The 72,089-nt window shown below is 39.3% G+C and overlaps 1 protein-coding gene across 3 annotated transcripts; it reads left to right on the top strand.

Moving 5' to 3' along the window:
- Positions 1–37,432: 37,432 nt before the first annotated feature.
- Positions 37,433–44,391, top strand: LOC140758900 (protein FAR1-RELATED SEQUENCE 6-like). Of its 3 annotated transcripts, none has more exons than XM_073095294.1 (5): positions 37,433–37,652; positions 41,316–43,579; positions 43,678–43,749; positions 43,828–43,952; positions 44,045–44,391. In XM_073095294.1, exons 2-4 carry the CDS (start codon positions 41,339–41,341, stop codon positions 43,927–43,929), a joined length of 2,415 nt encoding a protein of 804 aa, XP_072951395.1. In that variant the 5' UTR covers positions 37,433–37,652; positions 41,316–41,338; the 3' UTR covers positions 43,930–43,952; positions 44,045–44,391. The 3 variants fall into 3 exon arrangements, with proteins under 3 accessions (XP_072951395.1, XP_072951394.1, XP_072951393.1); XM_073095293.1 differs by adding an exon at positions 40,692–40,775 and having other exon boundaries at positions 37,434–37,652; positions 43,828–44,389; XM_073095292.1 differs by adding an exon at positions 40,692–40,787 and having other exon boundaries at positions 37,434–37,652; positions 43,828–44,389.
- The last annotated feature ends 27,698 nt before the right edge of the window (positions 44,392–72,089 follow it).

Raw genomic sequence — 72,089 nt, 5'->3', positions numbered from 1 at the left:
GTGCATGTTGATCACCTTCTCTAAATCCTCGAGCACGTCCATCACCATCTCTATAGGGATCAAGCTCATCCTCATAGTGCCAATCCTCCTCATCGACGAAGTGCACCGGTGCCTCACGCCTCTCGGGTTCTACCACCACCGGTCTTGGGTTTTGTAATGGAGGTGGGGGATGATGTGAAGGCATAGGTAGGAGGGGATCATTTATTTTAGGGCTACAAGAGGAGATACAAGCAGATGTTCGTGCTCTATGTCCTACTACTCTTGAGGAGGCCTTTGAGAAGGCCATGAGGATGGAACAAAAGCATAGGGATTTAAGGATGGCAACGAAAAATAATTAGGACAACCGAGATGGGCGGTTTGTACCTAGAACGCCGGCTAGAAATTCTGCGGTTTCAAAAACAATGCTGCGAGTACTAAACCACAACCACCTTTGAGACCTTCCTACCTTAGAGGCAGAACTAGACCCCCAGTTCAAACTCTCACACCTACTCAGGTAAAGGAGCGAAGAGCGAAGGGTCTTTGCTTTCGATATGATGAGTGTTTCACCCCTGATCATCGGTGTTCTAAACCGATTAGGACTGTGATGCTTATCGATGGTCCTGAGGAGGAGGATGAGGTTGATGATGATGGAGAGTGCCTAGAGGAGACCCATTAGGAGGTCGTTGTGGAGGGCATTGAGGAGGATATCTAAGCTGAAATATCAATGCATGCATATTAGGGTATTTTCGCGCCGAGGATGTTATGGGCAGATAGACTCATTAGAAAGCATTGTGTGTACATCTTCATCAATTCGGGGAGTACACACAACTTTCTAGATGAGAGGCTAGTGAGGAGATTGGGTTTGGATGTCGAACCGACTATGGAGTTTGACGTTGCTATTAGATTGGATGTCGAACCGACTATGAGACCATTGTATAGAGATTATACTCGGGGTTGCATCGGTGAACGTGAGACCATATCGGTATCCACATATGCAAAAAGAAGGTATCTCAAATATGGTAGCCGAGATATTGGAGCAAGGTCTCATACAACCAACTCATAGTTCATACTCATCCCCCGTGCTATTGGTGCGAAAAAAGGACGGAACATGACGTTTTTGTGTTGACTATCGAGCACTAAATGCTATTACCATCAAAGACCGGTATCCCATTCCGGTTATCGAGAAGTTACTGGACGAGCTTGTAGGGGCGACTATATTTAGTAAGCTTGACTTGAGGGCTAGGTATCATCAAATTAGAGTTCACCCGGCGGATGTGCATAAAACTGCATTTTGGACTTTGGATGGGCATTACAAGTTCCGAGTGATGCCTTTTGGTCTCACCAATGCTCCAGCTATCTTTCAAGGCCTCATGAATGATATATTTAGGCCTCTCTTGCGAAGGTATGTCTTGGTATTTTTTGATGATATTTTCGTATATAGCAAAACTGAATTGGAGCATTGCCGGCATTTGGAGGACGTGCTGAATTTATTAGAGCAAAACCAATTGAAGATTAAGAAGTCCAAGTGCCTATGAGGAGTACCAAAGGTAGAGTATTTGGGCCACATCATTTCAACGGATGGTATAGTGGCGGATCCTCAAAAGGTTGCATGTATGACCGCTTGGCCTATTCCTACTATTACCACCGGATTGAGAGGATTTTTGGGGCTGTCCGGATATTATCGACACTTCATCATCGGATATGACAAGATCGCTGCTCCTCTCACTTCTTTGTTGAAGAAGGATTATTTTAGATGGATGGATGAAGCCACTTTAGCCTTCGAAAAACTAAAAACAGCAATGACGACGACACCCGTTCTAGTGCTACCGGACTTCACCAAAGAATTCATTATTGAATGTGATGCATCGGGTGTTGGCATAGGAGCTGTACTAATACAAGAAGGACGTCCCATTACCTATCTCAGCAATTATCGACTTATGAGAGAGAGATGTTGGCAATTCTGCATGCGGTGATAAAGTGAAGGCCTTATTTGATCGGTAGACGATTCATTATCCGAACCAATCAAAGGAGCTTTCCATACTTTATGGGAAAGCGCATACACACTCCGATACAACAACGATGGGTCAGAAAATTATTGGGGTATGATTATGAAATTCAATACAAGAAGGGAACGAAAAATAGAGCGGCAGATGCACTATTGCGCCATCCCGAGGTGCTTAATCGAGGCATTGAGCAGTATTTGAGGTGCTTTGTTGGAGAGATGCCGAGACGATGGTTGGAGTTCTTACCATGGGCGGAGTGGTCTTATAACACCGTCTACCATAGTAGCATTGGCATGACTCCATTTGAGGTGGTGTATGGACGCACGGCTCCGACGTTACGCGCTTATGATCTAGTGGCATTAGCAGATAGGACAGATGTGGACTTAGCATTGATGGATAGAGATGCAATATTGAGGAGGTTGCGTGCTCATCTTAAACTTGCTCAAAACCGCATGAAGCAAGTTTACGATCGTAGCCATAGGGAGTAGGAGTTCGACATCGGCAGTTGGGTGTTTGTGAGGGTGCAATCGTATCGACAGGTGACCTTACGTTCGATGCAAAACTAAAAGTTAGCACATCGCTACTTTTATCCATTTTGGGTGTTGCAGCGTATTGGTCCGGTTGCATATCGTTTGGAGCTGCCGGAGGGGTCGAGAGTGCATCCTATCTTTCATGTTTCATTGTTGAGAGAGCATATCGAAGATCATGAGATTGTTGGATCGGTTTTACTAGAGCCATTGGAGGAGATAGAGATCGTAGAGCTAGTTCGAGTACTTGCTAGATGTCGACAACGACATGGTACCAGATTGGAGATGGAGATTCTAGTGGAGTGGCTTGACAAGCCATTTGATGAGGCGACATGGGAGTTGGAGACTGATATCTTGGAGCGTTTCCCTGACTTTTCACCTTGAGGGTAAGGTGGGGGAAGCGTGGTGGGCTAATACACTTAGGTAGGATCTTTTCTTATTACATTAGGTGTTTATTTTTATTAAAATTAAATTTCTGTTGGTCGCGTTCGAACACAGATGGAGTTACGTTCGAACGCCCTTGTGAATGCCTTGTGAATGCCTACATCAGGTTCGCAAATACAGAGAAAGCATATTGTACGTTCGAACGCAACCAGGCGAGTTCGAACGTCTATGTTCGAATGCCTGTGTTGCGTTTGCAAATCTAGAGAAGGGCTTTTTTGAGGGCGTTCGAATGCGATCGGGCGCGTTCAAACGCGATCGATGGGAATCCTCTAGAATTAGGGTTTCATATTATTTTAGGACTTGTTGGCTAGTCTCTATAAATATGTGGATGGCAGCCAAGTTCATTATGCTATTGGATTCTTGATTTCTTGTCTCTGATCTTCTCTGTAGAGTCCTTCCTCCTCCCTCTTTTCCATCCTTCCACCTCTACCTTTGGCAAGGTTTCTCCTCGCTTCTAATCTCCCTCGTCTGTTGAGTCACCCCTATTCTTTAGGATCTCAACCACTTCGTTCCCCTCGTCTACTTCCCTTAATCACTTCCACAGTCCACCCTCATCTCCATACCCATCCATAACCCTAACATCCACTCCACTCATCACCACCACCATCACCCATGTTATTCCGTATTTTTGTCCCTATTACAGTTTGAATCTGTGAAGGGCATAAATACAAAAGTTATAGATTCGGAAGTTACGGATCCAACCCAATTAGTTTTGTAATTTTCTAACTACCAGAGAATATTTGATGAATATGTTTCCATAATTGCACGGACTATTTCCTACAATAAATTTAGATCTTAAGGAATTGTTCCGTAGCTGATCTTTTGGTTCTAGATCCCATCAAAATTTGAGACACACGGTTTGCCCACGGATACCGTTGTCTTAGTCTAGATCATGTCCAAGACCTTGTCTAACCTGAAGAGGATGCTCCATGAATGGTTGATGATCCCTCCTTCGGTTTATGTTAACTCGACGCGGTTCCGGTTTGTATTGCCCTACCCAAGGGTCTAGATCTCCAAGATGATCTCCATTTATGTTTTCTTGTCGAATAGGCTCACCCGCAACTTGGCCTGGTGGAACCATCCTTGCTGGTCTCTACCCATAGGGTGGTGGTAGTAGAGGTTCTTGCTGGTAAAGGTTCTAAACTAGTGGTGGCGGGTTCATGGTGGTAGACTCGCGTCGAGGGGGTCATTGGTGCATTTCCGATCACCATAGCTTCTCTTGTCGCCTATATTTCCCGTATCATCTCCATCATCATTTGATTATTGATAGTCATTTGTTCGGAAAAAGACCCAATCATAACTTGAATGCTAGTTCCGCAGGTGGACGTTCCCATAGCCATTTCCCCCTCCTCTATTGGGGAAATCCCGTCCTCCTCATTTCACCATGCAGCCATGGCTCTGGTTGTCGTCATGGGAAGTACGTGTCCGAGAAATGGTGGCTCTAATACCACTTCTTGATACGATCTCCCCTTAGGCTAAGGTTTGATCTATTTCGTTTTTAGATCTAGACAAGATCTGGCACAAAACTTTGGAAAAAGATTTTGGAAGTTGAAACTATCATATCAATGTGAAATTTTGATATGTTGTAGCCCTAGAAATGAGCATTCTAACAAATCTAGGTTTAGGAAAATTGGACCGCAGGATCTGAAGATATCGTCAGATGCGTAGACAAACATCAAGGAATTCGTCTATGGATCCATGGATGGAGGCACGAGATCCTAGGTGGGTTATGGTGGTGTAGGACGGTGGTAATGGGGTGGCACCGGTGAGTAAGTAGTGGTGGAAGGATTATGGATGATGGAAGCGTTAGGGCAAGGTTATAGAGATTTGAAGAAGGGGGAGGAGTAGGCCACTCCTAAGGGACTAGGGTGAGTAGCCGATCAAAGGAGGCTAGAAGCAGCGGTGCCGCGGAATGAGGGAACGAGAGAGAAGAAAAAGAAGATTAGGGCAAAACTCAATTCATTCAATAATGGCTCCGTGGTTGCCATCCACACCTTTAGAGGTGATATGATCTGAGTGAGCTGGGTCAGTCTAGAAGATGGGCTTTAGGCCAATTGATCCACTCAAAGGGTATTGGGCTGGGCTCAATACAGTTATCCACTCTATTTGCTTATTTACTTATTGCATTTGCTTTAGTTTAGTCCCATATTAGGTAATGGGCTAAGCCCACTTGTATCTCCCTCTTATAAATAAGAGGGTTAATCTTCACTTGAGAATCATGGATGAATTATTATGTAACTTCTAGCTTGAGCCCAAGTGGGCTTTGATTTGATTTTGTTGGATCTCTGACTTCTAGGGGAACAACCTACCAAAATATTAGATCTTTTGGATGGTTAGATCGATCAGAATTTATCTCAAAATAACCACCTCTAGATCTATTCTGATCCAGTAGAGTATTTTGATTAAACCTTGATATCTAGAAATCCACATATTGCCCTAGATCTCACAACCCCATTCTGGAAAGCTGACTCGGAGATCTATCTTCCATCCAAATTTGATAAGTATCCAACGGTCGAATCATCGATAAATTAGCTTTGAAGATACGGCTATATTTAGATCCAAATTAGACCTCAATCATCATCTATTTCGAATTCTCTCCTATATTTCCTTAAATATCCTTCCATATCTTCCCTATTCCCTTCCATCATATTTCATCTACCATTCATAGACATTCCATCTCCACCATTCATCCTTAATCCTCCATAATCCACCTAGGATCTCATGCCTCCATCCATGGATCCATTGACGGACTCCCCTGACGTTTGTCTACTTATTTGAAGATATCTATAGATCCCACCGTCCGATTGTCCTGAAACTAGATTCGTCAGAAAGCTCTTTTCTAGAGCTATAACTTATCAAAGTTCACATCAATCCAACGGCTAGAATGGCTAGAATGTCTGTCCAGATCTGAAAAACGGGATAGATCTAACCTTAGCCCAAGGGGAGATCGTATCAAGAGGCTAAACAAACAATTTAAAATTAAAAATTATTAACCCTAGAAATAATGGATTTTCTTCGACCGCGTTTGAACGGAGTCGAACGCATTCAAATGCGCGAAAAAATTTCTCTATTGATGCGAACCTGATGTAGGCGTTTGAAAGCGCCTGATTGCATTCGAACGCACATTTCACATTTTCGGTTTTTGCGAACCTGATATAGGCATTCGCAAGCGCGTTGGAATGCACCCACCCACGTTCGGACGCAACCTACAAAAAACTTATTTTTTTCTGAAATAAAATGCTAACACAAGAGTAAAAGACACTCCTAAAATGTTTCCATACTCGAGACGACATCAGTGAAGTCCGAATCGTATCAAACTTATAGAATTTTCAGCCGGCGTTCTCGACGCAAATCACCCATCTCAGTTGCCCCAACTTGCATTCACTGCCATTTTAAGAGCCTTGTATTTTTGCTCCATCCTCACGACCTTCTCAAAAGCCTCCTCAAGAGAGGTAGGACAAAGAGCACGAATATCTGCCTGAATCTCCTCCTACAACCCTAAAATAAATGTGCTCATTAATGTCGGTTCGGGCCAAGGTGGCTTGCAATGACTACTAACTCTTTCAAATTCTGCTTGGTACTCCAACACAGTTGTCCTCTAGACTATCTTACTTAATGTAGCAGCAAAATCTTCATACGTCGTTGTCCTAAATCTACGTGTAATCCTCCTACAAAAGTCTGCCCGATCGGTAAATCCTCCTTCTCGAATGGTCAATCGATACTAATGCAACGCTATTCCTTGGAGGTGAAAGCTTGCTATCGGTACATTTGCATCCTCCGTTGTCCTTTGACAATCAAAGTATTGCTCTACTTGAAACGCCCAATCCTTCAGATCACCGCCTTCGAATTTGGGAAAGTCCAAGTATGCGATTTTCTCCCGAATAACATTGTCGAGCTCGCGAAAGATCCTTGGTTCAAGTCTGAATTGCTGTGCTTGTTGCTCTCCTTCTCTGAATCCTCAAACACGCCCATCACTATCTCCAAAGGGATCAACATCATCATCTAAGTGCCAATCTTCTTCATCAACAAAGCGCACCGGTGCCGCGCGCCTCTCAAGTTCCACCACCACCAGCATCGGGTTGTGTATCGAAGGTGGGGGATGATGTATAGGAATTGGTAAAAGAGGCTCATTGACATTAACACATCGTATCTGAACCTGTGGGGCATCGGTTTGGTGTAGTTCCACCGTTGGCCCTTTTTGATGCACCGATCTTCGTTGAGGAAATAACGAAGCCGATTTGTTCATGGCATATTACTTCAAGGCATTATGATCATTCTACATTACGTCCACCCTATGCAGCAATGTTTGGAACATGCCCCTAAGTTTATCTGCCAAGCCCATGTGACTCGGTCCTATGATACACTTAGTTAGGATTTTTTTTAATTAGCTAAATCTAGCTCTGAGCAGTTTTGGAAAAATATTTGTAGAATATTCTACACTTACCCAAATAATATCAAACTAATTGGATAAGGTCGCTATTCTCAAGATCTACAAAGATAACGAAATAACTATGTACTAGTAGAAGACCCTTTATGAAGTCCACAGAAATGTCTTTCCAAACACGGTCCGGTATAGGTAAAGGTTGTAGTAATCCGGCCGGTTTCAATGTGGTTGCCTTAGCCCTTTGACAGACTTCGCAAGTACGGACAAAACTCTTAACATCCTACCTCAATCCTGGCCACATGCAACTCTGAGATATCGTCCTATAAGTCCTCAAGACACCCTCATGACCAGCTTCTGGAGTTTGGTGGAAGTGTTTCAACAATTTCTACCGCAATCCATCATTTGCAGGCACCCGAATGCATCCACGGTCCAGCAGCAAACCGTCTCAATTCTTTAACTCTGGATGGCGCTCCGGATCATCCATCACCTCCTACAACAATCTCAAAATATCTGGGTCTGATGTACATGCATATCTCAACTCGTCATGGAAGGAAAAGGTAGGAGAAGAATAGGCTGCAAGCTCGGCGGTATCAGGTTGGCACGATATTGCATCCGCCGCTCTATTTTCTATTCCCTTCTTGTATTGGATTTCATAATCATACCCCAGCAATTTTGTGACCCATCTTTGCTATCTTGAAGTGCGTATACGCTATCCCATAAAGTATGGAAGGCTCCTTTGATCGGTTCGGATAATGAATCGTCTACCGATCAAATAAAGCCTCCACTTTGTCACCGCATGCAGAATTGCCAATATCTCTCTCTTGTAAGTCGATAATTGCTAAGATTTTATAATAAAGACTTACTAAGATAGGCAATGGGATGTCTTGATGCATCACATTCTACAAGGAACTCTTTGGTGATGTCCAGTAGCTAAAACGAGTGCTATCGTCATTGCTATTTTCTATTTTCCAAAGGTTGTTGTGGCTTCATCTGTCCATCTAAAAGAGTCCTTCTTCAACAAAGAAGTGAGAGGAGCAACGATCTTGCCATATCCGGTAATGAATCGGTGATAATATCCGGTCAGCCCCAAAAATCCTCTTAATCTAGTGGTAGTAGTTAGAATAGGCCAAGCAGTCATGCATACAACCTTTCGAGGATCAGCCGCTACACCATCCGCTAAATGATGTGACCTAAATACTCCACTTTTGATACTCCCCACAAGCACTTGAATTTCTTGATCTTCAATTGGTTTTGCTTCAACAAATTCAGCACATCCTCCAAACGCCACCAATGCTCCAATTCAGTCCTACTATACACCAAAAATGTCATCAAAAAATATCAAGAAATACCTTCGCAATAGAGGTCAAAATATATCATTCGTGAGGCCTTGAAAGGTAGCTAGAGCATTGGTGAGACCAAAAGGCATCACTCGAAACTTGTAATGCCCATCCGAAGTCCGAAATACAATTTTATGCATATCCGCTAAGTGAACTCTAATTTAATGATACCTGGCTCTCAAGTCAAGCTTACTAAATATAGTCGCCCCTGCAAGCTCGTCCAGTAACTCCTCGATAACTGGAATGGGATACCGGTCCTTGACGGTAATAGCATTTAGTGCTCGATAGTCGACACAAAAATGCCATGTCCCATTCTTTTTTCGCACCAATAGCACGGGGGATGAGTATGAGCTATAACTTGGTTGAATGAGGCCTTGCTCCAACATCTTGGTTACCATCTTTGAGATAACTTCTTTGCATATGTGGATACCGATATGGCCTCGCGTTCACCGATGTAGCCCCGGGTACAATCTCTATGCGATGGTATGCCACTCTCCTCGATGGCAACTCCTGTGGCTCCTCAAACAGTCAAGAAAAGTTATTTAATAAATTAAACAATTCAATGGTAGTACCTGAACTCATTTGAGGCTCATCTCCTGCTAATCCTAACTGAAGAAGATAGGCTAAATCATACGCATAAGACAGCCCCACCATAGGCTGTATTGCAGGAATCGGCAAAGACCGAACACCATCAAGCCGCACATCTTCGTTTCCTTGTTTAAATTTCATCAACATGCTCCAAAAATCAAATGTAACGGGTCCCAAACTCTATAACCACTGAGTACCAAGGACAATGTTTGCTCCTCGCAGTGTCAATGGATATAAGTCCATAATGATGTCGTGTCCTTATACCCATATACTGACCCGGCGACACAAGCTCTCTACCCTAAGCTTTGTGCCGTCTCCAATAGCAACGTCAAATCCCGTAGTCGTTTCAGCATCCGAACCCAATCTCCTCACTAACCTCTCATCTAGAAAGTTGTGTGAACTCCCCGAATCGATGAGAAAGTGCACATAATGCTTTCTAATGAGTCCGTCTACCCGTAACGTCCTCGGTGCGAAAGTACCCGAATATGTATACATCGATATTTCAGCTTGGATATCTTCCTCCATGCCCTCCTCAACGGCCTCCTCATAGACCTCATCTGGATACTCCATCATCAACAACCTCATCATCCACCTCAAGACCGTCGATAAGCATCACGCTCCCGATCGGTTTAGAACATCGATGACCGGGGGTGAAATGCTCATCACATCGAAAGCAAAGGCCCTTCGCTCTTCGCTCCTCCACCTGGGCAAGTGTGAGAGTTCGAACGGGGGGTCTTATGCCTCCTCTAACATTGGAAGAAGGCCTCAAAGGTGGTCATGGTCTAGTACTCGCAGCCATTATTTTTGAACCCGTAGAATTTTCAGCTGGCGTTCTAGGTACAAACTGCCCATCTCGGTTGCTTCAATTGGTTTTCGCTGCCATCTTTAGAGCCTTATTCTTTTGTTCCATCCTCATGGCCTTCTCAAAGGCCTCCTCAAAAGTAGTAGGACAAATAGCACGAACATTCGCTTGTATCTGATCCTGCAGCCCTGAAATAAATGTGTTCATCAATGTCTGTTCGGGCTAAGGTGGCTCATAACGACTACTAACTCTTTCAAACCCAGCTTGATACTCCAATACGGTCGTCCTCTGAACCATCTTGCTTAATGTGGCAGTAAAATCTTCATATGCCGCCATCCCAAATCTGCGTGTAATCCTCCTACAAAAATCGGTCCATCCAGTAAATCCACCACCACGAATAACCTATTTATACCAATGCAATGCCGTTCTTTAGAGGTGAAAGCTTGCCATCTGGACCCTTGCATCTTCCGCTGTACCTTGACAATCGAAATATTGTTCAACTTGAAACACCCAATCCGTTGGATCACCGCTTTAGAATTTTAGAAAGTCCAAGCGTGGAGCGTTGTCGGGTTCACGAAAGATCCTTGGTTCAGGTCTAAACCTTTGTGCATGTTGATCACCTTCTCTAAATCCTAGAGCACGTCCATCACCATCTCCAAATGGATCAACCTCATCCTCAAAGTGTTAATCCTCCTCAATCGATGAAGCACACAATCAAGATTTTCCTTAGTGATCTGAAAGAGCAATTGGAGTTACTATAGACTGGCTTCCTCCCATATACCCCCGCTGATGCTGATTCCGATCCATTGAAGGAAATAGATCAAACTGCTGATCCCACCCACGCCGTAAACGGATGCCATACTTGATCCATTTCAAATTTAACCGCACGCCTCTCAGGTTCCACAACCACCGATCTTGGGTTTTGTAATGGAGGTGGGGGATGATGTGTAGGCATAGGTAAGAAGGGATCATTGACAACCACATAACGCACTTGGACCTGTGGGGTATCGATACGATGAGGTCCCACCGCTGGTCCTTCTTGAAGCTCGGATCGTTATCGAGGAGATGACGAACCCAATCGGTTCATGACATATTTCTTAAAATCATTGTGATCCTTTTGAATTGCGTCAACTCTATGCAGTAATGTTTGGAACATGTCCCTAAGTTCATTCGCCAAGCCCATATTCACTCACACCCATGGACATTGGTTGACTCGGTCCTGCCGTGGTCTCTAGCCAACAAGTCCTAAAACAATAAGTAACCCTAATTCTAGAGGATTCCCGCCGATCACGTTCGAACGTGCCCGATCGCATTCGAATGCACAAAAGACGTTCTCTGTATGTATGAACGCGATGAAGGCATTCGAACGCGAGCTTTCAAACTCGCCCGACTGTGTTCGAACACACAATATACGTTCTCTGTATTTATAAACCTAATGCAGGCGTTCGCAAGGGCGTTCGAATGCAACCTATAGAAATTTTATTTTAATGAAAATAAATAACTAATACAATAAGAAAATATCATAACTAAGTGGATCAGCGCCCGACCTCGTTCGAATATACATTTTGTGTTTTTTGTTTTTGCGAACTAATGCAAGCGTTTGCAAAGGCATTCAAACAAACCCTTCTACATTGAGGATAAGGTAGGGGAAGCATGGTGGGCTAATACACCTTGCTAGAGTCTTTTCTTATTGCATTGGTTGTTTATTTTTAGAAAAATAAACTTTCTATAGGTCGCATTTGAACACCTGCATTAGTTCACAAAAATAGAGAACGCAAAATGTGCGTTTGAACGCGATTGGGCGCGTTCGAACGCCCACGTGCGAATGCCTACATCAGTTCGCATCCATAGAGAATGTCTTTTGTGCGTTCAAACATGGTCGACCCCATTCGAACGCGATCGGTATGAGTCCACTAGTATTAGTATTAATAATTATTATTTTGACTTATTGGCTAGCCTCTATAAAGGTGTGGATGGTAACTAAAATCATTATGATGAATAAATATTGATTTCTATCTTCCTTTATCCTCTCTCTAGTCTCTCTACCCTAATCTCCCTTCACCCTCTTTACCAACTAGCCACCTCTACTATTGGCAATGTCTCATCTATCTTCTAATCTCCCTCGTCTGTTGAGTCCTCCCTCCTCTTTGGGATCTTGGCCACTTCTCCCCCTTCATCCTTATCCCTTAAACTACATCAACCATCTACCCTCATCTCTATTATCATCCATAACCCTACCATCCTCTTCACCCGTCACCATTACCATCACCCCCACTCTAGCATATTTTTGTCCCAATTTCAATCTGAATCTGTGAAGGGAGTAAATACCGAAAATGTAGATCAGAAAGTTATGGATCGATCATCCTTGGTTTCGTAACTTTCTGACTACGAAAGAATATTTTTCCTCGGTTGCGCGGACTGCTTCTTGCAATCAATTCAGATATCGAAGAGAACATTCTGTAACATATCAGAGTCCAAGTGTTTATAGGGCCAGCCGAGAGTGGAGTATCTTGGCCACATCATATCGACGGCGGGAGTAGAAGTCGATCCCTCCAAGGTGTATAACATAAGCAAGTGTATTAATACAATGGCTCATAGTCTTGCTAGCCTTGATATTCAAAATAAAGTCCGTAAAAAATAGACTAATTCACAACTATTTCAAGATTGTAATGTACTTTGTACTATTGGTATTGAATGAATTGTTAGTCTATGAACTTCTATAAAAAAAGAATTATATCCTATTTGAAAGAAGAAATAATTATTGTAACACTCATGTAATAACCCAAGTAGTGTAAAACAAAAATTGCAGGGCACGATGCGACCGGCCACGCTATGACCAGCCTTGTGCCCAACATGCTATGCATGCCATGGCAGTGGTGGAGGTGCCACGCACCTCCACCGAGCCACTTTTCTCCATGCCGTGGTGACCCGTGGCGATGGGACCCAACCCACCAACCACTCCGCCGCCGCGGCACGACCATCTCTCTCTCTAATTTTTTCTCTTTCTCTTCCCGTCACTCTCTCTCTCTCTCCCTCTAGTTTCCCAGCAGTTACTGATCACTGGGAAGAGCCGCCGTCGACCCTTCTATCCACCGATGAGCCTTTTTCTCTCTCTCTCTCTCTCTCAGTTTCCTCTTAAGACCGTCGGAGGTTTGAGCCGCCGGCAAGAGGCTGGCCGCTAAGTGCCCACCAGCGACCGTACCCCTCCCCTACGGCCCAGCCCTCTTCCTCTTTTCTTCTTCTTCTTCTTCTTCTTCTTCTTCCCTTCTTTCCTCCTCTCAAGTAGCACCCTGTGCTGCGCTCGGCCCAAGACTTGCTATGTTAAGGTGCTGGGCTGAGCCCAGCACTGTGTATAGTTTGTTTTTACAAAAATGTAAATATATATATATATATGCATATTATTGATTACTATTTAAATTATATCTAATTATGTTATTAGTTATTTAATTAGTTTAGTTAATCTAATGTATTTAATTTATATGAATTAAATCTAATTATATCATAGTTAGTAAATAAATCTAATTATATCATGTTTAGCAAAATACATGCAATATAAATTACTATATTAATCCTAGCTAGGTATAGTAATTATTAGGGTTATGTACGTATATTCTTGCATAATTATTTGGAGTAACTTAATTTTTATTTCTTAATTATCAAAGAGAATAATAGGCAGATAATTATGTTTTAAATACACTATTAGATAATATAATTATGGTTAATACATAACAAAACAAATATAGGAATGAAGAGTATATGATTACAACGAGAAATTATCTTTTAGCCGAGTTAATTTTAATTAATAAAAAGACTGACATTATATGTTATAAATAATTTCAGATTCCAACCCCCTTGTTCAAGACCCCCGGGGCTTAGCTATTGATACTTGATCATTATCGTAGTAGCATGAATGGGTGGTTGTTTAGTAATTACAGTGGTGGAGAGTAGTCTTATCCCCTAAACGTCTTTATCAAATTAGGATATATTATATATTACGTACATGCATGTTTTGGTCTCCAGCATGATTATATGACTTTATCTAGAAATAATTTTAGTCAAGTATATTTTATCATACATTTGATTCAACTGATCTGAGATATGAGTACTTTGGTGATATACATAAATGATTGGAGATGATTATACTGTTATGATTTTATACCAAGATAAACTCTAGCATGAGTGTGCATATTATAGACTAGCAGAAGTATGCATGTGTTAGATACATGGTTGGAGACTACATTGCATCATTTTCTCTTGATTCTTGTTCCACCTAAATTCTTGTTATGCATTGACTTGTTATCGTACTAGATATATGCAAATGATCTTTCATTTAGAAGGAAAGCATGAAATGTAATTGATATGATAGTTGATAGAAAGCATGAGGATACCCGAGTGGGCGCGAGAGTTAAGGCGTGCTTGGAGATGATTGATCGTTCGACATAGTTGCGATCCTGTTGGCCTTACATCCAAGGTTGTTAGTTTGTGTGCACAGTAAATATTCGGACACATACCGTTCGCCATGGCATATCTAGTGAGTTATCCTCACGAGGTTTCTACTAGCTAGGAGGGTGCCTAGTCTGGATGAATGTTGATATCCTAGCGGGTGGCGGGTATGGTTATATTTGAGATACTCTTTGCGGGGGGCATAGTATACACTGAGCCTTCAAACATGATGTTGAGACTAGGCACCGGGTGTTCACTCTGCACAGTGGTTTAGTATGATGATGTTATACTGAAATATAAGTAATGGTTGTGATATTAAGAATTTTATATGATTATTGAGTAATTATCATAATTTATAAACCATTGCATTTGACATCATGACGTGGTTGGCATGCATCATGTATGTTATATTTGAGAGTGGTACGATGATAGTATGACATAAAGGTTTATTTATACATTGTCAAGAGTTTGTGTTCTTGACAGTTATAATATGATATTTACTATAAACTAGGATTATCAATGACTTGCTTATATGTTCATTCATAGCATGATAATTCTCTCTGATTTATATTATCTAGTACTTGATTTACTCTCTATTTGGCTTCACTGATTCGGGGTAAGATCTATCCACTGAGCCTTTAACTTATGACTCTGTTTATTTTCTCCTTTTCAAAAACCTAAGTGAACGAGTGGAGTAGGATACTCCCTTAGAGGTTTTACTAGTAGGTGAAGAGTAGAGTGTGGTTAGTATTATACGACAGATGAGTTATGTTATCTAATATATCAGTTGACATCCTTCAAAGTGTGTTTTTATCCTTGTCTTATATTCTAGCAGGTGATTTTGTACTTGTATAATTATGTATATACCACCGTTGTGTATATGTAGTTATGGAAAGCTCTTGATGATATGTTGTGGCCAATGTGGGGCCCAAGTAGGGTTATCTGTATGCTGTTGACAATCAGACTTGAGTATTCTTAGTTTAGATATTGTGGATAAAATTATGATATTGATATAGGTTTATTTGATTGTCAGTAACTAACCAAATGGTCAAGTGCCACGCACATGCCGTGTAGGCTCGTGCCATGCACGTGTTTAGAGTTTGGGTGTTACAACTCAAACCCTAAACACGTGCATGGCACGAGCCGACACGGCACATGTAAGGCACCTAGCAATTTGGTTAATTACCGACAATCAAATAAACTTGTATCAATACCATAATTTATCCATAACTTCTAAACTATGAATAACTCATATCTAAATTTCAACACATATTGATAACCCTAATAGGGCCCCACACAAGCCACAACATATCATCAAGAGTAATTTACTATTATATATACACAATAGTTGTATATACATAATACATTAAGTACAAAGTCACATGTTTATAGAAATGATAAGCATGAAGACATTATTCTGAAAGTCAACTAATACATTATATAACATAACTCATCTAGTGTACAACACTAACCACACTCTACTCCTCAATTGTTAGCAAGATCTCTAAGGGAGTATCTTACTTCAGTTGTTCACCTAGCTTTTTGGAAAGGAAAAACAAAGAGAGTCATAAGCTAAAGGCTCAGTAAATAGACCTTATCCGAATTAGTGATGCCAAATAGAGAGTAATTTATATACTGGATAATATGAATAAAAAAGAAGCATCATGCTATGAATGAGCATATAAGCATGTCTTCGATAATATCAGATGTATAATAGATATTCTATCATGACTGATTAAGAATATAATTCTCGATAATATATAAATAAATCTCCATATCATATTACCATTTTAATACTCTCAAATATAACACATATGATGTATGCTGACCATGATCATGCTATGATGTCAAATGCGACCATATCTGAAGCATGATAACTACTCAATAATCATATACATATTAAATGATAATAGAATCATATGCAATTCTTAGTATCACAATCATCACTGTCATCTCGATATATTAGACCACCGTGCCTGATCAACACTTAGTACCTGGTCTTATCATTATGCCTAAAGGCCCAAAGTATACCCTGTCATCCAGAAAGATATCTCAATCATAATCATACCGTGTCATTCGCTAAGTCTATCAACATCCATTCAAATCGAGCACCCTTCTAGCTGATGGAAACTACGTGAGGATAACTCGTTATTTATGGCCTAGCGAACGGCATATGTTAAAATATTTGTTGTGCACATAGACTAACAACCTCATATGTAAGGCCATAGGATCATGAATATATCAAGCAATCAATCATCCATCAAGCGCGTCCTAATCCTCACACTCACTCGGGTATTCTCACACTTCTTATCAACTATTATATTAATCAGATTTTATGCTTTCCTTTTAAATGGCAGATCATATGCATTATATCTAGTACTATAATAAATCATGTATATTAAGAATTTAGTTGGTAAGGAAGTCAAAAGAAATATGATGCGATGTAATCTCCAATCATACATGTATCTATCATATGCATACTCATATTAGTCTATCACATGCATACTCATGTTAGAAATCATCTCGACATAAAGTTATAACAGTATAGTCATCTCCAATGATCTCTATATATCACCAACATATTCATATCCAAGATCAATCTAATCAAATGAATGATAAAATATACTCTCTCTAGATAAGATCATATAATCATGCTAGAGACTAAAACATGCATATACATAATTATATAATATATCCTAATTTGATAAAGGCGTCTGGAGGATAAGACTACACACCGTAACTGGAATTACCAAGCAACGACTCTTTCATATTTGCTACAATAATGATCGAGGTCTTGAATGAGGGGGGGGTCAAAATCTGAAACCTATTGCATCCTAAATGTTTTATTTGGTTTATAATCGAAATTTCATTCTCCTATTACTATTAATCCCTACACTTGTTTTGTGTTTTATTAGCCATAATTATATTATACAATAATATCATTATTTAAGATATAACCATCTACCTATTATTCTCTTTGATAATTAAAAATAAATAAAAATAAATTAATGCAAGTACCTGTATATAAGTATATGTACATAACTCTAATAATTATTATACCCAGCTATGATTAATATAGTAATTATATTGCATGTATTTTGCTAATCATGGTATAATTATATTTATTTACTAATCATGGTATAATTAGATTAATTCATAGAAATTAGTACTTTAGATTAATTACAATAATTAAATTACTAATAACATAATTTAAATAATTTTGATAAAAAAACTATTGTTACACAGTGCTAGGCTCAGCCCAGCACCTTTGTGCTTCAAGGTGCTAGGCCGAGCCTAGCATTACTGCAGCTAAGAGAGGTCAGATCAAGGAGAGAATAAGAAGAAGAAGAAGAAGAAGAAGAAAAAGATGATGATGATGATGATGATGATGATGATGATGATGATAAAGGAGAGAAAGGAAGAAGAAGAAGAAAGGGGGAGGGGGCTGGGCCACATGGGAGGGGAATGGCTGCTGGTGACCACTCAGCAGCCAGCCTCTCACTGGTGGCTTGGTCCTCCGACGGTCCAAAGAGGAAGTAATGAGAGAGAAATAGAGCTAAAGAGAGAAAGAGAGAGATAGAGAGCGAGAGCCAACAGGGTAGGAGGGCCGACAATCGCTCTTCCTAGCAATCAAAGGTCGTTGTGGAACTAAAGAGAGAGAGAGAGAGAGAGAGAGAGAGGGAAAAGGCTGAGAAAATGAGAGAAGGAGAGAAAGAAATTAGAGAGAGAGACCAGGGTGGTCGCATGGTGGCGACGGAGTGTTGTCCAATGGGCTCAGTCTCACCTCCACGGGTCGCTGTGACACCAATCGAGGAGGGCTCGATGGAGGTGCATGGCACCTCCACTACAACCCTTGCATTCAATGCATGCTAGGCACGAGGTCGGCCACAGCGTGGCTAGTTACGTTGTGCCCAACTATAAGTTTTTTTTAAGCTACCTTGAGTTATTACAATTATTGATAACTCAAGTAGCACCTAATTTACATTAAATCATTAAATGATCTATAAAATCAGAGTTTGGTTGCGGGAAAGCAGACTTTCTTACCTACCCAAAATAACTTAATTCCTTTTTTTGACTTCCTTTTTTGGAAAAAGAGTCACTTCATTGAAGTCAATTAATAAATTAAAATTTACTTTTTAGCAACCAAACACACTATTTATGTATATATGCAATGTTCATGATTGATGAGAAGGTGATCATAAACATATTTTTGCTGAGTATTAAATAAATATCTACACACGCATGATATGAATGCCATAAAATTATAAATAAACATATCACTACAATATTATACTACTTTTAAATTGTGAAGGATTCACTTGCCTAACATCACTTTCCGATTTTCAAGTTCTAACTGCGTCACAGAATCATTTTCACATGGTACTAAATCTACATCGATAATGAAAATAATAAACATAAGTACCAACTTACCTAAAATTAATTAATTAAATAATTCTATAGAAAACTGTTACTAGAAATTCTTACATTTATCATTTGGATGGAATTGGTATGGCAATAATGACGGTTTGAAACATTATTAAGAGTAATGAATATAATTATCATTATGTTCATTGTTCCACTAATTATTATTAATTTAAAATAAATACAATATAATATTTAATCAACTTACTTTATTAAATAATAAAAAAATGTTTAATATGGTTACTAATTAGAACTAACCCCTTATTAGAAGCAATTAGTAGAAGTATTTTCAGATCATAGTCTTATTTAAGGAATTGTGTAAAAGTTCGGCACCGATCCAGGCTATGTTACTGTGCTAGAGGAAGGAAAGCTATTAATATTAATTTATAACAAATATTAAACTAACAAATCTACCCTCTAAAGATGTGTAATATTTAAGGCTTAAGTTTGACATGATTAATAAAAATAATAACTTACATAAATTAAAATAAATTAATGAACCACTAAACTAGATGAGCCTACCTAAGGCCCAAATATATGGGCTAGTCTGTAACTAACCCGAAGACTATAACAACACCCCACAAGGTTGGGCCCAAAGCCATCTTGTCACTTGGGTTGGGTTGTAGCCTAACCAAACTAACATGGTTTGGGCTAGAGCCCAACCCACTACTAATCTAAGTTTGGCCGTAACCCTACCCATGACCACCAACATAGATTGGGCTGTAGCCGAACTCACAAACTTTGGTTAGGCCACAACCCAACCCACAATCTTGGGCTAGGCCACAATCCAACCAACCCACTACTTAGGTTGGGCCACATCCAACTTGATACGATCTCCCCTTGGACTAAGGTTTGATCTATTCCGTTTCAGATCTAGACAAGATCTAGCATGAAATTTTGAAAAAGGGATCCCGAAAGATGTAGCCGTTAGATGGATATGAAATTTTGGTATGTAGTAACCCTCGAAGAGAGCTTTCCAAAAAATTCTTTGTTAAGGACAAGTATTATTATAAATATTTTTCTAGAACTGATGTTTGCAGAACGATAGTGCAATTACCGGATTGGCTTAGACTTAGAAAATTGATTCTTATATTAAGATTATTTTTGATCGTGCAAAATTAGGAGTTAGGGATTAGAGAGCAGTAAACGATGTACGAGTTAAGGAACTAAAGGAGTTACATTAGAATTGTTGATTTGTGGAGAAAGTTGTGAGACCAATAATGTTGATTTTGTATTTTAGTATGATCTAACTTTCGGGGTCAAAATTTTTTATAAGGGGGAAGAAAAATGTAATAGCCCGAAAAAATAAATAAATAAATAAATAATAATAATAATAATAATAATAATGTAATAACGTAGAAAAATAAATAAATAAATGATAATAAAACAATAATAATAATAATAATAATAATAATAATAATAATGTATAAATTAAATAAAGAAAAAAGAGACAAAATGAAAGAAATAAAAATAAATAAAAATTTGGTGTTACATGGCACAAGGTTGTGCCATGCAAATTGTGGGCGCACGTTGAGGGCGCCATGTGCGCCCACAACCGGGCCAATTGGCTGTGGCGAGCCCGGTGTCGCCGTAGCTGCCGCCTTACCTCCTCCACCACCTCTCTCTCTCTTTCTCTCTCTAACTCATGCGTACTCTCTCTCACTCTTCCTCTTACCCTCCTCTCTCTCTCTCTAGCACCTCTCTCTTTCTCTCCTTCTCGTCGTCGCCGCCACACCCTTCACCACCTCTCTCTCTATCTATAGCTCTCTCTAACTCGCTCATTCTCTCTCTCACTCTCTCTCTCTCAATCACCTCTCTCTCAAGCTCTCTCAATCACCGCAACCCGCCCTCACCGCCTTCTCTCTCTTTAGTGCTCTCTCTCTAACTCTCTCGTTCTCTTTTTTACCCTCCTCGCTTTCTCTCTCTCTATCACCTCTCTCTTTCTCTCATTGCCGACGGCTTCTCGCCGTCACCATCGCCGCCGCCGCACCCCTCACCACCTTCTCTCTCTTTAGTGCTCTCTCTCTATGTAACAACCCAATCCCAAAAAAAAAACTAATTACATGGCACGACGTGGTCGGCCATAGTGTAGCTGGCCTCGTGCCATGCAGTGGCAGGAGGGGAGCGTGCCACTCCCTATTCCCAATTCCCTCTCTCTCTTTATATCTCTCTCTCTATCTCTCTCACTCTACCCTCTCTTTACTCTCTCTTGCACTCCTTCCTCTCCTCGTTGCCAACGTCGGCTCGCCGCCACCTTCCCAAAGCTATCGTCGTCAGTGAGAAGCTCTTCCTCTCTCCCTCTCTCTCTCTTTCTCTCTCTCTCTCTCTCTCTCTCTCGCCCAAGCCCGGGCTCATCGGAGCCGAGCCGCCAGCGAGAGGCCGGCCGCTGGCTGGCCAGCAGCGACCGGTGCCCTCCCCGCTGGCCCGGGTTCGCAACCTCCTCCCTCACCTCCTCTCTTTTTTCTCTTCCTCTTCTTCTTCTTCTTCTTCTTCTACTTCTTCTTCTTCTTCTTCTTTCTGTCTTTCTTTCTTTTTCTCCTTCCTCAGCTCCTTCTCTTTCTTTCTGCACAGTGTTGGGCTCGGCCCAGCACTGTAGCAGGCAGTGCTAGGTCGAGCCCATCACTGATGGCAGATTTAATTTATTAATTAATTAATTATTTTATTCATGTTATTTATTTAGGTATTTTTCTTCTTAATTAATGCAAATAGATTATTTAGACATTAACTATTTTAATAATATTATATATTCTTCAATATAATTATTATTAATTATAATTTGTATAACTAATGATTAATTAGGTATAAATATAGGTAATACTTATATTTATTTAATTATATCTCTATTAGACTAATATATAGATTTGTAAATTATAATTATCAAATTGATATACTAATATTTTTATGAGATACATTTTAAATAATTCTAATAATTTATTATACTTATTATTTTGTAACAAATAAAATAATCAGGTTATGTATTTATTTATTATTTTATAAAGTAATGACTACATAGTCCCTAATTAATCAAGATATAATTTAATTATAATTAGGTTTTTATCTATATTTATATTTATATTTATAATTAAAAATCTAGCCAGTTATAAAAATAAGTAGAAATTCTAAAATCTAATAAATCATCATATTTTACTCGAACGGATTATAATGGGATAAACAACTAACTTTATATTACTTGAATATTTTCATATCTCAAACCCCTTATTTGAGACCTAGTGGACCTTGCTAGCGAAGAGTTGTCACTGGGTTGTTTGGTGGATGTGAGGGATACGTGGTTTGTGTCTTCTAATCAAGTGTGAGTAGTCTTATCCCTTAGACGCTTTTCTCAAATTATGATATATTATATATTATGTACATGCATGTTTTGGCCTCCAGCATGATTATATGACTTTATCTAGAGATAATTTCAGTCAAGCATATTTTATCATGCATTTGATTAGGCTGATCTGATATATGAGTACATTGGTGATATATAGAGATGATTGGAGATGATTCTACTGCTATAATTATATACCGAGATGATCTTTAGCATTAGTGTGCATGTGATAGACTAGCGAGAGTATGCATATGTTAGATACATGGTTGGAGACTACATTGCATCATTTTTCTCTTGATTTATATTCCACCTAAAATTCCTATTATGCATTGACTTGTTATCGTATTGTATATATGCATATAATCTGACATTTAGAAGAAAAACATGAAATGTGATTGATAAGATAGTTAATAGAAAGCGTGAGGATACTCAAGTAAGCGCTAGGGTTAGGGGTGCCTGAAGTGATGATTATGGTCGCTGATATGTGATATCTCGTGGCCCATTCCGAAGTCAGTTAAGTCTGTGCGCACAGACAATCGGACACATGCCATTCGCCAAGGCATATGTGGCGAGTTATCCTCACGAGGTTTCTATTAGCTAGGAGGGTGCCCGATTTGGATGGATTTTGATATACCCTTAGCGTATGATAGGGTATGATTATGACTGAGATACCTTTAGCGTATGGCAGGGTATGCTTTTAAGCCTACAGGTAGGATGTTGAGATCGGGTACCGGGTGTTGACTATGCACAGTGGTCTAGTATGATGATGACATATAGAGATGACATTGGTGACTAAGATGTTGAGAAATGCATGTGATTTCATTATCATCTGAGTACCTGATTATCGAGTGGTTAATATACATCATATATAGTTGTATTTGATATCATAGTATGGTCATGGTCGGTATGTATTATGTGTCATATTGGAGAGAAAGTTATGATGATAGTATGACATGGAGATTTGTTTACTCATTGTCGATGATTATATACTTTTATCAATTGTGACATATTATCTATTTTTCATTTATATATTATTGAGGATACATTCATATACTCATTCATGATATGATGCTCTTTCTGATTTATATTATCCAGTACATGATTTTCTCTCTATTTGGCATCACTGATTCGGGGTAAGATCTATTTACTGAGCCTTTTGCTCATGACTTTTTTTATTTCTTTTCTAACCCCTCAGATATGTGGTACATGATAGCGACTTGAGATATTTTGAGAAGATATTTTAGAGCGATGATAAGGTGAGTTATAGATGCGAGATGGTATAGATGGTAGTTTATATAGAAATTGAGTTGTACTAGTATTTGATATTTGTACTCTTTTATATTAGACGATGATTTGTATAATACAGGTCAAATCATAGCGTACTATTGTATTAGTTGTTTTAGTTGTATCTTGATGGTTTGTTGTGGCCTGTGTGGATCCTGCTGTAGTAGGTAGTGGTATAGTGTGTATTATTGTAGACTTGGATATTCATATGTTAATAGATTTATTTGGTTGATAGTATGATTTATTTGGCGATGGATTATGTGATCATAGATATGTTAGCAGGTGTTTTTTTGATGATGTCATGATTATATGTGCATAGGAGAGTATCTGTTCGTGACGAGCCCCGCCTGACCTGTCGCGTGCGCCACGCATGCCATGTGCGCGTGGGCGTGCACGTGCCCGTGCCGAGCGGGGGCGTTACACTCTAACTCTCTCATTCTATCTCTCTTACCCTCCTCTCTCTCTCTCTCTCTCAATCACACCTCTCTTGAGCTCTCTTTCCCTTCTCTTACCGACGCCAGCCTGCCACTGTCGCCGTCGCCACCGCGGCAACCTAGGTGAGCCTCCCTCCCTTCCCTTCTCTTCTTATTCTTGTTCTTCTTCTTTTCCTCCATTCCTTTTTCCTCTCTTTATTTTACCTTCTCTGGCAATAAAACACATGTCTAAATTAATTGTGTTATTTAGTTAATCTAAATTAGATTTTTAGTTTAATTTTTTAAGAATAGATATATTTAGTAACATGGTTATTAGATAAGTGTAATTAGTGTGATTTTAGTTAATTATAATTATAAATATGTACATAAATATATTTTTAACTTCATATATTTTTTTAGATTAATACATGTCTTTATAATTAGGTATATATATATATATATGTGTGTGTGTGTGTGTGTGTACAACTTATTATACATCATTATGCATGTAATATAATATAGGTGCTTGTATTTTAAATTATATTATTGTACATGTAGCTCTTTTACGTTCTTTTTTTATCAAAAGAGATTAACTATTATATACTTAATATATAATTAGCAAACTATGGTTTTATAAATAAATCTACAATTAGAATAATAACATATTAATAATATTATAATTAAATATATGATGTAAATCAAATTATTTAATAAAAACAAAAGAAGAAATTCTAAACCTAATAAATCATCATATGTTACACAAATGGATCCTAATTGGATAAATAACTAACTTTATATTACTTAAATATTTTCAGATCCCAACCCCCTTATTTGAGACCACGGGGATCTTGCTAGTGATTTGTGACGACTGATCGATGGACGTGAGTGATACGTGTATTGGGTCTTCTGATTAGACGGTGAGTAGTCATATCTTCTAGACGCCTTGCTCAAATTAGGATATATTATATATTATGTACATGTATATTTTGGCCTCCAGCATGATTATATGATTAGACTGATATGCTCATATAAAGATGATTATAGACGAGCATATTTTTATCATGCATATGATTAGACTGATCTTGGATATGAGTATGATGATGATAAATCGAGATGATTAGAGATGATTATACTGTTATGATTTTATATCAAGATGATCTCTAGTATGAGTGTGCATGTGACAGATTAGCAGGAGTATGCATGTATTAGCTACATAGTTGGAGACTACATTGTATCATTTTCTCTTGATTCCTACTCCACCTAAATTTCTGTTATCCATTGACTTGTTATTGTACTGGATATATGCATATGATCTGTCATTTAAAAGGAAGCATAAAATGTGATTGATAGGATAGTTGATAGAAAGCGTGAGGATACCCGAGTGGGCGTGAGGGTTAGGACGCGCTTAGTGGATGATTGATCACTCGACATAGTCGCAATCTTATAGCCTTACGTCCCAAGTCGTTAGTCTGTGTGCGCAACAGATATTCGGACACGTATTGTTCGTTAGGGCATATGTGGCGAGTTATTATCACGAGTTTTCTATCAGCTAGAAGGGTGCCCAGTCTGGATAGATGTTGATACCCTTAGCGGATGGTAGGGTATGGTTATCTTTGACATACTCCTTGTGAATAGCAGAGTATGCTTTGAGCCTTTGGGTATGATGTTGAGACCGGGTACTGGGTGTTGACTGTGCATAGTGATCTAGTATGATGATGACATATAGAGATGACATTGATAATTGAGATATTGAGAAATGCATATGATTTTATTATCATCTGATTATCTGGTTATCGAGTGATCAATATACATCATATATGGTTGCATTTGATATCATAGCATGGTCATGGTCGGCATGCATCATGTGTCATATTTTAGAGAGAGTTATGATAATAATATGACATGGAGATTTGTTTACTCATTGTCGAGGATTATATACTTTTATCAGTTATGACATGTTATCTACTTTTCATTTATATATTATTGATGAAACATTTATATGCTTATTCATGATGATGCCCTTTTTGGTTCATATTATCTAGTACATGATTTACTCTCTATTTGGCATCACTGATTCAGGGTAAGGTCTATTTACTGAGCCTTCTGCTCATGACTCTCTTTATTTCTTTCCTAACCATTTAGATATGTGATACGTGATAGTGACTTGAGATATCTTGAGAAGATATTTTAGAGCGATGATGAGGTGAGCTATAGATGTGAGACGGTATAGATGATAGTTTATATAGAAATTGAGTTGTACCAGTATTTGATATTTGTTCTTTTTTATATTAGACGATGATTTGTATAATACAGGTCGAATCATAGTGTACTCTTGTATTAGTTATTTTAGTTGTATCTTGATAGTTTGTTGTGGCATGTGTGGGTCCTGTTAGATTATGTAGTGGTCTAGTGTATATTATTATGGACTTGAATATTCATATGTTAATAGGTTTATTTGGTTAATAGTATGATTTATTTGGTGATGGATTATATGATCATGGATAGGTTAGCATGTTTTATTTGATGAAATCATGATTATATGTGCACAGGAGAGTACCTATGCATGATGGGCCTAGCCCGACCTGTCGTGTGCGCCGCGTGCCCCGTGTGGGTGCGTGGGCGTGCACATGCTTATGCTGGGTAGGGGCGTTACAGAGAGAATAAGAGAGAGAAAGAAGAAGACTAGAGCAAAACTCAATTCATTCAATAATGACTCCTTGGTTGCTATCCACACCTTTAGAGGCTAGCCAAACAATTCAAAAATGGTAATTATTAACCCTAGAAATAGTGAATTTTCGCCAATCGCATTCAAATACGTTCGATCGCGTTCAAACGTGCTCGATCGCATTCAAACGCACATTTTGCGTTCTTTGTATTTGCGAACCTGATGTAGGCGTTCACAAACGCGTTAGAACGCACCCCACTCATGTTCGAACGCGATATACAGAAAACCTTTTTTTTCTTGAAATAAACATTAAACAAGAATAAAAGACACCCCTAAAGTGTATCCATGCTCGAGACGACATCAGTGAAGTCCGAATCGTATCACAACTTAAGTCTAAGCTGGGCTGGGTCACACCTAGCCCAATCCACCTCACCCTCTTGTTCCTCTCTCTCAACAGGAGATTAGCCAAGAGAGAAAAAGGAAGTGGCTATCGGTGAACACTACCGTCGACATGCTGATAGGGCTCTAATACCACTTGATAAGCTCTGATACCAAATTGATAGGGTTCTAGTACCACTTGATAGGCTCTGATATCAGATTGATGTAATTTGAAACCAAAGATAGGCTACGCTAAGATTCCTTCAAGATCTGAATTTATTTTAAGAATCTGTCCACGCAATCATGGAAAAATATTTGTCAGATATTCTCTAGTAGTCAGAAAATTATGAAACTAATTGGGTTGGATCCATAATTCCTTATCTACATATTTTGCATTTGCCCATCATAGATTCAAACTGTAGCAGGGACGAAAATACATAATAACGTGGGTGACGGTGGTGGTGATGGGTGAATTGGATGTTAGGATTATGGATGGGTATGGAGATGAGAGTGGATTGTGGAAGTGATTAAAGGAAGTGGACGAGGGGAACAAAGTGGTCGAGATCCCAAAAAAGAGGGGTGGCTCGACAGTCGAGGGAGATTAAAAGCGAGGAAAAACCTTGCCAACGGTAGATGTGAAAGGATGGTGAAGAGGGAGGAGGGAGAAGTTTAGAGAGAAGATAGGAGGCATGAAATCAATAATCCAATAGCATTATGAAGTTGGCTGCCTTCCACATATTTATAGAGGTTAGCCAACAAGTCCTAAAACAATATGAAATCAGGCGCGTTCAAACGCACTCAAAAAGCACATTCTCTGGATGTACGAATGCGATACAGGCGTTCGAACAAAGGTGTTTGAACTCGTCCGACCGCGTTCGAATGCACAATATGTGTTCTCTGTATTTACGAACCTGATGTAGGCATTCATAAGGCGTTCACAAGGGCGTTTGAACGCGACCTACAGTAATTTTATTTTAATGAAAATAAACACGTAATGCAATAAGAAAAGATCCTAACTAAGTGTATCAGCCCACCACACTTCCCCCATCTTGCCCTCAAGGTGAAAAGTCAGGGAAACGCTCCAAGATATCACTCTTAAACTCCTATATCGCCTCATCAAATGGCCTGCCAAGCCACTCAACTAGAATCTCCATCTCCAATCTAGTACCATGTCGTCGTTGGTGTCTCGCAAGTACTCGAACTAGCTCTACGATCTCTATTTCCTCCAATGGCTCGGGTAGAACCGATCCAACAATCTCATGATCTCCAATGCGCTCTCTCAATAGTGAAACATGAAAGACAGGGTGCACTCTCGACCCCTCCGGCAACTTCAAACGATATGTAACTGGACCAATACGCTCTAACGCTTGAAACGGACCAAAATACCGATGTGCTAACTTTTGGTTTCACATCGGACATAAGGTCACCTGTCAATACGGTTGCACCCTCACAAACACGCAACTATCAATGTTGAACTCCTACTCCCTATGGCTACGATCATAAACTTGTTTCATGCGGCTTTGAGCAAGTTTAAGATGAGCACGCAACCTCCTCAATGTGGCGTCTCTATTCGTCAATGCTAAGTCTACCTCCATCCTATTTGTCGATGCCACTGGATCATAAACGCGTAAGGTCGGAGCCATGCATCCATACACTACCTCAAATGGAGTCATGCCAATGCTACTATGATAGACGGTGTTATAAGACCATCGTCTCGGCATCTCTCCAACAAAGCACCTCAACTACTGCTCAATACCTCGATTAACTACCTCGGTTTGGCCGTCCATCTGTGGATGGTAGGCCGAACTAAAGTTTAATCGAGTCCCCTATAATCTGAAAAACTCAGTCCAAAAGTCTCTCATAAATACACGATCACGATCCGAGACAATCATGTGTGGTATGCCATGTAATCGAGCAATATCTCTAACAAAAATTTCAGCCACCGACTTAGCTGAAAACAAATGTGACAATGTCGAAAAGTGCGCATACTTGTTCAATTTGTCAATCACCACAAAGATAACAGAATAACAACGTACCAGTGGAAGACCCTTTATTAAGTCCATAGAAATGCCCTCCCAAACACGGTTCGGTATAGGTAAAGGCTGTAATAATCCGGTCGGTTTCAAGGTGGTTGCTTTAGTCATTTGACAGACTTCGCAAGCATGGACAAAACTCCTCACATCCCATCTCAATCCTGGTCACGTGCAACTCTGAGATATCCTCCTATAAGTCCTCAAGATACCCTCATGACCAGCCTCTAGAGTTTGGAGGAAATGCTCCAACAATTTCTACCGCAATCTATCATTTGCGGGCACCCGAATGCATCCGTGGTCCAGCAACAACCCGCCTTGATTCTCCAATTCGAGATGGCGCTCTGGATCATCCATCACCTCCTGCAACAATCTCAAAATATCTGAGTCAGATTTATATGCAAACCTCAGCTCGTCAAGGAAGGGAAAGGTAGGAGATGAATAGGCTGCAAGCTCGGCGGTATCGGGTTGGCACGATAGTGCTTCCACCGCTCTATTTTCCATTCCCTTCTTATATTGAATTTTATAATCATACCTCAGCAATTTTGTGACTCATCATTGCTGTGCCGAAATGTATATGTGCTGTCTTACAAAGTATGGAAGGCTCCTTTGATCGGTTCGGATAATGAATCGTCTACCGATCAAATAAGGCCTCCACTTTGTCACAGCATGCAGAATTGCCAACATTCTCTCATAAGTTGATAATTGCTGAGATTTTTGCGATAAAGCCTTGCTAAGATGGGCAATGGGACGTTCTTCTTGCATTAGTATAGCTCCTATGCCAACACCCGGTAGCGCTAGAACGAGTGCCGTCGTCATTGCTGTTTTCAATTTTTCAAAGGCTAAAGTGGCTTCATCCGTCCATCTAGAAGAATCCTTCTTCAACAAAGAAGTGAGAGGAGCACCGATCTTATGATATCCAGCGATGAAGCATCGATAATATCCTGTCAGCCCCAAAAATCCTCTCAATCCAGTGGTAGTAGTAGGAATAGGCCAAGCGGTCGTACATGTAATCTTTTGTCGATCCGCCGCTACACCATCCGCTGAAATGATGTGGCCTAAATACTCCACCTTTGGTACTCCCCATGGGCACTTGGACTTCTTGATCTTCAATTGGTTTTGCTCCAACAAATTCAGCATGTCCTCCAAATGCCGTCAATGCTCCAATTCAGTCTTGCTATACACCAAAATATCGTCAAAAAATACCAAGACATATCTTCGAAAGAGAGGCCAAAATATATTATTCATGAGACCTTGAAAGGTAGCTGGAGCATTGGTGAGACCAAAAGGCATCACTCGGAACTCATAATGCCCATTCGGAGTCTGAAATACAGTTTTGTGCACATCCGCCAGGTGAACTCTAATTTGATGATACTCGGCCCTCAAGTCAAGCTTACTAAATATAGTTGCCCTTACAAGGTCGTCCAGCAACTCTTCGATAACTGGAACGGGATACCGGTCCTTGATGGTAATAGCATTTAGTGCTTGCTAGTCGATACAAAAATGTCATGTTCTATCCTTTTTTCACACCAATAGCACGGAGGATGAATATGAACTATGACTTAATTGTATGAGGCCTTGATCCAAAATCTCAGCTACCATCTTTGAGATAACTTATTTTTGCACATGTGGATATCAATATGGCCTCACATTCGCTGGAGCAGCCCCGAGTACAATCTCTATACGATGGTTTGCCGCTCTCCTCGGTGGCAACTCCTACGGCTCCTCAAACAGTCTAGAAAAGTTATCTAATAAATTAGACAATTCAATTATAGTACTAGAACTCATTTGAGGCTCATCTCCTACTGGTCCCAACTAAAGAAGATAGGCTAAATCATACGCACCAAGCAACCCCACCATAGGCTGCATCGTAGGAATCGGCGAAGTTCGAACACCATCAAGCCGTACATCTTTGTATCCTTGTTTATATTTCATCCACATGCTTCAGAAATCAAATGTGATGGGTCCCAAACTTTGTAATCACTGAGCACTAAGGACAATGTCCACTCCTCGCAGTGCCAACAGATACAAGTTCATAATGATGTCGTGTCCTTGCACCCGTATACCGACTCGGTGACACAAACTCTTCGCCCTAAGCTTCGTGTCGTCTCTAATAGCAACGTTAAACCTCGTAATCGATTCGGCATCCAAACCCAATCTTCTCACTAGTCTCTCATCTAGAAAGTTGTGTGTACTCCTCGAATCGATGAGGATGTGCACACAATGCTTTTTAACAAGTCCGTACTTGTAACGTCATCGGCGTGAAAGTACTCGAATATGCATGCATCGATATTTTATCTTGAATATCTTTCTCCAAGCCCTCCTCAATAGTCTCCTCATGGGACTCCTCTGGATACTCTCGATCATTAACTACCTCATCATCCTCCTTAGGACCATCGATAAGCATCACACTCCCAATCGGTTTAGAACACCGATGACCGGGGGTGAAACTAATAGGCTTTGATACCAATTGTTAGGCTCTGATACTAATTTGCTAAAGCTCGGATACCAAATTGATGGGATTTAGAACCAAAAGATCGACTATGAAACAATTCCTTAAGATTTGAATTTATTGTAGGAAGCAGTCCACGCAACTGTGGGAAAATATTCGTTGGATATTTTCTAGTAGTTATAAAATTACAAAACTAATTGGGTTCGATCCGTATCTTCCTAATATACAGCACATCCTCCAAATGCCGCCAATGCTCCAATTCAGTCCTGCTATATATCAAAATATTATCAAAAAATACCAAGACATACCTTCGCAAGAGAGGCCGAAATATATCATTCATGAGACCAAAAGGCGTCATTCGGAACTCGTAATGCCCGTCCGGAGTTTGGAATGCAGTTTTATGCACATCCGCTGGGTGAACTCTAATTTGATGATACCCAGCCCTCAAGTCAAGCTTACTAAATATAGCCGCCCCTGCAAGCTCATCTAGCAACTCCTCGATAATCAGAATAGAATACCGATTCTTGACAGTAATAGCGTTTAGTGCTTGATAGTCAACACAAAAATGCCATGTTCTGTCCTTTTATTTACACCAATAGCATGGGGGATGAGTATGAACTATGACTTGGTTGTATGAGGCCTTGCTCTAATATCTCGGCTATCATCTTTGAGATAACTTCTTTTTGCACATGTGGATACCGATATGGCCTCACGTTAGCTGGTGCAGCCCCGGGTACAATCTCTATACGATGGTCCGCCGCTCTCCTCGGTGGCAACTCCTACGGCTCCTCAAATAGTCCAGAAAAGTTATCTAATAAATTAGACAATTCAATTGTAGTACCTGACTCGTTTGAGGTACTCCTCGTAATCGGTTCTAACAGCAACATCAAACCCTGTAATCGGTTCGACATCCAAACCCAATCTTCTCACTAGCCTCTTGTCTAGAAAGTTGTGTGTACTCCTCGAATCGATGAGGATATGCACACAATGCTTTCTAATGAGTCCATCTACTCGTAACGTCCTCGGCACAGAAGTACCTGAATATATCAATTGATAAGCTCTGATATTAATTTGTTAAGACTCTGATACCAATTGATAGGCTTTGATACCAATTTTTAGGCTTTGATACCAATTTGCTAAAGCTCGGATACCAAATTGATGAGATCTAGAACCAAAAGATCGGCTACGGAACAATTCCTTAAGATCTGAATTTATTGCAAAAAGCAGTCCGTGCAACCGTAGGCAAATATTCGTCAGATATTCTCCGATAGTTAGAAAATTATGAAACCAATTGGGTTGGATCCATATCTTCCTATTGTACAACTTTTATATTTACGCCCGTCATAGATTCGAACTGTAGAAGGGACGAAAATACGGAATAACGTGGATGATGGTGGTGGTGACGGGTAGAGTGGATGTTAGGGTTATGGATGGGTATGGAGATGAGGGTGGATTGTGGAAATGATTAAGGGAAGTAGACGAAGGGAATGAAGTGATCGAGATCCCAAAGAAGAGGGGTGGCTCGACAGTCGAGGGAGATTAGAAGCGAGGAGAAACCTTGCCAATAGTAGAGGTAGAAGGATGGTGAAAAGAGAGGAGGGAGGAGTCTAGAGAGAAGATAGGAGGCAAGAAATCAAGAATCCAATAACAATGTAAAGTTGGGTGCCATCCACATATTTATAAAGGCTAGCCAACAAGTCTGAAAACAATATGAAACCCTTACAAACCAACTAAACCAGTATTCCTTATCTTCTCTAAATACCTTTTGAATTAAGCTTTTATTTTATCATAGATATATTCTGAATCTGGAGAAGTCATGAATATCAAAGTTGTAGATCTAGAGGTTTTCGACCTTATCCAACTAGTTTGATATTATTTGGATTTGTGTCAAATATTCTACAAATATTTTTCTGAAATTATGTAGAGCTGAATTTAGCTAATTAGATAAAATCCTAACTAAGTGTATCAGAAACGCTCATCATATCAAAAGCAAAGACCCTTTGATCTTTGTTCCTCCATCTGGGCAGGTGTGAGAGTTCAAACGGGGGGTCTAGTACCCCCTTTAACGTTGGAAGAAGGTCTCAAAGGTGGTCGTGGTCTAGTAGTCGCAGCCGCTGTTTTTAGAACCGCAAAATTTTCAACCGGCATTCTAGGAGCAAATCGCCCATCTCGGTTGTCCCAATTGATATTCGCTGCCATCTTTAGAACCCTATGCTTTTGTTCCATCCTCATGACCTTCTTAAAGGCCTCCTCAAGAGTAGTAGGACATAGAACACAAACATCCGCTTGTATCTCCTCTCACAGTCTTGAAATAAATGTACTCATCAATGTACGTTCGGGCCACGGTAGCTCACAACGACTACTAACTCTTTCAAACTCAGCTTGGTACTCCAATATGGTAGTAGTTTGAAACATCTTGCTTAATGTGGCAGCAAAATTTTTATATGCCGCTGTCCCAAATCTGCATGTAATCTTTCTATAAAAATCAGCCCATTCGATAAATCCACCACCACGAATTATCGATCTATACCAATGCAATGTCGTTCGTTGGAGGTGAAAGCTTGCCATTTGGACTTTTGCATCTTCCGTTGTACCTTGACAATCAAAATATTGTTCAACTTGAAATACCCAATCCATTGGATCACCGCCTTGGAATTTTAGAAAATCCAAACGTACGGTTCTCCCCTGAATAGCGTTTTTAAGTTCGCGAAAGATCCTTGGTTCAAGTCTAAACCGTTATGTATATTGATCACTTTCTCTAAATCCTCGAGCACGTCCATCACCATCTCCATAGGGATCAATCTCATCCTCATAGTGCCAATCCTCCTCATCGACAAAGTGCACTGGTGCCGCACATCTCTCAGGTTCCACCACTGCCGATCTTGGGTTTTATAACGGAGGTAGGGAATGATGTGAAGGCATAAGTAGGAGAGGATCATTGATACTCATATGACGCACCTGGATTTGTGGGGTATCGATTTTATGGGGTCCTACCGTTGGTCCTTTTTAAAACTTCATTCATCGTCAAGGAGATGACGAACCCAATCGATTCATAACATATTCCTTAAATTCATTGTGATTCTTTTGTATGTTGTCAACTCTATATAACAATGTTTAGAACATGCCCCTTAGTTCATCCATATTCGGACCCATGGACGTTGGTTGACTCAGTCTTACCGTGGTCGCTCCAAAGGAATCGACCTCACGGTTAGGATCATCATGCATTGAGTCCTCCCTTGTTAGTGTGCTCTCCATAGGTCTCCTTGTTGATGTCATCTTCCTTGTTTCAACCATTAATAGAGGTCTGAGGTTCGCTTGCTCTGATATCAAATTGATATGGCTTTGGTACCACTTGATAGGATCTAATACCAAATTGATAGGGCTCTGATACCACTTGATAGGCTCTGATACAAAATTGATATAATCTGGAACCAAAGATAGGCTACGGTAAGATTTCTTCAAGATCTAAATTTATTACAGGAATTAGTTCGCACAACCGTAGAAAAATATTTGTCAAATATTCTCTGGTAATCAGAAAATTACAAAACTAATTGGATTGGATCTATAACTTTCTGATTTACAACTTTTGTATTTACACCCTTCGTAGATTCAAACTGTAGCAGGGACAAAATCATAGAATAATGTGGGTGATGGTGGTGGTAACGGGTAAAGTGGATGTTAGGGTTATGGATGGGGTATGGAGATGAGGGTGGATTATGGAAGCGATTAAGGGAAGTAGACGAGGGGAACGAAGTGGTCGAGATTCCAAAAAAGAGGGGTGGCTCGACAATCAAGGGAGATTAGAAGCGAGGAGAAACCTTGCCAACGATAGATGGTAGATGTGGAAGGATGGTAAAGAGGGAGGAGAGAGAAGTCTAGAGAGAAGATAGAAGGCACGAAATCAATAATCCAATAGCATTATGAAGTTGGCTGCCTTCCACATATTTATAGAGGCTAGCCAGTAAGTCCTAAAATAATATGAAACCCTAATTCTAGAGGATTTTTGTTGATCGCGTTCAAACGCGCCTGATTGTGTTCGAACGCACTCAAAAAGCCCCTTCTCTGGATGTGCGAATGCGATACAGGCATTCGAACTCGCCCGACCGTGTTCGAACGCACAATATGTGTTCTCTGTATTTACGAACCTAATGCAGACGTTCACAAAGGCGTTCGAATGCGACTTCACCTACGTTCGAACGCGACCTACAGAAATTTTATGTTAATGAAAATAAACACCTAATGCAATAAGAAAAGATCCTAACTAAGTGTATCATCACATGCCTATTGATACCCACAAACTAGGGAAGGCACACAAGGTATAGACTTGGCCAGAGGTATAGTAGGGTGCCCATCTTAATGGAAAAGAGCTCAATGACAAGGGAAAGGAGTCATGCTGACGATCCAAACTAATCATACAGAACCCCTTCCCTGAATTAGCACAATCCACATGAGGTGGAGAACACTAGTTGAGGCGGCCAACGATGAATGGTCCCTACTCCATAGCCGACAACCATGGAGATGGCTTGCCTAGCAAACCCAGCCATGATGGCACCAAAGGACAACCCTAGGAGCTTCATCTCACAAAGAGGAATGCTTCTGGTTGGTTAAGGGGAAGAGATGGCCACGATAGTGTCAAGACTCATCCTTGAAAACGGATGGGAAGAGGCTACTTGGTGTGGCCTCTCCCAAGGGCAAGGAGAGCCAGTGAAGGGCAACAAACGAGAGATCTTCATAAGGTGAAGCTCCTCAGATCAGCATAACATCGACATGAGATTGCTGATCGACCAACACCTCAGAGGGAGGCACCAACTAATGGGAAAGAGAAAGGACTATACATGTTATACAAATGAAATTAAATAAAGAGGACTGTAGAGGATAAATTGACAGCATTGGCAAGCTTTGGCGGTGGGAAATGATGCAGCAACAAAGAATGGAGAGAAAGATGGCTATGAGTGGGGTTTGAAAGAAGAGAGAAGAAGAAGAAAGGAGGAAAATAGCAATGCATGTACCCGACATGCATGCTCACTTTTTTTTGTGGGATGTTATAATGATCCAAGACCAAAGGAGGAACTTTGATGCTATTGAGAGCGTTGGTGTGCAGAACCAAGATAGCACACTTAATCAAAATGGAATGACCCACTTTGAGAGGTGGCACATTTCCACTCATCAAGCTTACTCTTAACCAAATAGATTGTCAAACTAGTGGATCTTCAACTTAGCTAGCTGGACACTGATAACTTGATATGTAAAAGGATAGGCTCTATGGAAAATCTTGGCAGTATTAGCTATAATCTTCTTGAGAATAGGATTGGCTCAAGGAGGGAGCTAAAAAGCCGATTTGTTTCTATTAACACGTTGATTTACCAGAACATGTATTTATCAAGAACAAAATTAAGAACATCATAGTTAATGCTATCTACCCTTAACAATAAGAATATCATCCATAAACATTAGATGGCATAGCTTAGTATATGTAGTAATACTAAAACCATCCAACATCCCAGCATTTATTTCCCCAATGTAGTAAACAAGACAAGACTTGTGCACGTATAAATAAATAGGAAGAAAGCTGATTTCCTCGCTTGAGGCCACAAGAACCATTCATCAAAGGTGGGGTAACCTCATTGATCTGAAACACAAAAGAAGTCAATTCATTACAAGCACGAATCCAAGAAATCCACAGAACTAGAAAAACACATAACGCAATATCAAGAATAACTTTTCTGATAAATCTATGAAAATTTTTCTCCCTTGATAATGACATAAGGGTTCTCTCATATTTTATGCATTTATTATATTAGTCAAAAAATAACATTGAGGTATTAAACGAAAGTCGTAGGCAAAAAAGGTCGGTCGAGTTATAAATAGCTTAAAGATAGGGTGCTACACGGAAAAGTACCAACGTCAGGATGTTATTTGATAAATTCCCTTGTTTTATTTCCCGATCTTCCGCTCCCTTCCTCTTCCTCCATTCGTCCCTCACATCCACAACCTCACACTGCTACGCTTGAAGTCTACCATCGGAGGCTAGTGATCTCCGACAAGGTCCTCGTCGCTGCTCTACCCCTCCCTACTGAGTCTCTTATGCCTTTTTCCTCCCCGAAATAGATCGAACGGCGGAGCCCTCGATGCTGTTTCAATCATCAGCAACTTCGCCGGCTTCCGCTCTTGTACGCCACTCTCTCCTAATCAACGATCTCTTCCTACTTGATTCATAGATATTTCAATCTTCTCCAGTAGATTAAGATGTGTTGATTGTGTCAGACAGTAGATTAAGATGTATCGCGATTGATAGTGATGTTTCAATTCATTGGATTAGAGGTATGCGAAATATCTCTTCAAAGTCGATAATATTTAACCGCAGAATCTTAGTTTAGTAGTTACAATAGTATCTTAAAGGTTGCTTTTAATTTAATCAGATTCTTAGTTTATATAATCAGGAAAATTATCGTCTGCGAAAAAAAACTCAGAGTAAGTTATTTAATTGGGACATTTATTGGGGAAGAAAGTACTTAAAAGTCGATATGATAATTTAATTGTAAGCAAAATTCAGCAATTCTAGGAAAATTTGCCTTAATCCTATGTTTGATTGGATTCTATGATATCCTGTGGTCCATTAGTTCAAAAATAGTGAAGAAAATTATAGATAAAATATCGTAGATTTGAGATCAAAGTATGAAACAATATACTTGAACTGATAAATGCATAAAATATGAGAAGTATTCATGAAATTTATTTAAACTTGAATCTCTGCTATAAGTGACATTTTTCTAAAGAAAGGCATGCTTTCCCGCAATGCTATGTGCTTTGGATGCCTTGATGGTCTCCATGTTCATACAAGGTAACTTTTGTATGCTTAAATCATTTACTTTTATAGATTATGGTAGCCAATAGGTTTCTATGTCTTCTTTTAGTGGTCGCTTTACTTCATTTTAATTTTTCTGAATGATGTAAGATGAGATCAATTCTTAATCTTTTAACATATTTTTCTATGTCAATTTCTTTTTCAAAAATTCAAGTGCTTCATATTGTTTTTTGCAAAATGTCTTAGTCATCTTGCTTGATGATCATATTAAGTTATTTATAACATGATATATTGCATAGTAATGTAAATTTAGTAGATTTAGAAGACTGCTTATGCTCAAGGCATTTTCCATGGCGCTTGTGATTTGCTAAGCACCATTTGCCCTTCTAACAGCCATATACCCACCTAGAATTTTTTAACACTGATAAATGATATATAAGATGTAAATAGCGCTAGCAATATGTTGTAAACTAATTCTTTGTAGAATAATAAATGTAGTCTAGACATAAAAAATGTAAAGGGGAAAATACATTTTATTCCCCGGTAGTTATCCTAAACTCCAAAGTTTCTCCCTAAACTTTTATTTGTGTTAATTATTAGTTTTTTTGGTAAACGTCCATAGATTAGTTCATTAAAGAGAAAGGACTTACAAAAGGTAGTGGCAGATCAGCTCACTCTTTAGAACAATGCTCAGAGGTTGCCAATTTAGCTAGCTCGTGGAATAAAAGGTTAGTTCTTTGACTGGTACAATTGACATGGATTCAGTCAAGCAACTTTACAATCATGTATGACTGCGTCAATATGCCAAATGGGAGGCGCATCATTAGATAGATATTTCTGACCATCGATTGTGCATCCTTAAATAGACAACTGGAGGGGAGTTTTCACATATGTTGAGGAGGGCTTCTTTTTTTTTTTAAATTTCAAGGATAGCCAGAATCAATGTTATTTTCATGGTCAAGGAAAATGAATCTTCTTATGATAAAAGTGTTGGGGAACTTGATAACATAAGACTTCGAGCCTCTGCCAAGATGACCTTCACTGAGATAGGCATTTACCGGAGCCATAAGAACCTCGGAAGGAATAAAGGGTTAGGGTAAGGGGATTGGAGGAGGATAGGACTCTAAGCCATGTTCCAAGTCCTCAGTGGAGCAGCTCGCAGAAAATGGGCATTGCTTGGCTAAGTACAAGAGTGCCATTCGCCAAGGCACCCTGGAACAACTATGCTGCAGTCCTTCCATATACTCTACATGAGGCCAAAAGTTGAAGGCCAGTAAAGAAGACTTAGGAAGTGAAATAAGAGGCCTTAAAGAGCCACGGATCCAAAGAGGAAGGGCGCAATCAAGTCCAAGAGTGAGAGAGTTAGCAAACTTAATGCTTCTCGCAAAGGGACAGATGAAGAGAGATGCTCAACTGTTTCTTCATCTTCCCTGCGCAGTGGGCATACATAAGAAATCTGCGGAATGATATGATGAATGGCAAATATTTATAGGGATTCCTCTTACTACAAATCTCGGTACAAAAGTTTTGATACGAGGAAGGGTGTCTTTGTAGGACCAAATTTGAAACCGTTGGTTTTTTTTCCATCCAGAAGTAACAGTGAAGGCAATTTTCTATTAAGCTGTTAAACTTTTGACCATTTTGCGCTTTGTATTTTCATTTTGGAATATCTGCAAATTTTATAATGTAAAGATGAGAAAGATTGAGATAAAAAACATAAGACAAGGATTTTTACAAAATAAGTATTTTTTATAATTTGTTGTAATAAACAAAAGGGCATTTTAATCTTTTTATATTAAAGTTAAAGTCAGTTAGGTTGTTTCAATAGGTTAAAACTACAAGGGCTTAAGTGATTATAAAAAAGTCCAGGGAAGCACTTTGAATTTTGGCCAAACTATGGAGGTGTAAATTGTATTATCTTGAAAACTAATTCGAGGAAGACCTTTGTGATGAATCTAAGAAGATATGAAACAAGTCTAGTTATAATTAAGGAGTTGCAATGTGGAGTTAATAGAAAATTTGTGGTTCCTGTAATGTTAAATGTTAATGGTGGCATTAGAGACGTACATATATTTCTGAACTATGTTGGTAAAAGCTTGTTAAGAATTTTATGTTGAATTCTGAGAAGAGTTCTAGGTTATGCTATTTCAGTGGTAACTTGTGGTGCTCTTCTCAATGAATCAACTCCTGGGGCATATCAATTGATAAATGACCTTAATGAGATCAACAAGAGATTTTGATACTTTCTTTTAAATATCACAATGATTTCACTAAAAAATATGATATTGTGATAAAGTTTTGCTAGATGGCCATATGGTAGCCATGCTGCATATGGACTTTTGAAGTTATATTTGCCTCTATGTTCCTGTTTTGCATATTTTGACTTTGCTCTCTGTTGGTGTAGCTCACCATTCATCATTTTCCAATTGAGCTTGAAGAGAATTAAAAGAAAACTCTGGAGATTTGAGGATCAATTGCATCATGGAATGTATGGAACTAGGCAAGCTTTCTAGTTATTAGACTGAGCTTAGCAAGTGTTTATTCTGATATATATCATTGAAAATTTCAGTTATGATTTAATGAATTGCGATATAGTATGAAGTTTTTGATCCTTACTGATTGCTACCTTGTGATGAAAGACTTTATATTCCATAAGGCAAGAAGCTGTGGTTGAGAGTTGGCCATCTCGTTGTAGGGTGTGGCAGAACAGTATTTGACTTGTTCCACATTATCTTTTGAAAAAATTGTTTAGGGTATTAGTAATATGCCTGCAGAATTATATACCCTATTCTTGTCATGTTGCGCTATGCTGCTATAATTTAATGAGTATCATCTTGTTGCCTCATCTTAATATAACCTATCAAATTAATTTGATACTAATATACTATATCAGTTCTCAACCCTAATTATATATCCATTATAAACTTAGCTAGTATTTCAGAGTTTCATCTATTATCTTCTTTATATTAAGTTGTATTTGCATTCATTATATTATTGTATGATATATTTGTATTTATTTTATCTACAGGCTGATCGGCTTGTTCTGGAATTATGAAAGACCAATCCATGGATGACTACAGAGACTCTTCAGGGGAGCACAATTGGGATGAAAATGAAACCCAAGGGGAAAAGAATATGGATAACCCACCTGATAGAGATAATATACTTATACCAAAGTTAGGTATGATCTTTGGGTCAGAGGAAGAAGCTTTTCAGTTTTATATGGCATATGGCTATCACACAGGTTTTGGTATAGTGAGAAGATCTAATAACACCATTGATGGGTTCAGATATCGTTCTACATTTATATGTGCAAGAGGAGGGAATCCTAGAAACAAAACATACAAAGAAAATGCTAAGAAGAAAGGGTCAAAGACTGGGTGCAAGGCTAAAATGAGTGTAAAAGATCATCATTTTCAAAACCGTTGGGAGGTTGTCACTCTTGAGTTGGGACACAATCATCCACTGGACCCAAACGCAGTCAAATTTATGACTTGTTTTAAAAAGTTTCCTTTATCAACTAAAGATATGCTTCAAACCAGTGACAAGGTAGATGTGCCTCCCAACAACTCATTAAGTGTTGCAGCTGCACATGATAAAGCATGTGCTAGTTCGTCCTTCAATAAGATGGATTTTAGAGATAAAATGGACAACACTAGGAAATTAGGGCTTGCAGAAGGAGATATAGAGGCCCTTATTGGCTATTTTGACAGCATGCAGCTTTGTAATGTAAACTTCTTTTACAGTTTGGATATGAATGAAGATGGTCAGCTTAGAAATGTCTTTTGGGCTGATGCCAAGTCTCGAGGAGCATATCATTATTATGGTGATGTCATTACTTTTGATGTGACAAAATTGAAAAATTTGTGTGATATTCTATTTGCATCATTTGTAGGAATGAACCATCACGGTCAGACAATGCTATTGGGTTGTGGTCTGTTAGCTGATAAGACTGCTGAAAGTTATATATGGCTTTTCAAGAAATGGTTAAGATGCATGAATGATAGGCCACCCAATGCAATAATTACTGATCAATGTGAGAACATACCTGGAGCTATTGAGAAAGTCTTCCCCACAATACGGCACCGGTTTTGCCTTCAACACATTTTGGAAAAGCTTGAGGAGAAGTTCGGGGGAATGGAACAGACACAAGCAATAAGTATTAAATTCAACGAAGTAGTTTATGATACAATCACAGTTAGTGATTTTGAAAAAGAATGGCATGAAATGATTGAACAATTCCATCTTCAAGATAATGAGTGGTTATCTAACTTATTTGAAGTTAGGAAGCAATGGGCACCTGTCTTTGTCAAGGAAACTTTTTGGGCAGGCATGTCTATTGCCGAGAGAAGTGAGAACACAAGAACATTCCTTGATGCATTTTTAACATGCGAAACTTCACTGGTTAAGTTCCTTGAACAGTATGATGATATTATGAAAAGCAATTATGAAAAGGAGACTTATGAAGATCTTCGGTCTTCCCAAACAAGGCCACAAGTGGTATCGGTATATCCATTTGAGGAGCAGATCTCAAAAGCTTATACAATGAACATGTTCCAGAAGTTTCAGGATGAGGTAAACCAAATATTGCAACTCAAAAGTTATTTAGCAGATAGGAAAGGATCAATAGTTTCATATATAGTCACAGAACTTGTTGATGGGAACAAGTTTGACTACAGAGTTGTCTATAACAATATTGAGGAAGATATTTGGTGCATTTGCAGGTTGTTCCAATACAAAGGTATTTTGTGTAGGCATGCGCTATCTGTTTTGAGACAAGAAATGGTGATGCTAATACCGTCAAAGTACATCATTAGTCGTTGGAGAAAAGATTTCAAACGTTTGCATGCATCTATGTTATCGCCATATGTAGCACCTGTTCATGAATTGGGAAGTTATGATGAACTCTACATGCGTGGCCATCAATACTTTGTAAAAATTGTGGAAATTGGTGCCAAGGACCTTAATTTGAAAGAGTGTGCTTTGTCGATCATGAAGGAGGTTAGGGATAAAGTAATCGCATACGAAAAGTCGTTGAGGGAACAAAGAGTTGATGCTGACATGGCAGCCACCAACTATTCCTATGATCCAGTGAATGATGATTTTGCAGATGATGAATTGCCCATTACTCTAAGTACAAATGGCTGGGATCCTACACAGGCACATCCAAGAAGTCGCAAACGGAAGAAGAAACAAGTTGATCCTAGGGGAAATGTTTCCAGTGTTCTGAAGATGATTCCCCATGAGAAGGAGAATACTAGTCATCGAGATACTGCAATTGATGGCACACAGGTAGGATGCCGTTCTCACCTTCTGTCTTTCCATTTCATAGTTTGTTTCCCAAAATTATTTCAGCTGTCGCTATACCATTTGACATTTGTTTTGAATAGATGCAACATGACCAACACAACGAGGGGTGGTCTCTAACGCCTGCTGGAATGCACGAAGGTTTTCCATATGGGGTGAGTTCATTCGACATCCTCACCCATATCACTGTAGTACATGTTGTCTAATTTTCTCTTTGCTTGACTTTTTTTTAGGGTGAGTCAATTTCCTTCGATCTGTCGCAGTACAATGGTGCTCCTAACTTCCAGTGGCACGACAGTAGTAGGTCTCGCCTTCTGTGGAAGGAGCAGCCTTAATCTCACCATTGCAGCAATTGAAGGTGCTTTTCTGCTCTTCCAGCTTTTCTCACAGATACCAGACAGAATTACATGAAGTTATTAAGACATGAGTTTAATTACTAACCTAATGCAGATTAGGTATTCTGGTTACTAGATGCTAGAGCTGTTTGATACTATGTAATGATGTCTCAGGCTACCACATGGGCTTAGATGATCTCTATAGGTAAAGAATGTGCATTGTCCTTGTCGATTTCAAAGTAACAGCGAAGGACACTGGTGTGCATGGGAGACTAAAGGAGTTGTTTTAACTAAATGAATTTCTTACCTCTAGAATCTGTAAAATAGAGTTTTGCATGGGATTGTCAAAATCTAATTCTAGCCCAGCTTAAATTGTTTTACCTTTTGATAAGATACCTCACTAAATTTACAGAAGTTGATCTGATTTTTGGTGGTAAATATCAAATCATCCTGTAATATATACTATTCTTATATTCAACATACATCATACAGCATGCGCAAAGTGCTGAACATAAAACTGAATGTACATTATATAATATGGGCTGATTATAACATCCATAAGAAAAAAATCAGTGTAATATGAAATAGTTTCTGGTGAGAAATGCGTTGCAGCTATTTTGTCCCTACTCGTACAAAATAATTTTAAACAACAACAGTACTACTAATACCAATAGACAACAAAACAGAAGAAAATAATGAAAAACAAGTACCCTCCTATGAGGTCGTTGAAATAAGTTCCATCCTAATTTAGTCATGCTCAAGAGCTTATACTGGTTTAGACCATCATATTGTTTAACTATAAAGTGGTATAATAGCGTAATTATCATACTTAATATGACATAAAAGTTAAGAGATATTTTGACATATGATAAAAATACCCTTTATAATTGATAGATGAGGAAGGCAAAGAGAAAAAGAACGGGGAAAGAATGATAGAAATGAAGTTACTTGTAATATCATTTCAAGAGTAAAATAGTAATTAAAAAATATAAAATATTAGATGAAAGAGGAGAGGAGAGAGAAGTAGATATTAGTAAACTAGTATTGAGATAAGTTATTATTTAGCTACTATGTTAGTATAAAGATCTTTATACTAGCATAAGACTATGCTTATTTCCCAAGTGAATGAATATGACTACAAGTATTTTGAAAGCCTAAACAGAGCCAGTTAATAATTACACTTGTTCATATGGCTCATTGTATACATTGATCCACACTATCGAGCAAATTGAAGACCAAGTCTACAGCACCCGAGTGTCTTGGATAAAGGCGCGAGGGCATGCACTCATAATGCTATTATTATAACTATATTTATTAGGGTGTACGTCTAAAATCTTAGACTCGTAACAAAATGGCAAGTTGTTCATCAAACATGAACAGTCCTCACTTAGCCTACTATTTGTTAGTGCTTTCAAAATCAACCTTTGTGAGTTAAGCTTCTCGAAATTTTCTTTATTATTCTTCGACCTGAAATATTCTCACTGTTATCTCTCACTTGTTGACCAACGTATTTGTTGGCAGCTTGATACTATCAAAAATTGTAGATTATAGTGATGGCAAAATAACGCAGCCAATATATGTTGACACTACTTTCAGGAAGCCCTTTAATCTGACAATGGATAACATCCATCCTATTGAACCAATGGTTTATCGCAGAATCCACATCAAGCTCCAATATATAGAGGGTGGTCTTTGGTTTCCCTGAACTTGCTGCTCCTAATATTTTTCCACTGTCACATCCATGTTGGAATTCAATAGGCCCCGTGAAGCTTTTGCAGCTATTGGAAATTTGATAGTGAAAATATTATATCCTAGAGATAGAATTTTAAAGATTCTATCGATAATTTTTTGGGAAAAAAATATTATCATAAAAGAAGCTACAAGCATCTTGTCTTTCCAACTCATGAGTATTTGATTCGACTCTACTCTACTTCACAAATTTCCTTATCAATTTTAAGATAATAATTATTCACCATAATGGTCTTCAATGCTCTAGGCTACCAAGCAAGAAGTAGAGATACTTAATCATTTTGATGGAATTAACTATAAAAGATAAAAATTGAAAATCTTGTACCAACTCACTATATTGAAAGTGGGTTATGTGATCACAACTCCCTTCCCATAAGAAGGAACATCTACAAGAGAATACAATGACAAATAAAAGAAGTGGATCAATGGTGACTACACTTGCCACTACACCATTCTCATCTCAATGACAAATTTGCTATTGGACAAATTTTTCATGTATATAATGACAACACTTTTATATGAAGCACTCAAACTATTACTAAAGATATAAATATGTTGATTTTAAGAAGGGTGATGCTAAATCTATCGTTGAGCAAGTAAATTAACTTCAAAATATTACTTGTGAGATTAAAGTGGGAGAGACTATTGCTTCATCTCCTCCACCCACTTGTCCTAACCCTAACCCTAAGCGCAAAATTGTGTTTTGCCCTAAGGGATTGATAGGATTGGGGGTTGGACCTAGTTGTCTCGAGCTGAATCACTTTTATTTTTCAAGAATAAAGATTTTGGCTGTCATGTTCGAACGTAGGGAAGTTGCGTTCGAATGCCCAGTTCGAACACTTGCATATGTTCCCAAATACATAGAACACGATTTTATCGTTTCAATGTGACTATCCCACATTCGAACTGCTACTCAAACACCTGTATGCATTCGCAAAATACAGAGAATGTATTTAGCCCGTTCAAACACGCTCCAACCCCCTTCGAACGCACTCAGCGAGAATGCATTATTTCTAGGGTTATTTTTGGTTTATTTTGCTTATTAGATTAGCCTCTAAATATGTGGAAGACAATCTTATTGTAGTTATTAAATGAAATAGAGTTTCTTCCACCATTATTCTCCTCTTCTCCTCCTTATTCCTTCCCTCCTCAGCTACGCCGCCTCCAACCTTGTCGACCAATCTACCACCCTAGACTCTTAGGGGAGGCCCTTTTCTCCCTTTTCTTCTACTATTTCTACCATTGCATGAACCCCATCCATCATCCCTAACCTTCGATCTCCATCAACCCTACCTGTGCCATCCCATTACTATCAGTTTACTACCAACATATTCCATCTAGGATTCTGTGCCTCCACCGATGGATCTCAATTCCTTCGATCTTTCAACCTTAATACACTATTTTGATGATATCTCGCGATCTGATCATTCGATTCAAGTGAACTTAGATTCATTAGAAATTACTTTCCTAGAGCTACAATATATCAAAATTTCTTCTTTTGTATACCTGTAGAAACAAAAACAGTTTTATTATTATTTGAATTACTAGTATATCCAACACCATACCTGTCTTTTCCAGAGATCTGAGCTTTTAGAATCTCGTCCAGTTTGTTCTTCCCTTTTAGAAATGTAACTTCCTTATGCAATCGCTCTAGTTCAATTTCATCAGCCTTCATTTTATTTTTCGCATTGTCAAGTTGTTCAGAAAGGTCTTTGACACGTTCAAGCTCCAATTTGTACTTCTCCTCAAATTGAATTCTTTTTGGTTCAATTACCTTGAGTCGTTGAAGTAGTCTAAGATTGCTTTCCTTGAGTTTAAATGACTCTAGGTACAAGTCATTATATGTCTTTTGAATTTCAGATTCATCTTCCTCAGCTGGTAGCATATCAAAATCATCTGTACTATCAGTATCAACAACAGAGTCAGTATTAAGCAGAGAAGAGGCAAATGCTACAAAGTTTTCTTCGTCTTTTTCAGAATCATCATTAGATTCATCTGAATTATCCCAAGTAACTTTCATAGCTTTACCCTTTCTCTTAAGACGATTAGGGCATTCTTGTGCGATGTGTCCAAAACCAGAACATTCAAAACATTGAACTTTATTCTCAGAATTCTTATTTTTCTATTTGACATTGTTGTTGCTACCACCTGTATTCGAACTCACAGTATTCTTCTTTTTCACAAAAGCTTTGTTTTTTTCAAATTTTTCAGCATTCAACTTGTTTGGCTTCCGAAAGAATTTATTGAACTTTTTGACAAACATAGCCAACATCTCAACATCTAAATCACCTTCATCATCAGACTCCTCTAAATTTTGTTCAACAGTGGATAGAGCCATCCCTTTGGACTTTCTCGGTTTTGAAAGACTGGACTCAAATGTTTGTAGATTTCCTGCCAATTATTCAACTTTCATAGAGTCAATGTCCTTACTTTCCTCAATAGCTGTAACTTTTGCCTGAAACCTTTTTAGAAGAGACCTAAGGATCTTACGGACAATTCTGTTTTTAGGAATTTTCTCTCCTAGGTTGAAACTGGAGTTGACTATATCACTTAGTTTGCTCCTATACAGTGTCTGATCAACACTTTTTTCTAACATGTCCTTACCTAGTTTGGTAGTCGTACTCATAGGAGTTCTAGCATGTTTTGCATTTTCTAAACCAAATTTAGTCACAAGTTCCTTAGCATACTTGGTTTGAGCGATAAAAATCCCTCTCTCCAATTGAGTAATTTGAAACCCTGAAAAGAACTTCAACTCACCCATCATGCTCATCTCAAAATGATTGTGCATGAGATCTGCAAACTCCTCAGCTAATAATTGACTCGTTGCCCCGAAAACAATGTCATTCACATATATTTGTGCTACAACTAAACTCTTGTTTTCACGTCTAATGAATAATGTCTTGTCCACTCCCCCTCGAGTGAACCCCGCATCCACTAAAAAGGTGGTCAACTTCTCATACCAAGCTCTTGGAGCTTGTTTTAGCCCGTAAAGGGCCTTTTTCAATTTAAAAACATGAGAAGGAAATTTTTGATCTTCAAAACCCTTAGGTTGTTCCACATAAACATCTTCATTCAAGATACCATTCAAGAAAGCACTTTTAACATCCATTTGAAACAATTTAAATTTTAAATGACAAGCAATGACAAGTAGTATATGAATAGACTCTAATCTAGCAACAGGAGTAAATGTCTCATCAAAATCTATACCCTCAACCTGAGTGTATCCCTGTGCTACTAGTCTGGCTTTATTTCAAACTATATTGCCATGTTCATCACTTTTATTCTTGTAAATCCATTTTGTCCCAATAACGTTCACATTCTTAGGTCTAGGAACTAAATACCAAACATCATTCCTAGAAAATTGCTCTAATTCCTCATGCATAGCATTAACCCAAAAATCGTCTAACAATGCTTCCTTCACATTTTTAGGTTCAAAAGAAGATGTATAACAAGTAAATGATACCTCACTTTGGATTTGTCGTCTTGTCTTAATTGGTTCATTCACGTCTCCGATCACTTGTGACAGTGGATGATTTAATTTCACTCTGACAGATGGTTCCGGTACGTTGCAGTCATTTTTGTTCATTTCAACTTTGTCCTCGTCATGATTCTCAATTTCCAGATCAAGCTCCTTTCCTATTTCTTCGTAATATGTATCTGCAGAAACAGAAATAGGAGTAGTTTCAGTTAAGTCAGTCGTGGATTCATCTATCATAACATTAGCAGATTCCATAACAATAGAAGTGTCAAGATTAAATACTCTGTAGGCTCTACTATTATTCGAATACCTCAAGAAGATGCCTTCGCTACTTCTAGTGTCAAATTTAGTTAAATATTCTCGATCACGCAAGATATAACATTTACTACCAAAAACTCAAAAATATTTAACACTAGGTTTCTTACTTTTCCAGATTTCATAAGCAGTCATTTTTGTACCTAGTCTTAGATAAACATGATTTATCACATGTACCGCTGTATTGACCGCCTCTGCCCAAAACCTTTGAGTAACCTTTTTAGCGTGAAACATAAACCTAGCCATTTCCTGCACAACTCGGTTTTTTCTTTCAACAATCCCGTTCTGTTGTGGAGTTATAGGAGCTGAAAACTCATGTTGAATACCAAGAGAATCGCAAAATATAGTAAAATTTTCATTTTCAAATTCTCTACCATGATCAGAACGAATCCTAGCTAGGGTTGTAGATTTTTCATTCTGCAATTTTAAGCATAGTGATTTAAAAACTTCAAAGGTTTTTGACTTCTCACGTAGAAAGGCAACCCAGGTATATCTGGAGTAATCATCGACCATTAAGAATATATAGCGTTTATCTCCAAGACTTTCCGTTTTTGTTGGACCCATCAAGTCCATGTGAACTAATTGAAGCATACGATTAGTGGTAGCTACATTTACCTTCATGTGTGAGATAAGAATTTGTTTTCCAATTTGACACGAACCGCACACTCTTTTTGACATTTCTTTCATCTTAGCTATTCCTCTTACCACTTAATGTTTGGACAGAGTAAATAATTCCTTGTGATTCACATGTCCAAGACGTTGATGCCAAAGATCTGCAATGTCGAAAGAGGCACTGTTATATTTTAGTTTATGTGAAGTTCCAACGACATAGCAATTATCAAATGTTCTAGATCCATAACATATAATATTTCCATCATGATCTAGACTAGTACAATCATTTTTGGAGAATTTTACCTCATAATCTTCATCACAAAATTGACTGATGCTCAGTAGATTTGTTTTCAAGCCCTTAACATAAAGAACATTTTCGAGACTAGGAATCCCTAAAAACTTACCTTTCCTTTACCTATTACCTTTGATGAATTACCATCTCCGAATGTCACAACTCCCCCTTCATGTTTTTCAAGATTAGAAAATAACGACTTGTCACCCAACATATGTCTTGAACAGTCACTGTCTAAATACCACAAATCAGAATTTAAAGCTTTCAAGGCTGTATGCACAACATAACATTTCAAATCACTTTTCTTGACCCATATGGCCTTTGTTTTCATCCCATAAATGAAATGATTTCTAGGTTTTTGCAAAAATTTGCAATGAGGTCGAATATGCCGTAGAATGCCGCAATGATAGCATGTCAGAACAAACCCTTTTCTACTCACCTTTCGTCGAGGAATATGACTAGAGTTTACCTTTGGTACCGTCGAAGATTCACCAGTTTGTAGATTCAACTTCAGTTTAGAAGGATTCATCCAAGATTGCTTTGAAAATGCGATTGATGGCTTCAGGTATTCTTCTGAGTGCATTCGAATGCGATCGGGCGCGTTCGAACACGATTGATGAAATTTCTCTAGAATTAGGATTTCATATTGTTTTAGGACATGTCGGCTAGCCTCTATAAATATGTGGATGGCAACCAACTTCATAATGCTATTGGATTCTTGATTTCTTGCCTCCTATCTTCTCTCTAAACTTCTCCCTCCTCCCTCTTCACCATCCTTCCACATCTACTATTGCCAAAGTTTCTCCTCGCTTCTAATCTCCCTCGACTATCGAGCCATCCCTCTTCTTTAGGATCTCGACCACTTCGTTTCCCTCGTCTACTTCCCTTAATCACTTCCACAATCCACCCTCATCTCCATACCCATCCATAACCCTAACATCCACACTTCACCCGTCATCACCACTATCACCCACATTATTTCGTAATTTTGTTATATCTACAGTTTGAATTTGCGAAGAGCGTAAATACAAAAGTTGTAGATTAGGAAGTTCCAGATGTAACCCAATTGGGTTTGTAATTTTTTGACAACTAGAGAATATCTGATGAATATGTTACCACGGTTACGTGGACTACTTCTCACAATAAATTCAGATCTTAAGGAATTGTTTCGTAGCCGATCTTTTGGTTCCAGATCTTATCAAATTGGTATCAGAGCCTATTAGAGAACTCCAACTATTGTCTTGGCATCTCACCAACAAACGATCTCAAGTACTGCTCAATGCCTCGATTAACCACCTTAGTTTGGCTGTCCATTTGTGGATAGTAGGCCGAACTGAAGTTCAATCGAGTCCCCTACAATTTAAAAAACTCCATCCAAAAGTTGCTCATAAATACACGATCACGATTCGGGACAATCGTGCGTGGTATGCCATCTAACCGAGCAACATTTCTAACAAAAATTTTAGCCACCGACTTGGTTGAAAACGGATGTGACAATGTCGAAAAGTGTGTATAGTTGCTCAATCTGTCGACCACCACAATGATAACGAAATAACCACGTACCAGTAGAAGACCCTCTATAAAATCTATAGAAATATCTTCCCAAACATGGTCCGGTATAGGTAAAGGTTGAAGTAATCCGGCCGATTTCAATGTTGTTGCCTTAATCCTTTGACAGACTTCGCAAGCACAAACAAAACTCACATCCCGCCTCAATCCTAGCCACGTGCAACTTTGAGATATCCTCCTATAAGTCCTCAAGACACCCTCATGTCCAGCCTTTGGAGCTTAGTGGAAGTGCTCCAACAATTTTTACCGTAATCCATCATTTACGGGCACCTGAATGCATCCGCGGTCCAGCAGCAAACCGCCTCGGTTCATTAACTCTAAATGGCACTTCGGATCATCCAACACCTCCTGTAACAATCTCAAAACATCTGAGTCAAATGTACATGCATACCTCAACTCATCAAGAAAAGGAAAAGTGGGAGAAGAATAGGCTTCAAGCTCGGTGGTATTGGATTGGCGTGATAATGCATCCATCGCTTTATTTTTCGTTCCTTTCTTATATTGAATTTTATAATCATACCTCAGCAATTTTGTGACCCATCTCTGCTGTGCCGGAGTGTGTATATACTGTCCCATAAAGTTTGGAAGGCTCCTTTGATCGGTTCGGATAATGAATCGCTTACCGATCAAATAAGGTCTCTACTTTGTCACCGCATGCAGAATTGCCAAATCTTTCTCTCGTAAGTCGATAGTATTTTTGTGATAAAGCTTTGCTAAGAAAGGCAATGGGACGTCCTCCTTGCATTAGTACAGTTACTATGCCAACACCCGATGAATCACATTCCACAATAAACTCTTTGGTGAAGTCCGGTAGTACTAAAACGGGCGTCGTCATCATTGCTATTTTTAGTTTTTCAAAGACTGTAGTGGCTTCAACCGTCAATCTAAAAGAGTCTTTCTTCGACAAAAAAGTGAGAGGAGCAGCGATCTTGCTATACCCGACGATGAATCGGCGATAATATTCGGTCATCCCCAAAAATCCTCTCAATCCGATGGTGGTAGTATGAATAAGCCAAGCGGTCACGCATGCTACCTTTTGAGGATCTGCTGCTACACCTTCCACTAAGATGATGTGGCCTAAATACTCCACTTGTAGTACTCCCCATAGACACATGGACTTCTTGATTTTCAACTAGTTTTGCTTCAACAAATTCAGCACATCCTCCAAATGCCGCTAATGATTTATTTTAGTTCTGCTATACACCAAAATATCGTCAAAGAATACCAAAATATACTTTCACAATAGAGGCCGAAGTATATAATTCATAAGGCCTTGAAAGATAGCTGGAGCATTAATGAGACCAAAAGGCATCACTTGGAACTCGTAATGCCCGTCCAGAGTCCGAAATGTAGTTTTGTGCACATCCGCTAGGTGAACTCTAATTCGATGATACCCAGCTCTCAAGTCAAGCTTACTAAATATGGTCGCCCCTACAAGCTCGTCCAGTAGCTCCTCTATAACCGGAATGGGGTACCGATCCTTGATAATAATAGCGTTAGTGCCCGATAATCGACACAAAAATGTCATGTTCCATCCTTTTTTCGCACCAATAGCACGGGCGATGAGTATGAGCTATAACTTGGTTGAATGAGGCCTTCTCCAACATCTCAGCTACCATCTTGGATATAATTTCCTTTTGGACATGTGGATACCAATATGACCTCACATTCGTCGATGCAGCTCGAGGCACAATCTCTATGTGATGGTCCGCCGTTCTCCTTGGTGGCAACTCCTTTGGGTTCTCAAACAATCCAGCAAATTTGTTTAATAAATTAGACAACTCAATAGTAGTATCTAGACTCATTTGAGGCTCATCCCATACTAGTTCTAACTAAAGAAGATAGGCCAAATCACTCACACATGGCAGCCCCACTATAGGTTGCATTGCAGGAATCGACAAAGATCGACCACCATCAAGCCACACCTCTTTGTTTCCTTCCTTAAATTTCATCCACATGCACCGGAAATCAAAAGTGACGGGTCCCAAGCTTTGTAACCACTGAGTGCCAAGGATAATGTCTGCTCCTTGTAGCTCCAATGGATACAAGTACACAATGATGTCCTGTCCTTACACCCGTATACCGACTCGGCGACACAAGCTCTTCGCCTTAAGCTTCGTGTCGTCTCTAATAGCAATGTCAAATTCTGTGATCGGTTCAGCATCCAAACCTAATCTCCTAACTAACCTCGTCTAGAAAGTTGTGTGTAGTCTCAAAATCGATGAGGATGTGCACACAATGCTTTCTAACGAGTCCATCTACCCGTAACGTTCTTGGCGCGGAAGTACCCAAATATGCATACATCTATATTTCAGCTTCGATATCTTTCTCCATGCCCTCCTCAACGGCCTCCTCATGGACCTCCTCTGGACACTCTCCATCATCAACAACCTCATCATCCTCCTCGAGACTGTCGATGAGCTTCACACTCCCAATCAGTTTGGAACATCGATGACCGGGGGTGAAACATTCATCACATCGAAAGCAAAGACCCTTCGCACTTTGCTCCTACAACAAGGTAGGTGTGAGAGTTCGAACAGGGGGTCTTGTGCCTCCTCTAACATTGGAAGAAGGTCTCAAAGGTGGTCGTCGTCTAGTGCTCATAGTCGTTGTTTTTGAACTCGTAGAATTTCTAATCGGCGTTTTAGGTGCAAACCGCCAATCTCGGTTGCCCCAGCTTATTTTTGCTAGCATCTTAAGAGCCTTATGTTTTTGCTCCATCCTCACGGCCTTCTCTAAGGCCTCCTCAAGAGTGATTGGACATAGAGCATAAACATCCGTTTATATCTCATCCCGTAGCCCTGAAATAAATGTGCTCATTAATGTTGGTTCGGGTCATGGTGGCTCACAATGACTACTAACTCTTTCAAATTCAACTTGGTACTCCAATACGGTCATCCTCTGAACCATCTTGCTTAATGTGGTAGCAAAATCTTCATATACCGCTGTCCCAAATCTACGTGTAATCCTCCTACAAAAGTCAACCCGTCCGATCAATCCTCCACCATGAATAACCAACCGATACCAATGCAATGCCGGGAGGTGAAAGCTTGCCATTTGGACCTTTGCGTTCTCCGCTGTTCCTTGAAAATCAAAGTATTGTTCAATTTGAAACACCCAATCTATTGGATTACTGCCTTAGAATTTTGGAAAGTCCAAGCGTGCGGTTCTCCTCCGAATAGCATTGTCAGGTTTGCGAAAGATCCTTGTTTCAGGTCTAAACCTTTTTGCATATTGATCTCCTTCTCTAAATCCTCGAGCACTTCCATCACCATCTCCGAAGGGATCAACCTCATCCTCAAAGTGCCAATCTTCCTTATCGACGAAGCGCACCAGTGCTGCACGCCTCTCAGGTTCCACCACCACCGGTCTTGGGTTGTGTATTAGAGGTGGGGGATGATGTGTAGGCATAGGTAAAAGAAGATCATTGACACTAACATGTCGCACCTAGACCTGTGGTGTATTGGATCAGTGTGGTCCCACTGTTGGTCCTTCTTGAGGCACCGATCATCATCGAGGAGATGACGAAGTTTTTTGGTTCATGACATATTCCTTTAAATCATTGTGATTCTTTTGCATTGCGTTAACTCTATGCAGCAATGTTTGGAACATGCCTCTAAGTTCATCCGCCAAGCCCATATTCACACCCATAGACGTTGGTTGAGTCAGTCCTACCATGGTCACTTCAAAGAAATCGGCCTCACGGTTAGGGTTCTTGTGAGGTGAGTCTTCCCTTGTCAGTATGCTCTCCATTGGTCTCCTTATTAACGTCATCTTCCTTATTTCCACCATTAATGGAGGTCTGAGGTTTGCTTGGCTTTAATACCAAATTGATGGTTACGGTACCAAAAGATAGGCTACGGAACGATTCCTTCAAGATCTAGATTTATTACAGGAATCAGTCCGCGTAACCATGGAAAAATATTCTCTAAATAATTTTTGATAGTAAAAAAATTAGAAAACTAAGTGGATTAGATTTGTAACTCCCTGATCTATAATTTTTGTATTTACAGCCTTCATAGATTCGATTCGCAGCTAGGATGAAAATACGAAAGAACTCACATGATGATGGTGGTAACAGGTGGAGTAGATGTTAAGGTTATGAATGATAATGGAGATGAAGGTGGATGGTGGATGTGGTTAAGGGATATAGACGAAGGGGAAGAAGTGGTCGGGATCCCAAAGAAGAGGGTTAGGAGAGACCTTGCCAAAGGTGAAAGGTTGGTGAAGAGGGAGGAGGGAGAGAGAATAGAGAGAAGATAGGAGGCAAAAAATCAATAATCCAATAGCATTCTGAATTTAGCTGCTATCCACACCTTTATAGAGGCTAAGCACAAGCCCTAATAACATTAACTAACCCTAATCCTAGTGCAATCCCGCCGATCGCGTTCGAACGCGCCTGATCACATTCGAAGGCACAAAAGACGTTCTCTATATGTGAGAACGCGATGTAGGCGTTCGAACGCACTTTTCGCGTCCTCTGTATTTGCGAACCTGATGCAAGCATTTGCAAGGGCGATCGAACGCAACCCCTCTTACGTTCGAACGCGATCTACAGAAATTTTATTTTAATGAAAAGAAACAAGTAATGCAATAAGAAAAGATCCTAACTAAATATATCAAGTTAATCCTCATTGTCTGGGGAAAAATGTCTTAAAATAGTCAATTTCTTCTTTTTGACTATAACCTTTATCTACTAATCAAGTCTTATATTCTTCAATATTTTTATTAGGTTTAAATTTCTTAGTGAATATCTATTCATATCCGATAGGCTTAGTATTAGGAGGTTGAACTAGCTAACATTCATATGTTATCCATAGATTTTTTCCAAACATATGAATAGGGTATGTTAGGTTTTTTAATTGTTGGCAATTATGTATAAAATATTCTAAGTGTATTTTTTACATATATATGAGCTTTACATAAGTCTAGAAAATCTCTGGTTTGAAGAATTGCAAAATTATTGGAGCAAAGTTGATGAGATCAAGTCATGCCATTCGAACGCACCAACGAAGTTTGAAAATATTGGACTTTCATGAGTACGGATAAGACTCAGATTTGGCTTTATCTTAAAGATAATATATAAGGATTATGAAACTCTATCTCTAGGGTGGTTGAAGAAGCATTATTGAAGGAGACTTCTTGAGGCTACATCGGTTCTTCAACAAACAAGGTTCTACTCATCTACAAGAATTTAATCTTTCATCTTAAGGGCTATCTAGACGAAAGATCAATCTCGAGGGCTACTGAGATTGGACTTCAATCACAAGAAGCGGTGAATCGTGGATTCTAGCGATCAAGACGAAGAGGAACAAAATCGTTTGGATCGACGGGTTGTTTTGTGAGTTAGTCTTGTAACTGCTACTATTATAGTGATTGGTTTTGATCCGAGTTTGGATCCGTGGTTTTTTTCCCGTTTTGAGTTTTTCCACGTAAAAATCTTGGCGTTCATCTCTGCTTTCGTTCTTAATATTTCTTCGGACTTTTACTTAAGCGAACGAACGATATCATTGCCTAGTGTTTAGATACATACGTGTGTCTAGGGGTTTTTTTCAGGATAAACTCATAGCCTCACACTAATCTCTAAGATTATATTCAAGAATAAAGATAAAGAATTGAACAACTTCAATTTTATCTTCATTTTCAGATTCACCAATTTTACCAATTCTAGAATCTAGTGAATATGTAACCATATCGGTTCGAAATCTTTTCTAATTCTACATTGTTTAAATCATAACTCAAATGGTGTCTTGTCATGATTCTTGTGCAGAATTCTATTAGCTGTATAATATGCCATAAACATTAATGTTTCACCTTAAAAGTTCTTAGGACAATAAAAATGTTATAACATAGCACTAACTATTAATAAGATTCTTTTTTTCTAAAAATATATATAAAAAAAGTGATTCTCTTTCTAGTCCCGTCTTATTTCAAGCTTAGTTACACTTGATGAATGCAATGGGATGCTTACATAATCATTTATAGAGGTGTAAAAGATATTAGAAACATATATAAATTTGTAAAGAGTGATTTGTAACAATAAATTGAGAAGACTTGGCATAATGGATGACTTGCAACAATAGCATATTAATAATGGTTGGCATAAAATTGGCTTGCATCAACATTTTATTCGTTTGTACATATATAGTTATAAAGATTGATTTTATATCTATGTATGAACTGGTAGGCATAAAGATTTCGTGAGTGTGCTAAAGACTTTATGCATTTGGTTGCGTTATGAGATAAGTAGAGAAGAGTTATCCTTAGACCTATTCCAACGAATGCCGTATCACTTGGAATGACTAATTTCATCCTCTAATTTTAGTCCAACGTTCAGTTTATACAGAACTTTGGATAAGATAACTAAATAAAATATCATTATTATTTCAGACTAAAAATTTTAATAACACTAATATATTTGACCTTCTTTAAAGTGATATTTTTAAAATTTTCAAATAGTTTTCATTGATACACATAATGACCACATATTTTTCATTGGATTTCTTTTAAAATGTCAGGCTTCTAAAAAGTTCCCATTAAAACTAATACTAATAGAAATAATAAAATATAGTTAATATGTAAATGTAAAGGCCAAAATGAAACGTAGAAACAAAGCTTTTTAAGTAGGTAACGCTTTAAATAAAAGTATATTTGAAAATGTAAATTAAATATTTAGAAATGTAAAAATAAAATTTAAGAAATTGAGATTGTTACTTGTGTATATAAATATCTAACATTATTATTCCTAATTGAAGGGCAATTTAGTAATAATATTATTATCCCTCCCTTTAGAAATTACCATCCCAGTGAGTTTCTCTTATTTTAGATATATATATATGCTGATTATTATAATATAAAGTAACTAAAGAGTTAGATATTTCATAAAGAGAATAATACGTAGAAAATGTGTCATCTTAATCAATCTATTACTTGCTTATGACATGGCAAGCAATTTATTAAGCTTTTATTAAGATAAAGCAATGCATGATTATCCCTTAGACGACGGAAAATTAGGCCTCCACCTAAAGTAATATAAAATTCCTAATAGATTTAGAACTAGTCATATTAGAAGCCCAATTAGCATCACTTCAAAATTAGAATGATTACATTTTTAATTTAAATCCTAATACATTGTATGCTGAGATATCTCATAACACTAGTAAGTTCTATCTAATATTGACTACTAAGATTATTAGTAAATCTATATAGCTTATCAATATTATAACACCCGTCTCTAAACATGATTACCATATGACTTGCTAGTCAATATTTCAATATAATATATAAGTAAAAAGTCAACATTTCTATAAATAATACATACAAAGAAGAAACTCATAATACCATAGGCCACAATAAGCCTCAAAGTACATATCCATAGACAAATAAAAAAATTGCCCATGTAGGGGCTACAAGCCATCTAGCTTAATTTACAAGAATAAATAAATAAGATAAATTAAGATAATTCTTTGTCGGCTCCGTCACGAACCCCGACTCATCAACTAATCTAAAAAATATTTCCACTAGAAGGTGGTTGATAAAGCTCAGCAAGTTTCTATTTCTATAGTCTAAAAGTAATGCAATGAATGATGCAACAATTAATAAATGTGAATATGCGCATCATTATCAAATAGAATGCGCTAATAGCACATACCCATTATGCTCATCCAATGTGCACATGCATAATCAATCGATAATCTTCCACACATCATCTAGACTATCAAGTCCTCAAATTCGAGCTCACACTGAGCTCCACCCATAGGCTATGTCAATACCACACCACATAATATGCATTATCTTAGATTACCAAGTCTGTTATATAGGCTCATGCAAAGTTATCCCCGTAGGCCACATCAATCCTCACCACACACATACCCCAATGGAGGGTAGATCCTAGCGGTAGAATTGCAAGCCCATCACTCGGCGAATAGCATGATTGATTGTCCACCGCCGCAAACTGAGGACCTCAATCATAAGCCTATCATAGAGGTTAATATTGCATATCGATACTACCATCTGAGCCCTCGGCTCCACATCATCGCACCCCGTGCGGAAATCATGAGTCGTCACTCACGGGCGCCCTCACTCTACGTCATCCTACCATTCTCTCTCTATATCTTAATTACCCTAAAGGGTATGACTCTCATCGATCGATAGTAAATCACCCATCGCCCGGCGAAACGGCTGCCTGATTATTTGGTATCAACATACTAAGACCTTAGGTATAGGCCCTAATATATATAAATATAAGAATATCCCCCATCCTAACCATGGCTAGGGAGGTATTTGGGTACTGTCGAGATGCAGCAGTCACCCCCTTTATAATCGTGCATATGTGCAAGTGGCATGATATTATACAGCATAACAAGCATAATGGAACACATCATTATCATGATTTATGTACCAACACACTTGTTCATGACCAATAAATATGTGCAAAAATCATGATATGTGAAATGTTATCGCATAGCAAAATAAATTATCATGCATAACTATATGATTTGGACTTCATCGATGTCGTCTCGAGCATGGATACATTTTAGGGATGTTTTTTATTCTTATTTTAGTGTTTAATTCATAGAAAAATAAGTTTTCTATCAGTCGCGTTTGAACGCGGGTGGAGTGCGTTCAAATGCACTTGTGAATACCTGTATTAGGTTCGCACATATAGAGAGTGCGAAATATGTGTTCGAATGTCGCGTTCGAACACACCTGCGAATGCCTGCATCGCGTTCGCACATACAGAGAATGCAAAATGTGTGTTCAAACGCGATCGGGTGCGTTCGAACACGATCGGTGAAAATCTACTATTTTAGGTTTAATAATTACCATTTTTGAATTGTTTGGTAGGCCTCTAAAGGTGTGGATAGCAACCATGGAATCATTATTGAATGAATTGAGTTTTGCCCTTGTCTCCTTTGTCTTCTTCTCTCTCGTTCTCTCATTCCCCAGCATCGCCACTTCTAACCTCCGTCGACCGACAAATCACCCTAGTCCCTTAGGGGTGACCCACTCCTTCCCTTCTTCCAATATATCTATCACTTTGCCCTAACCTCTACCATCACCCATAACCCTTCCACCTCCACGTATTCACCGGTGCCACCCCATTACCGCCAGTCCACCACCCTCCACCATCGTCAAAGATCTCGTGCCTCCATCCACGGATCTAAAGACGAACTCCCTAATGTTCATCTATTAATCAGATGATATATCGAGATCCCATAGTCCGATTTGCCTGCAACTAAATTTGTTGGAAAGCTCTTTTCTGGGGCCACAACGTATCAAAATTTCACATCGATCCGACACCTACATCTTTCGGGTCTATTTTCAAAGTTCCATGTCAGATTCTGTTAAGATCTGATGTAACACCCAAACCCTAAACACGTGCATGGCACGAGCCCACACGGCATGTGTGTGGCACCGGACCATTTGGTTAGTTACTGACAATCAAATAAACATGTATCAACATTATAATTTTATCCACAACATCTAAACTAAAAATAACTCAAGTCCAATTATCAACAGCATACAGGTAACCCTACTTGGGCCCCACATAGGCCACAACACATCATCAAGAGTTTTTCACAGCTATATATACACAACGGTGGTATATACATAATTATACAAGTACAAAGTCACCTATTAAAATATAAGACAAAGATACAGACACACGTTGGAGAATGTCCACTAATACATCAGATAAGATAACTCATTTAGCATATAACACTGACCACACTCTACTCTTCACCCATTGGAAAGACCTCTAAGGGAGTATTCTACTCCACTTGTTCACCTAGATTTTTGGAAAAGGGTAAAGCAAAGAGTCATGAGCTAAAGGCTCAGTGAATAGACCTTATCCCGAATTAGTGAAGCCAAACAGAGAGTAAATTATGTACTAGATAATATGAATCAAAAAGCAACATGATGCAATGTATGAGCATATATATATATATATATATGTATCATCAATGACATATATATATAGAAATAAAATCAATTCTCATGAATGAGCATATTATATCCTCAACCAAAATTATATCTCATAATGAAATTACAATATAACATCACTAAATATAACAACATATGATGTATAACAATCATGATCCAATGATACTAGTCACATCAATGATGATGCATAATGCATGCCAACCACTAGAAAATCATATATATCAGAGACAGATATAATCCACATATCTCTTACTATCACAATCATCCATCTCAACTCTGAATATCATCCACCATGCTGGACTATGGTATCCGGCCCCAAACTCGATATACATCATGCCATAAGCTTAGAGCATACCTTGTCATACGCTAAGAGTATCTCTGTAGATAAATCATACCCTGTCATACGCTAAGGATATCTTAGAAGAAAGTAATTATACCCTCCCATACACTAAGGGTATATCAATGATAGTTGTACCCTGTCATATACTAAGAGTACAACCATCAGCTATCACCATACTCTGCCATACGCTAAGAGTATATCTTGTACTAGTCCGGACCAGATGCCGTTCCAACCGTCACATCACATCACATACAAGATAGATCATATGCATATATCCAGTACTGCAACAAATCATGCAACTCAGAAATTTAGGTGGTAAAGAAGCCAAGAGAAAAATGATGTAATGCAGACTCCAACTATGTATCTAACACATGCATACTCTTGCTAATCTATCACATGCATACTCATGATAGAAATCATTTCGACATAAAACCATAACAGTATAATCATCTCTAATCATCTCTATATATTGCCAATGTACTCATATCCCAAATCAGCCTAATCAAATGCATGATAAAATATACTTGACTGAAATCATCTCTATATAAAGTCATATAATCATGCTGGAGGCCAAAATATGCATGTACATAATATATAATATATCCTAATTTGAGAAAGGCGTCTAGGGGATAAGACTACTCACCACTACTGCAAATACCAAACAACCACTCGTTCACGCTGCTACGACAACGATCAAGCCTTGATAGCTAAGTCCACGGAGTCTTGAACAGGGGGGTCGGGATCTGAAATTATTTATAACAAATAATGTCAGTCTTTCTATTAATTAAAATTAACTCGGCTAAAAGATAATTTCTTGTTGTAATCATGTACTCTTCATTTCTATATTTGTTTTTTTATTTATTAACCATAATTATATTAGTTAATAGTGTATTTAAAACATAATTATCAGCCTATTATTCTCTTTAATAATTAAGAAAATAAGAATTTAGTTACGTAAGAATATACATACATAACCCTAATAATTACTATTACCTACCTAGGATTAAAATAGTAATTTATATTGCAGGTATTTTGCTAAACATGATACAATTAGATTTATTTACTAACTATGATATAATTATATTTAATTCATATAAATTAAATATTTAAAATTAATTAAACTAATTGAATAATTAATAACATAATCAAATATAATTAGAAATCAATAATATGCATATGTATATATATATATATATAAACTTTACACAGTGCTAGGCTCAGCCTAGCACCTTAACATAGCAGGTGCTGGGCCAAGCCCAGCACCTCTTGCAGGGTGCAATCCAAGAGGAGGAAAGAAGAGAAGAAAAAGAAGAAGAAGAATGCGAGGAAGAGAGAGAGAGAGGGAGAGAGAGAAAGAGAGAGAGATCGAGAGAATGCGAGGAAGAGAGAGAGAGAAAAAGAATATTAGAGAGAGAAAGAGAAGGTCACCCGGCGGCGGCGGAGTGGCCGGTGGGTCGAGTCCCACCTCCACACGTTGCTGCGGCGTGGAGAAGAGTGGCTTGGTGGAGGTGCGTGGCACCCCCATCGCTGCCACAGCATGCATTGCATGCTGGGCACGAGGTCGATCGCGTCGTGCCCAGCAAACTTTAGTTCTCTTTTTCTTTTTCTTTTTTTGCTTGGGTTATTACATCTGAAAATCGGGATAGATCAAGCTTTGGCCTAAAAGGGAGATCGTATCAAGTTGGTATCAGAGCCACCGTTCCTCGGACACACTCTTCCTATGACGACAACCAAAGCTATGGCTATACGGTGAGATGAGGAAGATGAGATTTCCCCAATAGAGGAGGGGGAAACGGTTGTGGGGATTTTCACCCGCAGAACTGCCCGACCAAATCTGAATACGAAAGAGCCTAGAGATCAAGCCATGTTTGGGTCTCTTTCCGAACATATAACCATCAACAACCAGATGATGATGGAGATGATGCAGGAATTACGGGTGACAAGGGAAGCCATGGCGAACAGAAATCTACCATTGACCCCACGACGCGAGTCCACCCCTATGAACCCGCCGCCACCGGTTCAGAATTTGCACCCACAAGAGCCTCTACTGGCACCACCCTATGGGTAGAGACAAGCAAGGATGGTTCCACCAGGCCCAATTGCAGGTGAGCTCATCCGACGAGCGAACCACTATGGAGATCGCCTTGGAGATCTAGATTCGTGGGCGGGGCAATATGAACCAAAATCGCGTCGAGTTAACCAAAATCAAAGTAGGGATCATCAACCATTCATGTTGCACCCTCCTCGGGTTAGACGAGGACTAGGATATGATCCAGATCGAGACAACGGTATCCGTGAGCAAATCGTGCGTCTCGAATTTGCCAAGTTCAAAGGTGGTGATCCGATCGATAGGTTGTATAGGGCGAAACAATTCTTTACGTACCAGGGTACAATAGAAGAATATAAGGTGACACTTGCGAGCTTCCACCTTGAAGATGCAGCGCCGATATCACGCAATGATTTGGAGCATCGGGTATGAAGACTTCAATGCTCTCCTCTCAAACACGGTGCAAAGGACCACGGTTGGGGCATACCAAGAAGAGTTTGAGAAGATAAGTAGCTGATGCCAACCTCCATGGACGGATCAACAACTATGCAGCACCTTCATCTCCGGGCTGCGGGGAGACATACAAGCCGACGTGAGGGCTCTAAGGCCTAGAACCTTAAAGGAGGCCTTCGAAGATGCGGTGCTCATGGAAGACAAACATCGAGCTATGAAGTTATACCTGAAACAAAATTGGATGAGCCAAGAAAGCATGGTGTGCACATCCTCATCGATTCAGGGAGTACACACAACTTTCTAGATGAGAGGTTAGTGAGGAGGTTGGGTTTGGATTTAATGTTGCTATTGGTGATGGTGATAGCACAAAGCTATTGGTGACCACGGGATTTAATGTTGCTATTGGTGATGGCACAAAGCTTAGGGCAGAGAGCTTGTATCGCCGAGTCGGTATACGGGTGCAAGGTCATGATATCATTGTGAACTTGTATCCGTTGGCACTACGAGGAGCGGACATTGTCCTTGGTGCTCAGTGGTTACAAAGTTTGGGACTCGTCATATTTGATTTTCGGAGCACTACGAGGAGCGGCCTTTACCGATTCCTACGATGCAGCCTATGGTAGGACTGCCTTGTGTGTATGATTTGGCCTATCTTTTTTAGTTAGGACCAGTAGGAGATGAGCCTCAAACGAATTTAGGTACTACTATTGAATTGTCTAATTTATTAGGTAACTTTTTTGACTGTTTGAGGAACCACAGGAGTTGCCACCGAGGAGAGCAGCGGACCATCGCAAAGAGATTGTACCTAGGGTTGCATCGGCGAACGTGAAGCCATATCAGTATCCACATGTGCAAAAAGAAGTTATCTCAAAGATGATATCTGAGATGTTAGGGCAAGGCCTCATACAACCAAGTCATAGCTCATAGCCATCCCCCGTGCTATTGGTACGAAAAATGGACAAGACATGGCATTTTTGTGATGACTATCGGGCACTAAATGCTATTATCATGAAAGACCGATATCCTATTTCGGTTATCGAGGAGTTGCTGGACAAGCTTGTAGAGGCGACTATATTTAGTAAGCTTGACTTGAGGGCCGGGTATTATCAAATTATAGTTCATCCGGCGGATGTGCACAAAACTGCATTTCGGACACCGGACGGGCATTACGAATTCTTGGTGATTCCTTTTGGTCTCACCAATGCTCCAGCTACCTTTCAAGGCCTCATGAATGATATATTTCAGCCTCTATTGCGAATGTATGTCTTGATATTTTTTAATGATATTTTAGTGTATAGCAGGACTGAATTGGAGCATTGGTGGCATTAGGAGGACATGTTGAATTTGTTGAAGTAAAACCAATTGAAGATCAAGAAGTCCAAGTGCCTATGGGGAGTACCAAAAGATTACATGCATGACCATTTGGTCTATTCCTACTATTACCACCGGAGTGAGGATTTTTGGGGCTGACCAGATATTATCGCCGATTCATCGCCAGATATGGCAAGATTGTTGCTCCTCTCATTTCTTTATTAAAGGACTTTTAGATGGACGGATGAAGTCACTATAGCCTTTGAAAGATTGAAAACAGTAATGACGATGGCACCCGTTTTAGTGCTAACAGACTTCACCAAAGAGTTCATTATGGAATGTGATGCATCGGGTGTTGGCACGCTGTAGTAATGCAAGGAGGAGGTCCTATTGCCTATCTTAACAAGAATTTATCAGAAAAATCTTAGCAATTATCGACTTATGAGAGGGAGATATTGGCAGTTCTGCATGAGATGACAAAGTGGAGGCCTTATTTAATCGGTAGGTGATTCATTATCCGAACCAATCAAAGGAGCCTTCCATACTTTATGAGACAGTACATACAAATTCTGGCACAACAAAGATGGGTCACAAAATTGCTAGGATATGATTATGAAATCTAATATAAGAAGGGAACGAAAAATAGAGCGGCGGATGCACTATCGCGCCAACCCGATACCGCAGAGCTTGCAACCTATTCTTTTCCTACATTTCCCTTCCTTAACAAGCTGATGTATGCATGTACATTTGACCCAAATATTTTGAAATTGTTGCAGGAGGTGATGGATGATCTGGAGCGCCATCCAGAGTTGAAGAATCGAGGCAGGTTACTGCTGGACCGCGGATGCATTCGAGTGCCCGCAAATGATGGATTGTAGCAGAAATTGTTGAAGCACTTCAACCAAACTCCAGAGGCTGGTCATAAGGATGTCTTGAGGACTTATAGGAGGATATCTCAGACTTGCACGTGGTCAAGATTGAGACGAGATATGAGGAGTTTTGTTCGAGCTTGCGAAGTTTGTCAAAGGGCTAAGGCAACCACGTTGAAATCGACCGGATTACTACAGCCTTTACCTATACCGTACCGTATTTGGGAGTACATTTCTATGGATTTCATAGAGGGTCTTTCGCTAATACGTAGATATTCCGTTATCTTTGTGGTGGTTGATAGATTGAGCAAGTATGTGCATTTTTCGGAATTGTCACATCCATTTTCAGCTAAGTCGGTGGCTGAAATTTTTGTTAGAGATGTCGCTCGGTTACATGGCATGCCATGCATGATTGTCTCAGATCATGATGCACTCTGATACCAATTGACAGGCTCTAATATCAAATGATAGGATTTGGACCAAAAGATCGGCTACGGAACAATTCCTTAATATTTGAATTTATTGTAGGAAGCAATCTGTGAAACTGTGAGAAACTATTTGTTAGATATTCTCTCATAGTCAAAAAATTATGAAACTAATTGAGTTGGATCCGTAACTTCCTGATCTATAACTTTCGTATTTACTCCCTTTACAAATTCAAACTATAATAGAGATAAAAATATGAAATAATGTGGGTGATGGTGGTGGTGACGAGTGGAGTGGATGTTAGGGTTATGGATGGGTATGAAGATGAGGGTGGATTGTGAAAGTGATTAAGGGAAGTAAACGAGGGAAACGAAGTGGTCGAGATCCCAAAAAAGAGGGGTGACTCGACAGATGAGGGAGATTAGAAGCAAGGAGAAATTTTATTTGCGAACTCAGTATTTGCCAACCTGATGCAAGCGTTCACAAGGGCATTTGAATGCGACCCGTCTTGCATTTGAACGTGACTTACAGAAATTTTATTTCAATAAAAATAAATAACTAATACAATAAGAAAAGATCCTAACTAAGTGTACCACTATGGTGGGACTGCCTTGTGTGTATGATTTGGTCTATCTTCTTCAGTTAGGACCAGTAGGAGATGAGCCTCAAATAAGTTCAGGTACTACCATTGAATTGTCTAATTTATTAGATAACTTTTCTAGATTATTTGAGGAACTAGAGGAGTTGCCATCGAGGAGAAAGGCGGACCATTGCATAGAGATTATACCCAAAGCTGCACCGTCGAACGTGAGGCCATATTGATATCTACATGTGCAAAAAAAGTTATCTCAAAGATGGTGACCGAGATGTTGGAGCAAAGCCTCATTTAACCAAGTCATAGCTCATACTCATCTCCCGTGCTATTGGTCTGAAAAAAGGATGGGACATGGCATTTTTGTGTCGACTATCGAGTAATAAACGCTATTACCATTAAGAACCGGTTTCCCATTCTGGTTATCGAGATGTTGCTCGTAGGATTGACTATATTTAGTAAGCTTGACTTGAGGGCCGGGTATCATCAAATTAGAGTTCACCCGGCAGATGTGCACAAAATTACATTTTGAACTCCGGACGAGCATTACGAGTTCCGGGTGATGCCTTTTGGTCTCACCAATGCTCTAGCTACCTTTCTAGGCCTCTTGAATGATATATTTCGGCCTCTATTGCAAATGTATGTCTTACCATTTTTTGATAACATTTTGGTGTATAGCAGGGCTGAATTGGAGCATTCGTGACATTTGGAGGATGTGCTGAATTTGTTGAAGCAAAACAAATTGAAGATCTAGAAGTCCAAGTGCCTAAGGGGTGTATCACAAGTGGAGTATTTATGCCACATCATTTTAGCAGATGGTGTAGCGGTGGATCCTCAAAAGGTTGCAGGCATGACCGCTTAGCCTATTCCTACTGCTACCACCGGATTGAGAGGATTTTTGGGGTTGATCGGATATTATCGTCGATTCATTACCGGATATAGCAAGATCGCTGCTCCTTTTACTTTTTTTTGTTGAAGGACTCTTTTAGATGAACGGATGAAGCCACTACAGCCTTTGAAAAACTGTAAACAACAATGATGATGGCACCCGTTTTAGCGCTACTAGACTTTACTAAAGAGTTTATTGTGGAATGTGATGCATCGGGTGTTGGTATAGGAGCTGTACCAATTCAAGTAGGACGTCCCGTTGCCTATCTTAGTAAGGCTTTATCATAAAAATCTCAGCAATTATCAACTTACAAGAGAGAGATGTTAACAATTCTACATGCGGTGACAAAGTGGAGGCCTTATTAGATCGATAGACGATTCATTTTCCGAGCCAATCAAAGGAGCCTTCCATACTATATGGGACAGCATATACGCACTCCAGCACAGTAGTGATGGATTACAAAATTGTTGGGGTATGATTATGAAATTCAATACAAGAAAGGAACGGAAAATAGAGCGATAGATGCACTATCGTGACAATTCGATACTACCAAGTTTGCAGCCGCCTATTCTTCTCCCACCTTTCCCTTCCTTGACGAGCTGATGTATACATGTACATCTGTCCTAGATATTTTGAGATTGTTACAGGAGGTGATAAATGATCCGAAGCGCCATCTAGAGTTGGAGAATCGAGTTAGTTTGCAACTGGACCGCGGATGCATTCTGGTGCCCGCAAATGATAGGTTACGGCAAAAATTTTTGGAGCACTTCCACTAAACTGCAGAGGCTGGTCATGAGGGTATCTTGAGGACTTATGGGAGGATATCTCAGAGTTGCACATGGCCAGGATTGAGGTAGGATGTGAGGAGTTTTGTCCGTACTTGCAAAGTCTATCATAGGGCTAAGACAACCACATTGAAACCGGCCGGATTACTATAGCCTTTACCTATACCGGACTGTGTTTGGGAAGACATTTCTATGGACTTCATAGAGGGTCTTTCGCTAGTACATGGTTATTCCGTTATCTTTGTGGTGACTGACAGATTGAGCAAGTCAGTGGCTAAAATTTTGTTAGAGATGTTGCTCGGTTACATGGCATGCCACGCACGATTGTGTCGAATTGTGATCGTGTATTTATGAGCGACTTTTGGACTGAATTTTTTAGATTGCAAAGGACTCGATTGAACTTTAGTTTGGCCTACCATCCAAAGATGGACGACCAAACTGAGGTGGTTCATTGAGGTATTGTGCAGTATTTGAGGTGCTTTGTTGGAGAGATGTCGAGATGATGGTTGGAGTTCTTACCGTGGGCGAAGTGGGCTTACAACACTGCCTACCATAGCAGCATTGGCATGAATCCATTTGAGGTGGCGTATGGATGCACGGCTTCGACGTTACGTACTTATGATCCAGTGGCATCTATAGACCGGACAGAGGTGGACTTAGCGTTGGGTGTTTGTGAGGGTACAACCGTATCAATAGATGACCTTGCGTTCGATGCGTAACCAAAAGTTAGCACATCGCTTCTTTGGTCCATTTCGGGTGTTGGAGCGTATTTGTCTAGTTGCATATCGTTTGGAGCTGGCAGAGGGGTCGAGAGTGCATCTTATTTTTCATGTTTCATTACTGAGGGAGCAGATTGGAGATCATGAGGTCGTTGGATCAATTCTACCAGAGCCATTGGAGGAGATAGATTGTAGAGCTAGTTCGTGTACTTGCTAGACATCGACGATAACATGGTACCAGAGTGAAGATAGAGATTTTAGTTGAGTGGCTTGGCAAGCCATCCGACGAGGCGACATGGGAGTTCAAGACTGACATTTTAGAGTGTTTCCTTGGCTTTTCACCTTGAAGGCAATGTGGGGGAAGCATGGTGGGCTGATACACTTAGTTAGGATTTTTTTTATTGCATTGGTTGTTTATTTTCATTAAAATAAAATTCTTGTAGGTCTCGTTCGAACGCAGGAGGGATCACGTTTAAACGCACTTGCGAATGCCTGCATTAGGATTGCAAATACAGAGAACGCATATTGTGCATTCGAACACGATCAGGCGAGTTTGAATGCCCACGTTTGAATGCCTACATCGCATTCGCACATAAAGAGAACATCTTTTGGTGCATTTGAACGCGATCGGTGAGAATCCTCTAGAATTAGGGTTACATATTATTTTAGGACTTGTTGGCTACCTTTTATAAATATGTGGATGGCAGCTGACTTCTTTGGGATCTCAACCACTTCGTTCCCTTCGTCTATATCCCTTAATCACCTCCACCATCCACCTTCATCTCCATACCCATCCAAACCCTAACATGTGGTCCACCTGTCACCACCACTATCACTCACGTTATTTCATATTTTCGTCCCAGGCAGTTCGAATCTGTGAATGGTGTAAATACGAGAGTTGTAAATCAGGAAGTTGCGGATCTAACCTACCAAAGAGTATTTGATGAATATTTTCTCACGGTTGCGTGGACTGATTCCTATAATTCATTCAGATCTTGAAGGAATCGTTGCGTGGCCTATCATTAGTACCATAACTCATCACTGCCACACTTGTGCCCAAAAATTATTAGAAACTTTAGGATTCATGAATGCTAGCTGAGCTAGCCTAAGGTTCTTGTTGTTCATACCACCTTGCTCTTTCGGTTGTTCATATTAATAGTGTTCCAGTTAACAAGGTGAGTGCCCTTGTGATACACTTAGTTATGATCTTTTCTTATTAAATTAGGTGTTTATTTTTATTAAAATAAAATTCCTGTAAATCGCGTTCAAACGCAGGTGAGGTCGTGTTCGAACGCCCTTGTGAACGCCCGCATCAGGTTCGCAAATATACAGAACGCATATTGTGCGTTCGAATGCAATCGGGCATGTTCGAACGCCTGTATCGCGTTCGCACATCCAGAGATGGGGCTTTTTGAGTGCGTTCGAACACGCCCGATCGCGTTCGAACGCAATCGACGTAATCCTCTAGAATTAGGGTTTCATATTGTTTTAGGACTTGTTGGCAGCCAACTTCATTATGCTATTGGATTATTGATTTCTTGCCTCCTATCTTCTCTCTAGACTTCTCCCTCCTCCCTCTTCACCATCCTTCTACATCTACCGTTGGCAAGGTTTCTTCTCGCCTCTAATCTCCCTCGATTGTCGAGTCACCCCTCTTCTTTGGGATCTCGACAACTTCATTCCCTTCGTCTACTTCCCTTAATCACATCCACAATCCACATTCATCTCCATACCCATCCATAATTCTAAAATCCACTCCACTTGTCACC

The sequence above is a fragment of the Typha angustifolia genome, chromosome 4, assembly GCF_048772165.1.
Source record: "Typha angustifolia cultivar Huaian chromosome 4, ASM4877216v1, whole genome shotgun sequence".
NCBI lineage: Eukaryota > Viridiplantae > Streptophyta > Magnoliopsida > Poales > Typhaceae > Typha > Typha angustifolia.
This window is presented reverse-complemented; position numbering and strand designations above follow the sequence as displayed.

Excerpts from the sequence above, each read along its gene's own strand:
- LOC140758900 (XM_073095294.1), top strand. The coding sequence starts at position 41,339 with ATGAAAGACCAATCCATGGATGACTACAGAGACTCTTCAGGGGAGCAC. Across the intron at positions 43,580-43,677 it reads CTGCAATTGATGGCACACAG|ATGCAACATGACCAACACAA; the intron begins GTAGGATGCCGT and ends TGTTTTGAATAG. Across the intron at positions 43,750-43,827 it reads ACGAAGGTTTTCCATATGGG|GGTGAGTCAATTTCCTTCGA; the intron begins GTGAGTTCATTC and ends ACTTTTTTTTAG.